General features: G+C 38.2%; 3 protein-coding genes across 12 annotated transcripts in view; 1 reads left to right on the plus strand and 2 right to left on the minus strand.

The window, feature by feature from the left end:
• LOC128021058 (neurobeachin) overlaps window positions 1-4,340 on the minus strand; it is a 109,032-nt gene extending 104,692 nt beyond the window's left edge. For all 7 annotated transcript variants that reach the window (XM_052607948.1, XM_052607950.1, XM_052607949.1 and 4 more), the window contains exon 1: window positions 3,710-4,340. In XM_052607948.1, coding sequence (XP_052463908.1) covers window positions 3,710-3,994 — 285 coding nt within the window. In that variant the 5' untranslated portion in view covers window positions 3,995-4,340. The remainder of the gene's footprint in view (window positions 1-3,709) is intronic.
• An 8,695-nt stretch (window positions 4,341-13,035) lies between these two features.
• LOC128021061 (stAR-related lipid transfer protein 13) lies at window positions 13,036-60,558 on the minus strand. 4 transcript variants are annotated; one of them, XM_052607956.1, is made up of 15 exons: window positions 60,358-60,558; window positions 55,454-55,493; window positions 27,178-27,249; window positions 26,020-26,101; window positions 24,055-24,118; window positions 19,719-21,049; window positions 19,358-19,528; window positions 18,606-18,765; window positions 17,797-17,995; window positions 17,487-17,700; window positions 17,202-17,316; window positions 16,410-16,655; window positions 15,746-15,963; window positions 14,981-15,157; window positions 13,036-14,768 (listed from the first exon to the last, which is right to left on the minus strand). In XM_052607956.1, exons 2-15 carry the CDS (start codon window positions 55,476-55,478, stop codon window positions 14,651-14,653), a joined length of 3,192 nt encoding a protein of 1,063 aa, XP_052463916.1. In that variant the 5' UTR covers window positions 55,479-55,493; window positions 60,358-60,558; the 3' UTR covers window positions 13,036-14,650. The 4 variants fall into 4 exon arrangements, with proteins under 4 accessions (XP_052463916.1, XP_052463915.1, XP_052463917.1 ...); XM_052607955.1 differs by lacking the exons at window positions 55,454-55,493; window positions 60,358-60,558 and adding an exon at window positions 43,873-44,349; XM_052607957.1 differs by lacking the exons at window positions 55,454-55,493; window positions 60,358-60,558 and adding an exon at window positions 35,472-35,637.
• A 7,540-nt stretch (window positions 60,559-68,098) lies between these two features.
• Window positions 68,099-70,749, plus strand: LOC128021062 (replication factor C subunit 3). The gene is made up of 9 exons (XM_052607959.1): window positions 68,099-68,312; window positions 68,592-68,729; window positions 68,819-68,886; window positions 68,967-69,064; window positions 69,213-69,394; window positions 69,694-69,830; window positions 69,999-70,097; window positions 70,292-70,361; window positions 70,488-70,749. The coding sequence occupies exons 1-9, from the start codon at window positions 68,226-68,228 to the stop codon at window positions 70,677-70,679; spliced, it is 1,071 nt and encodes a 356-aa protein (XP_052463919.1). The 5' UTR covers window positions 68,099-68,225; the 3' UTR covers window positions 70,680-70,749.
• Window positions 70,750-71,377: the final 628 nt, after the last annotated feature.

Below are 71,377 nucleotides of genomic sequence, written 5' to 3' on the forward strand. Positions count from 1 at the left end.
ATATATCCAGCGACCATGTAAAGTAAACTGGACTTAATGTAATACAGTACAAGAAGCAAACAGACGAAGCTTATTTCCTGATTTATCCGAGTGTGAACTCCGCAAGTTTGCAGCTGTGACTACAATAGTAACTATGTCAGTTCCACAGGGAGCTGTGAGCTCTGCATACAGTCAGGGAAGTCTTCGTGTGATCCACGCTTAATAAAAGACACTCATGACCCAACATCCATACACAGAAGTGCTTTGAAAACAGACCAGCGGTAGGATTACAGTAAGAAACTTGATCTTAAAATAAATCGAGAAGCTAAGCTACTCATAATAATCTAGAGCATGTGTGTTTTAAAGTGTGTTTGTGTGCTTGCATGTTGTTTAGCATATTATAACTGCCCTCATGAAGAAGGTTCTTTATTGTATCTATGGTTCCACGAATAACCTTTACCGTCCATGGAAGCTTTCCACTGCAAAAAAGGTTCTTTATAGTGGAAAAGGCTCTTTGGTTTATTCAAATGTCCATCACACTAAGAAAAAAATGGTTCTTCTAGGAACTGTTCATTGAAAGTTTCTTTGGGAAATTCAGAATGGTTCTACAGTGGCATCACTGCGAAACCCCACTTTGGAACCTGTATTTTTATGAGTGCACTCATGAAGGACACTCTTTCATCTCTCTGCCAGATCGAGACCAGCTCTCTCTTTTCCAACACCTCCTGCGTGTGTCATTTGCTCTGAAGCCGGGTGGTGGGGATGTCTGGCATACCACTGTAGGGCCACGAGGTTGAGGACGAGTCTAATTACATGCAGAGAAAACAGCAGTGCACCACAACATGTGTTCTCTGGTCTGAATTTCAATAGCAAGTAGAGAGATGCTGAATTTTTTTTTTAGCTTTTGAATCTAGCACACTTTAATTAGGCCTCAGGCTTGAGAAACTGCCAGGAACGAGGCCTAAAAAAAACAATCAGTTATATTCAAACTCTTCAAATGCTTTCAAAAGGAGAAGAACAACCAAACCAAAGGTGAATTTTGTTCCGAGTCTCAGTCCAGAAAGGAATTATATTGTACCTATCCCAAGACCTTTTGTGGAATCACCAATTAATTAAGGTGAGCGGGACATCTGTTCTGCTAAATAGCATCCCACATCAATCAATACTGGCTGTACTCAGGCACAAGCCACGGTTTCAGACAAAGCTGAATAATACATTAGGTCTACCCCACCTACAGTTGTGTATTGGCATTGTGCCAAAACGCTATTAAATGCTTCTCTCTTTCTCTAGTGCAGGGTTATTCAAATCTTGTCCTGGAGGGCCAATGCGCTGCAGAGTTTAGATCTAACCCTAATCAAACACACCTGAGCGTGATAATCAGTTTCTTCAGGATCATTAGAAAATCACAGGTAGGTGAGATTGATCAGGGTTGGATCTAAACTCTGCAGCGCATTGGCTCCAGGACAAGATTGGAATAACCCTGCTCTAGTGCATAATGTTATATGCTAATACAAGCAGCATTCTCCCTTACAAAAGTATTTTTTTTGCCAAAATACCATAATTGATACGGATATTGTTACTATTGCAACATTAAATTAATATAGAATTTCTGTGTATGTAGAGTATTACTGACTGATGGATTGTGGCGACTTGAAGTAACAATAATCTTAGTATTTTGAAATTATGTATGCACATTTCACAAATAAATCTCTTTTGTGACTGCAGCAGTCAATATGTGGCCCACAAAGCACAACATCACAGTCAATCTATTCGTCCCTACTTATACAAATCAATTTGTTGCAGTACACCATGTTTAGGAAAGTACTGTAGTGTTTTTATTGTGTTAGTGTTGCTCGATAAAAGTAGGTATATCCAAAGGGCCTTTAGCCCCTTTGTACCCTCCTTTGTACCCTATCATACAGAGCCGTGCATATGTGGGATAAATCTTGTTTGAATGTAAATTTGGTTCAAATTTGATTCATAGAATAATATGCTAAAATGCTAATAAAGCGCGGCAGACACTACAATTGGCGTTAGAATGTATTACACGAACTCCACAGAGTCACGTGACCCGCCAGCAGCTCCAGTCGGGGAGAGATGCAAGCACCTCTCCGCTGTGCTGCTCCACTTTCTCCACTTTAAATCGCGATGGCTGGAGGTTTCAGAGCACATCACCACTGCAGCAGCAACCCCCACCCTCCTCCTGCTCCACCACCTGCTTCCACATGCACGGCTACAGGAACTCTGGGCACAGAGCAACTGCTGCACCATCCCTTCAGCGGACTCGCCACTGCCATGTTATAAACACCCAGCACTCTAATTTTAACAATCTTATGGAAACTCCATGACCGACGTCTGCCATTAAAGAGTAAGCGACCTGATCGCTGCAGTATGCACAGTCCGTATAGTTCATATAATCACCCAGCAAGCGATGTAAACACGTTTTTTTTGTACGTCGTGGAATGATTGCGATAACGTTTTTCCACACGTCGAGATGCTTAATGTAATACATTTCCATTCAGAAAGACAAGACAAATATCAATAATCACAATTTATCTAGGCTAGGTGGATTATTTGCCATTTTTCACACGTTAACGAAGTCAGTTCGTAAAGTAATTTAAAAAAAACTAACTAACAACTAACGTTAGACTATCACTGTATTATGACGTCTCCTTGAAACGCATTAAACATTCCATTTTGGATTTTTTTTTCACAGTAAAGAACCAATATTGATTTTTTTTATTCAAGGTGTGATTTCTGAGACTTTTTCAAAACTGCGACGTTCACGGACTGCAACACTGTGACATGTAAAAACGTTTCGGTGCTTGGGAACCCGCTTCCATTACTACCGCTTTAAGGAGGCCTGGATCAGCCAGTTGTAATTATTGATAAGGACATTGATCATTGATAAATGAACTCTCCATCCCTTCCTTCAAAACAACGGTCCTCCCAGCATCTCGCATTACCGAATCTGTGTTAATACGTTTTCTAAGCTGTTTCATAACAAGAACTCAGTTAAAGCCCGCTTTAATCCACCTCGCTCACCAGCCTGTGGCCTCCATGAGCAAAAACAGCAGCCATATCTAACATGTACTGACACAGATGGGGATATAACAGGTGCCCAAACACAAACAGCATTCCACTGAAGCTTAAAAATAACGAGTATCACAGACGATACGTTAACGCGCTCTGAATATTAATTACACCCACACTGCTGTTCATCTATGAGAATTAAGCCATGTATGGCTGCGTCGCGTAACATCTACCCACCACCAGTCATATTTACATATCAAAAAGAGAACACATATTCGGAAATAGGGTTTAATCATCACATAAAACCTATGTTTTGTATGTCGTCCAGGCAAGAACTATGCATCCAATGGCATATTCCGCTAAACGAAAAGATGCATTCCCTTATTTGGCGAGTCATTGTTGCAGGCCGGCGTGTTGATACACTGTTATTTGGCACTGCAAATAAACGCAGCCATCAACTGTCTAATAGTAGCCTACGCTGGGAAAATGAATTATGACGTTATGAGCACGATATTTTACCAGCCTAAAGCGAAGCTGGAAATAATGAATCTGCCGGGGATGTCAACAGAAGACAGGGTGACACTCCTCCATGAAATATTTCTGGCTTTAGTGCATTTGATCAAGAATTCAATTCTAATATGACATCATGCGTACTAAATAAAACATGCGTCTTAAGACACTGTATGCAGATGCTTACCAGATTTAAAACTGTCTCCACGATATCTCTGTTGCTAACCTCCCCGACCTGGATCAAACCGATGAGCACGGCGAATTTCATCTTGATATTCCGGATCGGAACCGAGGGGTTTATAACCCCGGCCGGTAGAACCACAGCGCCCGATCCAGACACCATCATGTCCCCGGTAACGGAGCCCGTTACGACTTGCTGCCCCGGACCCGGCGGTGCTGCTGGCGGTGTGGGTGCTTCTCGGTCCGTGAGCGAGGCGGAACCCGGTGCCAAAACCGGTTTCTCGCTCGACATCTCCGACCCGAATCCCAAAAAGGAGCGGTCGGCTCGGTCTCACCTGCTTTTGTATCACCGAGCACTGAGCAGCAGCATCAAATTCAGATGAAAAAGGAAAATTCTCGATCAGGTGTCACAAGGCTGTCGTCCTCCTCCTCCGAGATGTGCACATCCAAACCCGATGCTCGCGGCCGTTCAGAGGGATGCACAGGACGAAAACACGTCTTGTGTTTGGCGAAACGGTCCCTCTCTCCTACCGAAGTCAGCCGAAGATCGGTGCGGTGTCGGGCTGTGTTGTCTTTCTCAGGACGCCATATTGACGCCCCCTGTCTGCGGGAGCGCTCACCACGCCTGCGTGCTGCTGCCCGACTGTCAATCAAAAGGTGGTAACCAAGCAGGAGCACGTGTGCGCGTCCCATTCAGTAGGTGTCCAAGCCCTGGCAAATCAGATTAATTTAATGTAGACTATAAACAAATTATAGCGGGATTAGTTTGGACCGTTAAACAATTGTAAATAATGCCACAGACCAATGATGTAATGATGATGTGACGATCTCTCACTCTTTCACATAACTAGAATTAATATTTCTCAGGGTATGCTACATTTATTTCTGAAATCCAAATGTTATATTGACGTATAGGCTACATTAGAGTATTGGCCGCGATGAAACGACTAGACCTAACTGCCAATGAAAAACTAAACAAGGCTTTTGTTGAAAAATATATACTGTATATATTATTAAAAAAAAGAATATATATTATTTATATATAATGTTTTATGTATGTGTGTGTGTTATTTAATATATATATATAAATATATATTTTTATAGATGTTTTACAAATCCAGTCATCTGTGCACTGTACTTTTGACACTCTTTTGACTGAGATCTGCATCCTCTCTTTACTTCATTAAATTCCATTATATCAGCCACCCTGCTTTAGGAATCAGCACTGGCCTTAACCCTTGTAATATGAAGACTACACAAAACATATGACTGCCAGATCACAAAGACTCTCAGTTTTCTTCACTGTGGCTGCCATTGAAGAGAACCTTGCTATTGTGATGTTTTAATTTTAGCACTGCAGCAGAGAGCTGTGAATGGGGACGTGAGCTCTCCTTCACTCAGAAGGACACAAGTCTGGCCACTTTTTGGCACAAGCCTAAATAGAGCTTTAAAGTCAGGCTGAATTTAATTGAGCTTTTACCAAACCTTCTCTCCCTCCCCTGTCCTTTCCTTCTTTCTTTTTTTCTCTTTTCCCTCTCTGTCTCTTCCTCTCTCACTCACTCACTCATCTGCTTGCATCCCATTCTCTCAAAATAGAATGAATCATAACAAGCTATGCTGACATACAAAATTCTTATATAAGGGACATGCTATAGGAGACAGCAAATGAGATATTCCTCGATAGTTAACTTTACATACAGATTCCCATTTAGAATTAATTACACTTAAAAACCTGATTTGCAGATGTATAAAGACCATATATGGGTATATAAAGAATTTTAAGATGTTTAGAGGTATGATGTGAAGTTTTATTTGACTTTCTCTTGCTGATCTTACAGTAATTTCCTAATACCCTTTTCTATCTCTCTTTAACAGGAATCTCAGAGAGAGGCACCGTTCCTTTTTTAGTGATGAGGAGATGAATATATGGAGTGAGGGAGAGGAGGAGGGGTGCAGAGGGGGATGGGCTCTGCTCAGAGGAGGAGGGGAACAGAAGGGACCAGCAGCTGGATAGTAAGGAAGAGTTTTTAGCCAATACAATGGCTGATAGAAGGCTGAGTCTGCATTCAGAGCTTTACGTCCCGTCACCAGACTGGAAACCTGCTGAACTCATATGAGCTCGTGCAGAAGACATAACCAGCGTCTGTTAAACTGCTTTTAGGACAACATATATATACCAGCAACATGCACCCTAATCAACAGAGCAAGACAGTAAATCTAATCAATATGATTTTTATTCAAACATTTATTTGGAGAAGCAATATGGTATTATTTATTTAATAAACTTAATAGTTTAATAAACACATTAGCAAATATAATGATTCCAAGCAGGTTTCCTGGACACTCCCGAACATCTGTTTAAACCAGAAAAGTCACTTAAAATGAATCACTGTTTACAACCCTTTCTGAAGGATTTCTGAAACAAAGGACTAGTCTTTATTCATCGGGAATTGATTGGATTGTGAATAGATGGTATTACTTTGAGGATGGAGCCAGGTGGTTGAAGAGGAGGGGTTAAAAAGTGAAAGAGATTTGTGAAGTCAGCCGTAAAAGAAAGTCATTGCAGAGAGGGAAAAAATTTATAAAAGACTGCTCATGTTATGTTTGTTCGTTTAGTATGCCAGCCTTGGTCACCATTCACTTTTATTATATAAAAAAGTTCAATGCAAAACGTTAAATGGTGAATAAGTTTGTCAGCCCCTAAAATTCAGCATTTTGTGTACCATGGAAGACAGTAAGTCTGGTTTGGAACAACATAAATGATGACGGAGTTTTCATTTTAGTGTTAACTATTACTTTAAGACTACAGAGCGAGGCAGAACTGCGTTTTGCTGTCGAGGAAAGTTTGAGACCTCTCTGTACGAATGCACTGGATGGCTGAGGGTATGTAACAAACGCATAAACACACAGCACTATTCTGTTCCACATCTTCTGTCACAAGACAGGAAAAGCCCCTTTTATGTCCATATCAGGGATGAAAGAACATTCCAGAAAGGAGGGGGAGCTTTTATGTTTAAAATAGCTGCACTGTTCACCACTCGCCCACATCTCCCTGTTCCCATAGAGCGCGTGGGTTTGACAGACAGGTCTGTTCTCAGCTGGACACCAGGAAAAACACAAGAGCTGCTGAAGTGCATGACTTACACATTCAAATTTTTACACTTGTTTTTAGCGAACACTTTCACCGATGTACCAGAGAGTACACTCTTAAATATACATTTTCTTTATTTGTTATCTCTGTGTCCATGAAGAACCTTGGAAGAGCATGATTGACCTTAGATGATTGTTAGATGATCGTTTATTGGCCCCATAGTCAAAGATCCATCCCCAGTCTCCATGACATTGTTTTCATTGCATTTAGCAATGCAAATGCACTGATAATATAGTTGTTGTGCAATTTAGTAGATTGAATCATCAGGGCATCTTTTGGTGCTTGTTTTTAATTTGGTCCAGAATTCAATAAATTCTAGTATATCATGCATATGCCCAGAGATTGTAAAACAAGAAATATAGGCATCATTTAACCTGACCATATTTCTGTTGTTTTAGATAATTAAGAATCTGTAGGAGATAAACCACAAATAAACCGCTAAACAAATGTAAACAGCATTTTTCCAGCAAATTCGTCATGACGATCCTAATCAAACCTTTTAAAGAAGTAATTTTGACATTTAAAATGTGCATAATTGTGGGGATAATCATTTTATGTGCGTGTGTTTATTTGTTTGTTTCCAAATGAGTGCAGACATTTTTTAGTAAGGTTGTTTTGCTTACTTGTTTATCTAACTATCACATACGTTTATTTTGGTTTCATGAACAGATGTTGGTTATCATGGGTCAGCAATGTCCCAGTGGGCATACAACTAATATGTGTGTGTTTGTGTATGAGTGTTATACACCCTGTGAACTGCAGGGTTCCCGTGGGCGTTGTACGTTTTCATTTTGTATTTGAATAGGAAATGAATTGGCTTGTGCAGACACGGATGTACATCATGTATTTGTTTTGTTTGCTGCATTACGGCAGATGGAATCAGAGGGTTTGGTGGAGGGAAGATCATAAAGAACTTTCAAACAGAAGCAGCTTTCTTCAATGCTAACAGACTGTCAGAATCACATACAGCTCTGAAAATTGAGAGAAAACAGATGAGAAAGTGCACAGTGACCAAGGAGATCTTCCTTTCCTAGAAGAGAGAGAGAGAGAGAGAGAGATGCAGGGAGTCAGGGACGGAGAAGTAAAGGGAGGAAAAGGACAAATGACAACAATGCAAAAAAGAGCAGAGAGGGAGATGACGCACTGCTGTCACTTTGCCATTTAACCCATGTGTGAGATGCTCAACACTGGCAGGAGAAATGAACAGGCATGTTAGATTAAAGTAACATCTACCACAAACACACACACACACACACACGTTTGTTTAACTTCATTTCTTGCATTAAGTCAACATTAAAACCAGTTCATCTATCATCTCTATATTTTTTTTTGAATGATTATTGTATTATAAACCTGGAATTAAACCAGATAACAACTCACTGTGTGATGTAGCCAATAAAATGCCGTTAAATGCCCTTAAAATTCAAGATATTTGGGCAAAAATGTCTCATATTTATATCATAGGATAAGTGATATCAAACAAGCAGCAAGAGCAATATCACACGAGTGTTGTTTTTATCCTGAATAGCACAAGTGCAAATGTGATTTTAAACATTTCAATAGATAAGAAGTTAATATTTAACTTAAATTGTCTGTTTTTGCTCAATTTTTTATTCAACGGCAGCCATATCACCCTGTAGTGCAAGACTAGTTGCCCACTGAAGATAAGCAGGGCTGAGCCTGGTCAGTACCTGGATGGGAGACCTCCTGGGAAAACTAGGTTGCTGCTTGAAGAGGTGCTAGTGAGGCCAGCAGGGGGTGCTCACCCTGTGGTCTGTGTGGGTCCTAGCGCCCCAGTATAGTGACGGGGACACTATACTGTCAAAAAAAGCACCGTCCTTCGGATAAGACGTTAAACCGAGGTCCTGACTCTCTGTGGTCATTAAAAATCCCAGGATGTTTTTCGAAAAGAGTAGAGGTGTGACCTCGGCATCCTGGCTAAATTCACCCATTGGCCTCTGACCATCATGGCATCCTAACAATCCCCATATCTGCTGATTGGCTTCATCACTCCGTCTCCTCTCCTCTCTGGTGTGTGGTGGGTGTTCTGGCACACTATGGCTGCCGTCACATCATCCAGGTGGATACTGCACACTGCTGGTGGATGAGGAGACTCCCCCTCACAATGTAGAGCGCTTTGAGTGCCTGGGAAAGCACTATATAAATGTAATGCATTATTATTATTATTATTATTATTATTATTATTATTATTATTATTATTATTATTATTATTATAAAGATAGCTATTACTTAATTCCTGAATGAATCAGCAGTTTAAATTAATCAAATAAATGAATGACCCAATTGCTTACTCATAAAGAAATTTACTGCCACCTATTGGCAGTTTTAGTTTCTTATTTAGAATATAATTTCATAAATGAATAAATAAATAAACATATAAATTGATAGTTCACCCAAAAATAAAAATTCTGTCATTGTTTATTCTACCTCATGTCATTTCAAACCTGTAACACTTACTTTGTTTTATGGAACATAAAAGAAAATAATAAATACTGTTGGTAACCATTTATTAATTTTAACCAAAAGAAAAAGAAGAATGTTGGTAAAAGCTGATTTGGTTACAAATTACTATTATTGTATGAACAAATAAATGCTGGGATTTTTCTCAAAATATCTTCTTTTATGTTCCATGGTTTGCGTTAGATTAATTAACCCCACATCATGAAATTAATTAGGCTAAAAGTTTTAATCGACTGACAGCCCTTAATTATATATATATATATATATATATATATATATATATATATATATATATATATATACAATTTTATTAAGATATTTATAAACCTGTTTCAAACTTTACATATAAAACTGTATATTACATTACATTATATTCTATATAACTAATATATAAAAACATTATTTGGCCCATTTATAAAGCTTTTTTTTCTTGTGAGCACCTCAATCCTCACTGTTTAAATCAATCTGGGCCATCAATGGTATGCACAAGCCTCACGTAGAGCAGATACTTTGTGACAATTACTCACACAGATGCATAGACCTTTGTTTCAACACAAAAGACTCAACACGAGCACTAAACAAAGGTCTGTGCATCTGTTGTGTGATTTTCTGCATTTCATTCCCAGTGGTTTCTCTCTTTAGTACCGAGATGGAGATTAGTTCTAAATGAGCTTGATGATTTTAGAAATGACAGCTGCAGTCACTTTTATTGTATCGAACATCCACGATATTCTTCCAGAATTAACCAGGAGAAAAAAAGCCATACTGGGACAGATCCTTTTTACAGAAGCATGGGCCCCAGTGAAATAATGCTGTGCCCCAGTAAAATATGACTTACGTGAGAGTGGAGATTACAGTATAACAACCGGAGTAATCATTGTCCTTGGTTATATTCCAGCAATCATGTCTCGTGGTTTCCATCAGCTGTTAAGAACTGAACAATGCCACACTCACAAATGAATCACTCTTTTCGCTCAAATGGTTTAACAAAAATATGTATATAGAACATGGATCCCATCACAGTATGTCACAATCATTTTGTATGACAAGTGAAAGTCAAGTGAAAATCAGAAGATAAAACATTCTTGTGATGTACTTAAAACGGATGGACCATTTCTAGAACTACACAGTGATTTCCAAGAAGGCATGTTCTATTATTCCAAAACTGAAAGCTTTGCATGGCATACATTTGGAATAACAATGAGATTCAATCTCCATATTGTCACTGCCCAGGAAGAACAGGATTTTTATATTTAACAAAGCTTTTTAAAAATGATTTTAAAACAAGTCTCCCATACCTGCACGTCTGCACTTAAGCTTGTATTACAATCAGCAAACGGCTTTACGTTTCCTAGAAAATGAATTAATATGCTACTTGCATCATTGACAGCATACAGCGAGACTGTTTTTATGCGAGAGAGAAAAGTGTTCACACATACGCACACAAGCTAAATGTGTGTTGTCTGTTGAAGAGAAGCCATCAGATGGAGAAAAGTAGATAGGACAATGAATCATAGGGCAGCAGATGAGATGAATCCTGAATTCAATAAAATCACCACATCAAAACCACGTATCCAGTCATGTGATAGGATATTTTTCTGGTTGCTTGGTTTTTACGACTCGCACACTGTGCTGGAATAGCCTGCCCACAACTGAATCTCAGTGGTTTACAATCCTGCTTTGGTTCATTTTTAATTAGATGATTTCCAGCAGAAAATATGAATTTTACACCTGATACAACTGTACACTGAACAGACACAACTACTAGTATCTAACAGAAACCTGAGGCCTTAAAATCGAAGATTGCAATGTTGTGATTCACCTAATAGCCACTCCGTTTGTTTCAAGGCTTATAACACTTTAAAGAAGAGTTATTAAAAATCCCTATGGGAAAAATAAATGGGAATAATACTTTCAGAACCAAGGCTGCTGAAAAAGTGATTAGGCACTGTTGCACTTTATTGCTTCCCTTCACTGTAAAAATTGTAGCCTACAGATTGAATTGCCTTAATATTAAATTAAAGCAACAGTCCAGTCAAAATGGCAAATGATGACAGAATTTTAATTTTAGGTGGACTATCCCTAAAACAAACAACTGAAGAAAAAAAACAAATCCTATAAACTATGTAAACAATAAATCATAGTAAATAAGGACAGCTAAACAACGAGAGAGGTTGTGCAGGTCAGGAATGAAAGGGAAAATGATAACAATAGACTGATCAAGAAAACAATTATTCAGTGCATTTTATCCAACTGGTGAGGGGAAAAGAAAAACGGACGGTGAGCTCCCCTGCAATCCTGTGCATTGTGTGGGAAATTGAAGGAGCATCAAAAGAAAAGAAGAAAAGACAACAGAGGAGCGTGCTTGAGGGGCCAGGAGTAGAGGAAGTCAGTGAAATGAACAAAATGGTAGCCAAGGCAACTGTATTTCTCTTTTTCTGTCTGCCTGTCTTTCTTGGGCTGCAAATGGGCTGGAAATGTAGTTGTTTTTCTTTGTTTTTGATTCTCGCTTTCTCTCTCTCTGCATGTAAACAGACATCATGGTCATATCCAGCCACCAAACTGACACTCCGTCGACTCTAAAAGCATGAGAGACTGGAAATAAATAGGAGAAAGGCAGTTTTCTTTACTCAATTGGTGGCTTTACTAAATTCTGTGTTCCCAGGAGAATTATGTCTAAACAATCCATCTGATTTAAGCTATAGATCTGTTTATGAAATGTTTTGAATAGGTTTTGCTTTGTTGAAAGGCCAGACCAGACCTTATCCTGACCAAACTGCAAAAACACCCATAGTCTCACTTTCTCTCCTCTCTCTCTCTCTCTCTCTCTCTCACACACACACACACACACACAATCATCAATAATTAATCTATTTGATTTTTTATTTATTAATGACCTTATTGCTGTGCTTGGATTTTTCAGAGCAATAAAAAGCTTCTTTTTTTTTTTTTGGCCGATCACCTAAGGAATTCAATCTACTAACCTTCTTCTGAAGCCATGTGTGTATCTGCACTGAATCTTTGGAATAAAGTGAAAGATTCAGTCAGACGTCAGCTAAAAAACCAGCCCAGACAGCACGGTGGTGATGATATTAATATAGGTTTTTCAATGGCTGATGCCAGTGCAGACATCTAGAGAGCAGTGTGGGTCATGGCTGATATATCTATATTATAATAAGTATAAATGACAAGTTAGACTTGCACAAACCGGCTGCAATTAAATGGACATTTTATTTTGTGTTTAATCAAAATTAACTGAAAATTCTGTCCTTTGAAAAACCCTCCCATTCAAAGTTTGGGGTCTGTAAGATAATGCCTTTTTTAATTTAATTATTTTAATGCTCACCAAGGATGCTTTTAGTTTTTCAAAAATACAGTAAAACAGTATTATCATCAGTGTTGAAAACAGTTTACAGCATTTTAATATTTTTCTGGAAACCGTGACACATTTTTTCAGGAGTAAATTCTATTTGAAAAGTAAACCTACCTATATAATTTTCGGGCTCTCTTCAATATGAACAAACTGCTTCTCGTATATAGGATATGCAGTAGACAATTACATAAAAAAAAAAATCACTCCAGTTTTGAAACATCAACACTGTTCCATCAAATTAAAGGGCAGACCTAATTGTTGTATGAGATAAATAAATAAAAACACAGCACCATCTGAGATCACTCTTTCAGAAAGGAGAAGCAGAAAGGATAGTCAACATTATTTATTAAATCTGACCTTCTTTGAATAAAGACATGCCATTGCTTTTTGCTCCCTAATGATGATGTATGGCCCGCAGTGAGTGTCCTCTGCCTTCCGTACTTCTGCGTCTAAAGACGTGCTATTCAAATGGCGTGGATCAATACTTCCCTTGGGACTCTCTGGGGTTCTGCAGACCCAGGAGAAAACACGATCACTGCTAATTACTGGCCATGCTGTTTAGAGGCAATTGAACAGGTCTATGACCTCTAAATTGCTTTCCAAGTTGTTTGCTAGTATTTATTTACTCTTGTTGGCACCTGTACTCCTCAGGCGACGCTATTATGGTGAATCCATGCTGCCATCTGGTGGTGTGAGGTGAAAATGTTTAGAACTTGAATAACCCTGTTTACTGTTCAAAAACAGACATTTCGCCTTCACTGAGCTCAAGTCGAGCCCAAATACACTGTTCATCTAAACAGCACTGAAAAAGCTAGCTGATTTAACCAGCTTGTAATGGTAATTCAAGCAAAATACTGATATGAGGGAAAACAACAACAACAACTGAGCATTAAAGCAGACAAACCTGCCAATAATCCTCATTTATCTACAAAATATACACACAAACACAGCTAACTGTAAAGCTTTGTGAATAGAACAGACATGCTTCTCAGAAGCAGTGAAATTAATTCATGTCCTAGACATTGTAGAGTGTGACAGCACACATATAACAATGACAATAAAAATAATAATAATAATAATAATGCATACTTGCAACAATCATTGGCATTTTCTAAATTATTTACAATATTGATTGATTTTGAATCTGAACTAAGTCATTTTGCATTGTTAAGAGCACAATACTGTTCCATTTATTATGATAATACATTATTGCTTACCTGGGACAATGAAATCAACGAATATTGTAATGATAAAACATTTCTTAAAACAGAATTTAGAAATAATATGTACTTCGAGATACTTCACATCAATACGTCACCAGGGTACAACCCTAGTTTAAAAATACAGTCGCAGTTTTAAATAATGTTTAGACAATAACGTACCTATATTTGGTTTGAGAATGCAGTACTTTAGCTTGAAGTGCTTGATAAAATGAAACCAGACCTGCTGTTTTTAGATTAGCGTTGAGGTGGCTTGTCATTCACATCTGTTTGTTGTTAGCGAAGCTCTACAGGTGCTAGTTAAAGCTGTAAAGACTGGACAACAGGAAGCAGCGTTATGACTTTTTTTTACAGGCATGGCTTCATAGCTACAGTGGAGTCTGTCTCTGTCACTTTCTCTGTCCATCTTTTCTCATCTCTCGTTATATTCCCCAAAACACGCAACAATAGCCATTTCAAAAGTTGCAGTTTTAAACAGCTGCATAAATGTATATAAAATAAACTAACTAAATCATATGCCCTATAAGGGGTAAAACACTCTTATATGAATCCCAATGATCCACGGTCTATTAAACCAACAGGATATGGCAGCTTGTTGTTGTTTAGGGGCTTGAAATCTATGAATCGCTCCTTTTTCTTCACCAAAGTTCGTTTTCTGTGACCATCTGCCCTGACGTTGAACTACATCCCAGTTCCCTCATGCCTGACTCCACGTAGCCATGTTCAGATTTTGGTCTCTGGGCCCTCGGGATCCAGAGACAGGAAGGAGTTGCGGATGCAGGCCGCCTCGCTAGCACAGAGATGGCCGAAAGCTTTGTTGTACCACTCTGGAGACTTTCCTCTGGAACAGCAAGCAAATATACAGCATTTAGTGAAGCATTGAGACTTATGTACTGCGTTCTTTACACATGCTTTGAGGACGCACGTGACAAAAAGGAATTTATATATATTTAAAAATCTATATATAATTTCTTTAAAAAAAAAAAAGATTCTTATTGATCCCAAACATTTGGACAGTAGTGTATACTTAAGAGTTGATTTCAGTGCACTTACTTCAGATCAGCTCTGCATATATGTGTGAGTCTAGACTTCCCCGAGCCACACGGTTCAAGCATATACTGTGATTCCAGAATTATTCCCCTCACTCCGGCCAGCTGTGGGCTTTCCTCGTGTTCAATCGACACAGACACCAGCACACACACTCCTTTCGGCATTTCTGTCCTCCACGTCCTAAACAGGAAAGAAAACACCACCAACATAAATCACAGCAAACAGACTGATCTGAGAGAGCATCTGCCATGCCGTAAACACACAAGAGATGTAAGTGTCAGTCAGTCAGCCAAGTGCAAATGTGATTAATTATCAAATAACATGCAATATTCCAGCTGAATGTTTTCCATCGATCATATTACTGTTTGGACCCCACAGCTGCGTATTTGTCAAGTGTTGGCAAGCTGTACTCTTACAGTGATATTTTGGGTATAACCCGGGTGGTCTAATTTGCTTAGCTGAAAGCATTTTATGGTGAACTAACACAGAGAAGTATGCTCAGGGAGATTTCTTTCAGTAATATTCCATGAATGCCCAGCTGTTCAACAGGGGTATGTGGGACCTTTTTATGACCTCGGTGTTCAGAGAATCACAAGAACTTAATGACGCACAAAAAGCACTTGTTACAGATGAGGCGCATGCTTTGTTACAGCCGTAATGGTGTAATCAGTTCATTTAGATATTTGCTAATGGCCTCAAACATGGGCTACTCAGGACACATGGCTTGAACAGTAAACAATACACAGAATCAGATCATGTTGTACTCGCCTGAGCACCACAAAGTCTCTGTTTGGGTGAGGGGCCATGCTGTTCAGCTCATACTGGTACACCTCTGTCTGCTTGTCCAGAGTTTCTAGAACCTTCCACTGTAGCAGGTTAGTGTCCCACAGGTGGCGCTCTCGCAGTATGCGATTAAGCACCACAGACGGAGGAGCCTCCACCTCCACAGACACACGCCAGCTTCTCAAAGGGGTCCCGTCTCCCACCTGTGACAGACAGCAGACTTCCCTCAGACTTATATTTATTTTATGGGCTTTTGGTCTTTTATTGGATAGGGCAGTCAGAGCAGACAGAAAATTTGGGGTGGGAAATGACACAAGCCAGATTCGAACTTAGGTTGTCGATAAACGGGACCATGCTCTACATTTTGAATATATGAATATTTGTCCCAACTTGTTTGCTTATGCTTTCACGAGCAATTTACTAAATGTGAAATCAAGATGTTAAGACGATTTAATAAATAAAGAAATAGAATAAATATTTATTATTTAAATAATAAATATAAAAACTATTCGAAATAAATGAAAAATAAACGTTTCAACTCAAACTATATATTTATGGAACTAATAGTGGGTACTTTTATATTTTGTAAAAATTTAAACCATATATTCCATATAACATGTATTTAATTAAATAATACATAAATTATTACCTTTTTGAATGATATCTCTGTATTGTCAACATTTGATCTGGTCACCCATCCCTTGGTCTTGTCTTTGGCCTCTTTCATCAGATTCTGTATCAAGCTCTCCAGATAAGAGCGACATGTGCCTTCCTCCTCTTCTTCGTCTTCCTCGTCCTGTTGAGGTTGTTTTTTACAGAACTCGTCCAAAGAGGGCGCCAGCAGCTCAGCTTCCATGTATGAGTTCCTGGACTGAGAGACCACCTCCTGAGGAATCTGCACAAACCACATAAAAAAACCACTTCGACAGACGTCTCCTCTTGTCCTCTAACTCTGAATAATGATCCAACAGAATATTTACTGTACTATTCAAATGTTTGGGGTCAGTAAGATTTTAAGTAAGTCTCTCATACTCACCAATGCTGCATTTATTTGATGAAAAATAGAGTAAAACAGTAATATTGTGAAATATTATTACTATTTAAGCTCTTTTCTATTTAAATATATTTGAAAATGTTATTTGTTCCTATGACGGCAAAGCTGAATTTTCAGCATCATTACTTCAGTCTTCAGTGTCACATGATCCTTCAGAAATCATTCTAAAATACTGATTTGGTTCTCAATAAACAGTACTTCTTAATGATTATACAGTTATATAGTATATATAAAGAGAGAGCATTTATTTGAAATAGAAAGTATTAAGTGATTACAATAATCAGCTGAACTTTTTGTAATTGTTCTGCACACAATCTTATAAAACAACCAAAATTTCTCAGTGTATACACATCTCACGGCAAACATGTCAGAACATGCATCTTGTACCTCGAATAGGCGATTGCACTCAGCAATCATGTGCGCGAGCCCCTGAGTGGCTGCAAGGTTCTCATTCAGGTCCTTTTGGTCTGGCCGTCCAGTGGCATACTTCCTCTGAATAGACCTGAATGCAACAGAAGACATCATATGCATGGACTTCCATGTGATCTATAATATTTTCTAAATTTTTTTAGCTGCAAACGTATAAACGAAACTTATAAACCAATGAAAACCATCTATCATGGCACATTTTATACATTTATATGAAGATCCAAAACATCGGAACTCCATTACCTAGGTGACAGGTTATCATTCTTCATGATGTTGAGGTGGAAGAGAGAAGGAGCGAGGCACACCGCCAGGTTCATCGGGGTCATCTGGTTCTCCTCAACAGAGGAAGTGACATCATTTAGGAAGCACAGCAGCGTCTGCAAGACCTCACGGTTTTCATCAGCCATTAACATGATAGCTGCCTGCACCGCCTGTAAGCGTTGCTCTTTAGGGACATCTGGGTAGACGATTGCATAGAGTGTTTTAGGGATTTGAAAGCCCTGTAGGAAGTATTTGGGCAGGACAGCTCGTAACAGACAGGAAATGCTCTTACACTGGTATATGTGGAGGAAGGTCTCGCCCATTTTGCTCGTGAGGAGAGGTTCAGGCAAGTCTCTGAAGAACTGTTTGACCAGGTCTGCCACATCATACGCCGACTGATCCTCGTAGTTCACGTTCTGTGGGGAGGTTTCACACATTTGCCGCAGAGCCTGAATACGAGACTTTACACCAGATTTACGGAAAAGGCCCACCTGAAACAAAATGAGAAAAGCAAATACGATTTGTATCTTTTTTCACATAAAATGTGAGTGGTGCCTGTGATTCTAGGGTGTGGGTGGTAGCCTGGTTGCTGCTAAGTGGTTGTTAGGATTGTTTTTGTGTCCACCACAAAGTTTCTATGATGTTCTAGTCTATGCTTGAGTGCCTCTTTCTATTTAAGCTTATGGAATTTTTTACTAAAATCTTTTTTACTAAAATTAAGACTAAAATCGTGTGTGATCAGAAAAAGAAATAGAAAAGAAATAGCACTCCTCGACTTAACAAGCCACACAACTGGAGGTATCATTCATAACCGCAACACAAACATTTGTTCAAAAACATAAACCTAAACACGACCAAGAGTAATAATGTACCATTAAAACCAAATTAACTGAATCCATTTGATTTTATTTTTAATTACTAAGACATCAACATACAGGAAGAAAAACAAACACTATTAGGGTTTGTGTGCTTTATCTGTCTTTAGGAATGGAGCAGTGGCTGGGCATCCAATTTTTTACTTTGTTTGGAATATCTTTGACTCTGGCCTAACTTAGGATGAACCTTATAATCGGTCTTGCAAATGTGAATGAAACTGTGTACCTGGTCCAAACACTGGCTCCTTAAAAAGCGCAGGGCGAGCTGTAAGCTTATGGGCAGAGGGTGTCCGTACCGCTGAACATGGACAATCAGAGGAACACCGAATACCATCTTATCCTTGTAGTCTGGTCCCTTAATTCTCTTCATAAATTTTGGCACTGACCTAAGAACATATAAAAACAGTACTGAGAAGAGAAGATCAGTTTATGGCCATAAGTGTGTATATAGTCTATCTGTGTGTAGGATCTGCTATAAGAATCTTGATTATATATAATGCAAGGAGGAGTGTAAATGGAAGAGTGCACAGAGTCTGTAGGCAGAACTGTGATGTAGATGGCAGGATGAGATTGTTTCACAATCTCTGGAGTTTTAACAAAAAACTAACTTAACTGAGGAGACACTTTGATTGGTGTCATCCAATAAGAACTCACAAGAAATCTCCCAAACACATCCCACAGGGACTTTCCATGACTGATTCATCTTATTGCTTCATCGGGTATGTATATACCGTTCAAAAGTCTATGGTCAGAATTATTATTATTATTTAAAAAAAAAAATATTCAGCAAGGATGCATTAAATTGGTCAAATTTATAATGCTAGAAAAGATTTCTAATGCAGATAAATACTATTCTTTCAAACCTTCTATTCATCAAATGATCCTAAAAAGTGTACGTATTACAATATCTACAAATGTTTTCAACATTAATAAGAAGAAGTGTTTCACGAGGACTTATCAACATATTAGATAACTCACCAAATCCACCCATGCTTGTTGGACATGGAGTATTTCTCCATAATAGCAGTGAGACGCAATAAAGAAAACTTCTGCAGCAAGCTAAGCTGGCCCACTGATTGGCTGGATATCTGTAGCGACATTCCTGACTGGCCGAGGAGGTTTGACATCCTGAAGCTGGGCCATCTAAGGCTAGAAATACAACAGTAACATCATATATTCACGTAAATCTAATTATGAAAAGATCATTTAATGCTTTCTAAAGTATAAATAAAAATTCAAGTTAGCAGAAAGACATGTATATGTGATTTCTTGGAAGAAAGTCTTATTTTAGTCTTATTATTAACAAGCGCCTCTAAGTATCTCCATCCTGAAGTCTCACCGTGGTCGTGTCAGGGAAGCCCCCACCCCTGAGTCCCTCCTCTCTCTGGTGCTGGAGGTATCCGTCTCATTTAATGAAAGCCTGTCCTTGTTGCAGTCGCTGGATGTGGTCAACTCTTTAATTACAGAGGTCCCGTCAAAGTCCAGTGTGATCTGACTGGAAGACTGGCCGTCAATAATCTTCTGCTCCTGCCCCCTGCCGCCATCCCCCTCCCCTTCACTCTCCGGCAAGACGTTTTTCGACCAGTGGTCCACGATCTGCTGCAGGCCATTCACATGCTGCAGAATATCATCCAAATGTGGGAATATATCCTCCTTCTCAAGGTCCAATAGGTCCCCCGTACTCGCGTACAGGTGAGAGCCAGGTACGTTATCGTATACACTGATCCTGCTGCCTCGTAGGCAACAGCGTGTCGCAGGCCGGAGTTCTCTCCAACCAAATTTCCTGCACTTGAATGGCTGCGGCTCTGAATCGAGAACCTTCCAGTTTCCATGTTCCTTACTGGCTGGCGTCAGACTCTCGATTGACAGCGCTTTAGGGAAGGTTCCAGGTTTGTGATCTTTTGGGATGTGCACCAATAGCTCGTCATAGGAGCAGAAGTCATTTTTGTGGCTCTGTTCAACTGGTCTCCTCCTCTGGGGAGCGCCGGCAAGAACATCGGTGTCTTCTAGGTAGATGCCTGCACGTTTACCAGGAGGATATAACTTTGAGACACTTTCCTTCATGTTCGGCGTGCTTTCAGCACTACCGCTGGTCTCAGATTGGCTGCTAGCCTCACTGCTGGCCAGCGAATTTGGGCAGTTGTTAGCTAATGGCATGTTTTCAGCATTTACAGGCCCGCCATTGAAAATCTGAACACATCGTAGAGTCTTTAGTGCCTCTGGCTCGCTTTGCAGAACTGGGCCGCTAATAACCAAAGAGCGCCGCTCAGAGCGACCAATGGATGGCCCCCACGTCCGACCCAGTGTTTCCATCCTCCTCAGGAAGTCTTTGGCGCGTGTGCGTCCTCGTCGTCTGCTCTTGGCAGGAAGTGAACCGTAATGAGGCAGCTCTCTGGGCAAGTGCAGTAGGGTGAGCGAGGCAGAGTCAGGCATGGCAGCCAAAGAGTCTTCACTGTGCAGGGAGCAGATCTCTGGCTCGCTGAGGTCTGTCAGAATGCTCTCACTGCTCACAGTGGTCCGCAGACCCTCACCCACCTCAGTGGGGCTCCGCTCCTCTGCTCTACCCAGGAGGTAATCAATGTCTTGCAGACGTGACCAGCGCCGACTGTTCCACTCAAACGTCCATCTATTACTGATGGCCAACAGGTACTCCTCATCAGAGTCCTCACTCTGCATGCATTAAAAAAGCACAGAATTACAATGAGTTTGACATGTTTTTTAAGTGTTTCACTTTTCCTAAACTAAAGATATAGAATATAATCCTTATTTAGTAGTTTAACTAAAACTGACTTACAATTCTAACTCATTGGACGATAAAATTGGTGAATGCTCCCATAGAGAAATATCGGTTGCAATTTATTTTACAGTACGTGTACTTACATGTACTTATAGTGTACTTACAGTGTATTTATCTAAGAAAGTTCTGGTAATACAAGGGAACTACATGGGGTAGGGTTAGATTTAGGGGTAGGTTCAGGGTTAGTACTTAGTTATTACATAGTTATTGTAATTACGATAATAAGTACATAGTATGTACATGGGGAACAGGACTGTAAAATAAGGTGCTACCGAAATATCACTAAGATTTGGGGATGAGTACTTTGTTTTCACTAGGGCCAGTATGCAGCCACCTAGCAACACAGTGGCAAACTATATATTTTTTTCAGTTAATAAACAAATATGCATCCAATTATTGCATTAATAATTTTCCTTATGACTGCACTGAAAGCAAAAACACTATATAAAGAAATATATTTTAAATGCACATTTATAAACGATCAATCTTAAAAGAAACAACTTATCTTTCTCTATTATATTTAAATATAATTATATAAAGAGGAAAATCTGCATTTTTTTGTGATATTAAAGGCACAAAGAGACAAAGACGTAGTTTGATGACGAAGTGATTGAGTGTGCAATCATGGGAGTCATCTTAAAACGCACCACATATTAAAGCATACTAAAGTCTTTAGCGTTTCCATGTTTTCTAAAAAACCAAAACAGGATATAGAGTGGTTATGAGAGGTCATTGGGAGGCGACACAATGACACTATGGACACGGCCCGTGTCACTAGTTAAAACGGATTTTTTCTCTAAATTTAAACATTCTTCGAAACATTTGGGATAATGTCAGCAAAATAAATAACACTGTTCTAGTGTTTTTTTGATATTTTAATAAAAAAATCTTATATTGTGCCTTTGACTTGTTAATGGAAACCATGGGATATTAAAGCTACTTTGTACAGACATTAACGATATGTTTTGTAGTTAGTAAAGCCCAGACACATGTGCTCACACAACACAGGAAAGAGCTGCGTCTGAACCTGTGTACCTTCACAATCCATTTCCTATTTAAAATATAACAGATCTCATACATTTAAATAAAGTAAGTGTGATGATGTCAAAAGAGGCTCATGGTTTTTTTAAATTGTACGGGGAGTTCTCAAATATCAACCAAACAAGGGGTCTCAAACATAATCGGTATCAAATCACGGTCTGGTTGTGTTAAAGACAGCAACACTCAAAGACCCCTTTCACATGCCTTAGACATCAGTAGAGGTAGAAGTGTCAGAAATGACCTACTGAGTAAGATTCACAGCTTACAATCATAATTAGGCTGAAATACAACCCCTGAGTAAACAGTAAGAGAGTTTCAACTGAAGATTAAACTGACCCTTCTATGTGGAAAGCCAACATCAAATCCAGTGACTGACTTCTTATATAATCTGCTTTGTTATAATCCGTTCATAGGCCAAATAATCCTTTTTAAAAACCCAGACAGACAAAATTACCCTAAAGACAGATTTTTATTTCTCAGGCACTATAAACCAGAGACATAACAGTAAAAGTAAAAACATTATCATTGTATAGATTCTTCAATAGATCGGATATTACATTTTATTTAGCATTTAAATAGGTGAATCTCGTGAAGAAATGTGTTTTCATAATTTTGAAAATGTATTTTGTATAAAGACACCATTAGAATTTTTGCATTGTGACATCATTTTCTTGAAATTCTCTCCAAAATTCTCATTAATGTGGAAACAATTTTCAAAATATATATGTAATGTAATACGGTTATGACACCCTTTTTTTGTTTAAAATCTTCTTAACTTAAAAATCATCATATATACATTACCGTTAAAAAGCAAAGACTTAAGACTTAAGTCATTTCTGATATAATGTAAAATAACTGATGCGCCAGGAAAGCCCTACTATGGACAAAGGCATCCAGCTACTGCTGTAGCTAAACTGAATAAAAAGCAGAAACGTTTTGACTGATAAACCGTTAAGACAATAAACACACGATTGCTACAATATATGGTTTATATGTATTTTTCCAAGTCCTCTCCAGGTAATAATGGTGCAGTGCTAATTGACATATCATTTATTACACTAGCCTTTAGAAAGTATAAAATATATTTTCTGCTTTATTCTGTCATAAAAATGGCAAAAAAGGTGTTTGTAGTATAGAAATCAATCATAAAAGGAAATATAGAAAAAATATTATAGAATAAAAATTGTTAATTGTCCAGCAACAATTTAAAGAGAGAGAGAAGAAAATTAAATAAATGACTACAAAAAAATCTGTCAATTAAACAAAAACTAAAACAATTATTATTATTATTGACATTTCTGTCCCCCTAACTTCTGAAATCCCCTGTAATCAGCTTAGTGAAACTTAAAGTAAATCTCCATCTGTCACCAATATTTACTGAGCTTTGATGACTGATGATCCGAAAAATTCTATTAAACTATTAAAAAGAACAGCTGAACATAAATTCACAAATAAAATATATATTGTTCACATTGTTACTGCCTTGATTTCTTATTTTGGAATAAATTTAAAATGCTTAAAAACACTACTTGAGATTCATACGTGGCTTTAATATATATATAAAAGTGTTTACATTGTTAATGTAAAAAATATTAACACATTTTTTTTCTTTTTCTGTGTAAGTAATGTTTCTTTAACTAAGAAAATGTAACTGGGACATGAATTTACATTTGATTGAAAACATTACTCACTTTGCCTCTTGATTTCAGAATACCATTGTACAACACTTATATATATATATATATATATATATATATATATATATATATATATATATATATATATGTGTGTGTAGACAGTTCCCTTAAGAATCACCGAAAATTTAACAGAAACTTACTTTCTTCTTCGGGAGGCTCACGTCCAGTTTCATGGAGGCACACTTGTTCAGAGTGTTGAGTCGACTGGAAGAGAGAAGACACGGTCACTGATGCATCCGTCACTCTCATCTCCACCACAAAGAAACCATACAGCCACAGAGAGAGAGAGAGTCAATCCACTGTAGATCCTTCACTCGTCTAACCTCTGTATGCTTCTCTACGTGCAGGTGTAGATTTCAAGAAACTCCCACTATCTGTGTGCCGACTGGCTGACGGAAAGAATGACGGGATGGCTTGGCAGTCATAGGTTCTAATCTCTTTCAAGACATGGCCATGAATGAATGAGACTCTGACGGGACCGCAGAAGGAAAAACACAAGGATAAAGAGAGCGCGAGAGAGGGCAATCCCCCTTCTCGTCCACCTCCCCTTTGATCTAACCCTACAGTGCCCTTCAACGTTCTCATCTGACTGATCTTCACCCCTAAAGAGGTTTTCTCCACCCTGTTTTACACACACACATCTTCTTTACTCTACAAGAGATCGAAGACCCCTCGCTTTATATCCATATCAGACACAAATAAGCTATTATTTCACCTATAAAATCAGACCTGTTGTTTTTGGCGTGTTAAAATTATCCGTCATGACATCAGCATGGTTAATCAGCTGTCTGCCAACACAATTTTTCAATCAAGATTCCCTAATTAAACATCCTGGGCCCAGATGCCCATATAAATATGCATACATATCATGTCTGTGCTGTGATAATGAAACACCATTATCATTCCAGAAGATACTGTCCTTAAGAAAAGTGTGTGTATTCTCTGACAGTAAAGCTGTCAGACCTCACTAACGCTGTCATTAGAGGCATTAGACAGGGAGACAACCCGCTGGAAACCCTCAACACCTCAAACCCCAGGCCTTGTTTTACACAAACACACACAAGCATCTGTTAGTAGCCTACACTATCAGCCCCAACACCCCTCCATGTCCCCCAGGCCTTTGAGAGGGACATCAGAGCGGACTCCACGGGGGCTGCACTAGGGATCAAAGTGACGGGAAGGGGACAGAGTTTATGGAGGACATGGGTCAGACAGCTACAGAGTTTTCTCGTACTTGTGCATGCAGGATGGGGGCAATAATAGGGTTTGGTCTGGTTGTGAACTGGTCTTAAAAAGAACTGCTGAAGTTTCTGAAACACATTTGCTCATAAAAGAAAGGAAGAAACTTTTTTTTAAAATGATTTTATAAATATAGATGTATATATTTTCAATTAAATCACATAATTAATAAAACATTTGAATAAAATAATTTTATAAAATAAAACAAAAAAAATAAAATAAACATTTGCTTATATAATGATTACTGGGATTTTATGTTTTTATGGATTTTATGAATATAGATAAATACTGCATAACAAACAAATAGTAGTATTAATGTTAAAAAAAAATACATTGAATGAATTGAAATACATTTATAATAATAATAATAATAATACAAGAAATAAAATAATATAATAAACACATAAAAATTGATAAACAGCCTCTCTCTCTCATTTGCTCACGTTTTGTTCTGTTTTGTATAAATAAGTAAATTAAATAAATAAAATTTTCTCTCCACGGTGACACAAAATTGACAGAGATGTGCCATTGTCAAAGCAAAGTTACTTTAGAGGCAGAGAGAGCTATTGCATCAGTGTCACATATATGCACCATAGGACCAGCAAATTAAATACAAAAGTAAATTGGAAAAAATTGATTTCATGTTGTCCTCAAAGTTTTCATATTGTTCAGCATTGTGCAATATAAATGGACAAAACAACATGGTCATTAGAGTACAAGTGATAGACAATAAAGCCTCTGATTTTCACAGCTGTCGTTTTAAGTAAAGACAGTGTATCAAGTTGAATCGAATCGAAAATAACTCTGAATCGAAAGAATCTCAAGATATTGAGAGAGAATCTTTATCTAGATATTTGGAATCTTACCGGCAAAGAGGCTCCACAAGGTCTTTGTCGAGAAAGTCATGGTCCCTCTTGACAGCAGATATTTCAATGGGAAACTGGGAATCTGCGGGCAGAGACAGAAAGCAGATCACTTCTCTGTCCCGTTCAAAAGGTGTAATGTAACCAAAATATTTAGAGTGAGTGATCACAAATGTTCACTCATGGATCAAGTGCATGTTATTTAAAGTTATTTTCATACAGAGACATATAAAGCAAATCAAAATCATAAATTAAAATGAAAGTGATAAATTAGCAAATAAAACTCTTCGAGTTCATCTGTCCAAACATCTGCAGAGGCTCACTAATTCTTATAAAGCGAACATAATCTCTGGCAGACGCTCCTTCACTGCTTACATTATACACAGCAGACCGGCTCTGAAACTCAACTCCCTCCATCTGACTCAAAAAAAGGCTAATAATTAGCAAAAAGGAGGAAAGACGGATAAAGATGTGCGCTAAGGTGTTTTCCCATTGGAATCTGGGAGTTTTTTTATTTATGTCATAATGACTAGGCCAAACGGATGATTTTCTCATGAGAGCCAAGCTCTGAATTTACACTGAATTAAATTTAGAATTGTTGACATTTTATCGCTCATTGACGTAAAGTATAATAAGAAGGAGTCAGGGGAATAGAGAGAGAGAGAGAGAAGCAGAGAGAATAGTATCCTCTCGACCCCCGAGCTGGCCTGGGAGGAAGACTGAGGCAAAGGCCTGTATTTTCCCGGCAGTGATAATGAAGACTTTTTCCCATGACCTCTTACTTCCATTTGGATAGAAACTCTAGCCTGAAAATAGCTCGCTGCCGCCCTAAAATGACCAGAAAAAATGAGATTTGTGCTGACAAATGGAGCACACAGCTGTGTAATTGCATTTTTTATTCCATATGTCTATAACGGAAAAACAAAAATAATTCAGCTTGTGATCACTGTTTGGCTTCTGTCTGTTCAGCTGAGGTGGGATGGGATAGTTATGATCTCAAACTCAAAGCAACAGTCAACTGTTCTCTTTGTCTCTCCTACTGCATTGCTGATTTTTTACTATCACTTAACCTCACAGCTGCAACCACACTGCAGACATTATTTAAGGCCACCGGATCAATGAGCAATGTGTATGTTTATAGATATGAATCTGATTCCTTACCCTCATAAAGTTGGGCATACTGTGGGAATCCCGCCGCCCTCAGCCAGTCACATGCCTCTTTTGCTTCGATTTCTGAAAACAATGACATGATTCATGATTCAACAGTTTATTCATCAATTTCGACCTAATCACACACGTTACACGTTAAATATTATAACTAGCTATTGGCCTCAATAAAGCAAAAACAGCAAATACATTTATACTGATTATTACTGTAATTATCAATAACGTGTATTACAAAGTAATTAATGCACATAAGACATTACAGTTGAGACAAGTGAAGAAAATTAAGAATGGTGGGGTTTTTAGATCTCTTTTTCTGTTTTGCCTGGATCCATTTACACCACATTTCATTGAGAAAGACCCACAAGAGATGAAATAAGAAAGTAAAAACAAAGCGTCTCTCAAAATAAGCCATCATAAAACTGGACGGGTCAGGAAATGACCTCACCACAATCCGACAATTATATCCTTTTCTTACAGGATTCTCCACATACTTGTGCTAAATTACATATTTTCTGAACAAAAACCACTTACAGTCTGCTGAAATCTCCCTCTGAACACAACACTGAACATATAACGCTTGATACATACAGTACTCTCAAACTAATGTGTATAGAAAAAATTCTAACTGTGGTTCTTCTAACACTTACTGGTCGTCTCATCACTTCTTCATGCAGAAGAAACATGTGTGTCCCTCAGATCTGAGCATCCTATTTGTTCTCCAGGGGTTTTAAAAGTTTAAAATCTAGTTCAGTGAGCATATAGTCCAGTTGTGTCCAAAGCAGCCTCAGATAGCTGGCAGCTCCTCCTCTGCCCTGTCCCGTTCTTCCCGCTCGCTCTTGTCTAGAACATCCTCCCTCTGGCTGATGCGATCATCCTCTCAGTCTCTCGGCCTGTGTTCATCCTATTCTCTTTCTTTGTTTCTTTTTTGAGCAAACCCCTTGACACCCTAACAACCACCCAGAATATTCTTGTGACTGCATTGCAACCCTTTAAAAAAACGCATAGGACACCTTAGCAATCTTATAGAAACAACCTGGCAACCACCCACTATATTCTAGGATCATAGAGAAACTGAGCAAACACTACTCACATTTTCTTAAAAATATGTATTTATAGATGTAGCGGAGAGAGACAGGAAATTATTGAAATAGGGAAAACAGAGTCCCCCAGGGCGGAGCAGATGACCACCACACCCATTGGTCGATGCCGGAGTCCAACAGGGCACCCAGTGACTTGACTTGATTCTGAAAGTTCAACGGTGACCCGCCTTGTCTCTGGAAGGTCCCCGGTGACTAGCCCTGACTCTTGCGGGTCATCGGTGACTAGCCCTGACTCTGGAGGGTCCACTGGAACCTGACTCAACTCTGGAGGGTCCACTGGAACCTGACTCGACTCTGGAGGGTCCACTGGAACCTGACTCAACTCTGGAGGGTCCACTGGAACCTGACTTGACTCTGGAAGGTCAACAGGAACTAGCCCTGACTCTGGATGTCCAACGGTAACTAACCCTGACTCTGGAAGGTCGACGGTGACTAACCCTGACTCAGGAGGGTCCATGAACACCTGACTCGACTCAAGAGGGTCAACCGGGAACTGACTCAACTCTGGAAAGTCAATGGGCACCTGACTTGACTTTGGACTGCTTGTAGAGCCTTGAGACGCCTCGGCTTTGGGCACCGCCTCTGGAACGGCCTTGGGAGCGGCCTCGGGCACCGCATCGGGAACGGCCTCGGCCTCCGGAACAGCATCGGGCACCGCCTCGGCCTCTGGAACAGCATCGGGCACCGCCCCGGCCTCCGGAACAGCATTGGTCACCGCCTTGGGGACGGCGGCGGCCTGCTCGGGAACGTCCTCCTGGACGGCAGCGGCCTGCTCTGGAACGTCCTCCGGGCTTTGAGGAATGGTAGACGCCTGTCTCCTCCTCCTCCGCCCTCAATGATGGCGAGTCGGTGGCACCTTGAAGGATGACTCAGGCGTTGAGTCAGCCATCTTGTCTGGCAACACAGGTGTAACACACAGGTGTGGGGTGAAGCTGACGTCCATCTTGCTTCGTGGTGCGGGGTTGGTGGCCATGCACCGCAGCGGCGCAGGGTTGGCGGACATCATGGGCAGTGTCGCTGACTTTCCCCTTCTGCCCTGGTGAGACGGCAGCTCTGGTCCCTCCCACGTGAGCCCCGAGTCGAAGGGGGGCCATGGTGGAGAACGATGCTGAGCTTCCTCTCTCCCACCTCCTCCTCGGCAACCTCCCATGGTCCTGCGAAATATGACCAGGCGGGTTCCCTCAAAGCGATCGCTTCTCTCCCGCTCGGTGGCTGGGGAAGAAGCGTTAACCGACATACCGCTGGATCTCTGCATGACGGAGTCCTTCTGTCACGTACGGTGATACAAGAATCACGGGAGAGATCCAAATGCAGGTAAAAAGGTTTATTGAGGAGCAATCCAAAAGAGTAAACAGTCCAGGCAGGGTCAAAACCAGAAAATCCAAAAACAAAAAACAAACAAAAACACACGGGAAGAGCAGACTCTGGAAAGTATCATACATACGACAAGGACTCCGTGACAAAGACTCAGACAGACCAGGTATATATACACAGAAGGATAATGGGGAAACTGGAGACAGGTGGGGAACAATCAATTAACTAAACAAGGAGGAAGGTGACCAAATAACGGAACAGGAAGTGATAAGATGACAGACACCGTGGGAACAGAGGACACCTAGTTGACACCCAGGGAACACAACCCAGACACTGTGGCAAATACAATATGTTGATGCCTAAATCCCTCTTTGGTGTTTTTTATTCTTTTTGTTTCCGATGTGACATTGTCAGTTTGGCCCATCCCTGGCAACAGGACAGAAATTCCTCACACTTTGGACAACGGCACAATCCCCAGTGATTAGCTCTCCCCTGAGGGGTATGAATTACTGATTTACAATAATACCACTGACAAACACCCAGTCCAAGTCCGAGAGACACGAATTCCCTTCACAGCACACTCATGTGTCATATAAATGTCAATTCCTCTGCTCCCCTGAAGTACACATCATGGAAAACAAGACTGTTCTTGCTCTATGAACAGGAAATACTATGTAAACGTGCTAAATATCAAAACGCTTAGCTCATAACTGTACTGTTTTCTGAATGAGCTGTTTTACAAATGACGTCACAACCTTGAGCACATTAACATATGAATGTCCACGTATAGTAACACAACAACTACTATTAAGTAACTTACAATATAGGTGTAGAAAAATTGCATCTTGACCATTTAAAGCATCTCTAATGAAAGTTACACATAAGATCCCTTGTATGTTACCTTACCACCAAAAAACAGGGGGTTCAAAACTAGTTCAACATGTTTAGCCATCAGAATCATACTCACACATGGAAGCAATTAGAGAAAGACACGATGGGGCTTTTTTACAGTGCAAACACTGCTATCAAGAAACAACACTCAGTGGGGGCAGCCAAGCATGCTGTGACGGGTAGGAAAAGTCCCCCCAATGTCACCACTGTGGATGTTTGTTCTGTTTTAATGGTTTGTTTGTTTATTTCAATGACAGAGTTAAATAAAGCTTTGGGCTTTTAAATCACACAAGGAGTCGATTATCAAATGACAGGTCCATGCAAGCGAATTTAAAGTGTAATTGTGTGTAATTACAGGAATTAGCATGCATATAATATTGACATTACATGAGATTCATGTGCATTTGTGATGGTCTTAAACATCTACTTGGAAAAACAAAGTGAATCATGATTATCCCATATTGCATATATTAATGTAAATTATATCAAGTCAACATGAAGTCAAAATGACCTTTTTGATACATGTCCCTTGTAATATTTAGAACAAACACTATTGAAAAATGGCATCTTAAATCAAAATATTATTTCTTGTGTCTCCAAAAAATATTTTTCATTTTCAGTTGACATCAAAAAATAGCAAGGATCTCAGACTGCCAGACCGACATCCCGGTTTATGATGGCTTTATCAGCTGACCTTTATAGATCACACTGCAAAAACAGCACTTTAATGCAGGTTTACTCAACACAATATCAGGAAGATCAAACCCTTCCTAACAGAACATGCAACACAGCTTCTCGTCCAGGCTCTCATCTCTCTGCACTGGCTTCCAGTCGAGGCTTGCATCAAGTTCAAATCATAGGTGCTTGCCTACAGAACAGCCATGGGCTCTGCACTCTCCTATACGTCTACATTCCCTCCAGAAGCCTGAGATTTCTGAAAGATCATGTGAAACTGAAGACTGGAATAATGACTGATAAAAATCCAGCTTTGCTATCACTAGAATAAATTACATTTTAAAATATATTAACATAGGGCTGGGAGATATATCTAACGATATGATCATGCACACCTAGTCAGTAAATCCGGTTCCGTGATTAGAGCTAAATCGCAATCACCTGCTTTCAAATGGAGTGCCATTTAATAGACAGAGCCGTAGATCACTGACAAGCTACACAATCTCACGTTTTGAATATACTGTAGTCTCTTAACATAAATTATTGGTAAACCCCCCAAAACATGACACTTTTATGTAAATATTTACCACTGGTTAGCCTCACCTTCTTGCTCACTTTCAATATTACCAAAAAACAAAAAAAAACAAAAAACGGCACTGTTCTCAGATCAGTAGTAACAAAGACTTCTAATGAAGTGGTCAAATGAAGCCCAACCACTGGGCTTGTTTTGCAAAACATTAAAGAGACTCTGGGACCTTCTAAAGCTCAGAGGGGATTCTGGGTAGGCCTGAGTCCAAGGCATGGGAATAAAAAACTGCTGTGAAGTCACGAGTTTAATTAACACATTCCACTAATAACTAATCTCCCCCACCAACAACCAAAGGAATAAACCAACACAAAAGGTCCCCAAAACAATAAACTTCAACACAACCTAAAGCAAAGCAGCATGCAGAACACGAGTCAGCCAAAGTCAGACACTCAACACAAACAACCTAAGAAAGCTGCTGATAAAAAATGTCACACAAACAAACACACAGCCATCCCCTCTGCATAGTGTTATGCTACTATGGCATCTAATCCCAGCAGTCAGGACACGCGGCCCCTCGTGACCCAGGCATTCCTGATCACTTCGACGTGACAACAGGCAGTGCGCCATGAGAGAGAGCAGCAGGCACGGATGCCACGCAGAGCCTGGATGCCACGGGGCGCGGGACACAGTCAAAGGCATTCTTGTTTTGATTGAGCAGGCAAGACCTCTGATTATATAACAGCACAGGTCCTGTGTCCTTAGACGTCACCTCAGCCCACAAAGCCATTCTTCTGTTTTTTCCTTCTTCCTCCACTTGCTCTTTTATTTCTGATTCAATTCCTGCTTCAAAGTTAAAGTCAAAAAGGGAGACTCAGAGGAAACAATGAGAACATTTCCTGTGCGTTTTCTTTTTAGAGTAACTGAGAAACTATGCTGCAAAACCACATGTTGTTTTCTTGTACTGAAAGTGAAAAGGTAGAAACTTGAAGCATAATGAATCTTAATTCTGTATTGAAAAAGTTATTAAAGAACCCCTTTTTGATAGGTTTATAATTTGGTTTTAGGAGTCCAAAACAACCTGGTTTACATACATGCAAGGTCAAAAAACACTTTCATTTTATTATGCACCCCTTTACACTTATGTTATTGAACTGGGCCCACATCTTGGTAGTAAAGACCCAAACAATAATGGTATATGCATTAACCAAGCACAGACATGGAGTACTGAGAAAACACTGCAGTTTGTAACTTTGTAAATCAACACGACTCCAAGTAATAAGAACAACAAATATTCTATATTAATCAACACATTTCTAGACAATAGTGGGCCACAGCTGATTAGCAGAACTATAACGTGAGTTAGCTGGAAACCTAAAGCTGCACTGAGTTTATAAACAACACACAAAACCACATATTTAACACAATCGACCGAACATTTATGCAACAATTATAAATCACACTTACAGTTTATGATTCGGAGGAGCAGACAATTCCAAACAAACTGGGCACTGACTTATCTTTCAAAGACAACCGGTTTTCGAATCCCACATTGAACTACAGCATTTGTGGAGGGGGGTCCAAGTTTTCACTGGACGTCCATGCAGAAGGTAGGTGGGCATTATGCAAATATGTTAACTTGTGACGTATTAATATGCATTCAAACAATCCGTCCAAAACAGCGCTAAATATAAACGAAACCAAGCTGATTAGTGATTACACTGGCATTGCATTTTCAGTCAATTATTCATTTCAGTTTGTTTAAAACACTTTAAAACACATGCTTGGTCATAATCAGTGATTGTTTCTGAAGAGCGTGAGCATTCACGTTGTTTTCACACATTCATTCACAATAATGTTTGATTTGTCATGTTTATGTTGCTGTGTTTAGTTATACCAAATGGATCCATGGTACCATTGTAGATTTATGCAGTCAGCAGGTGGTTGGTTTAGTTTTTTTTCACGTCTCCGTGTGGTACTGTTAAGTATCGCAACTTGGCTTCTCTAAAATGTAAAAAAGCTCTTTGCTGTTGCACTGTACACATACTAAAAAAATTCAGATTTTTATTTCATATGTGCTTATATGGGGTCTTTATATCATTTTTAAGTTTTAAGGTTTTCATGGTTTTAAGGTGTCCTTTTGGAGTTCCAATTGTCCTTTTTCGGAAAGACATCTAAATTTATGTAGAAAAAACTCCTAGAAAATACAGATTTTTGAGAATTAGCCTTCAATCTTTTGGTTTACTGCTGGATATTGCAAATAATTACAAAATAAACATTTGAATAAGATAAATGGTCCATGCTTAATTTTATGAAGTGTGCGATTAATCGTGATTTTTTCCCACTGGTCTGAAGGATGACATGATATGCTTGTAGTGTCTTGCCTTAACCTAAATGCTCAAACACACATATTAAGACCATACAGAGTATGCATAATCTCAATCTTTGTGATACTGTTCAGCTTTGTTCTGGTATCATGAATGGGAGTATTACGGCACATTCAAAGCTGTATCTGAATCATACATGTTTGACAGCCACCCCATTAGGCCATGTGTTAGCTGAGCAGTCATGCTGTGCTCTTAAGAGCTCTGAGATACTCATACCTCAACAGCACAGATATCAGTCCAGACTGCCTATGGAAAAACACTTATTTAATCTCACACTAACAAACATTTCATGGATTCATAGTAGAAATGTTCAATCATAGTCCACACCAGACAGAGTTAAATCAATAGCTCTAGTGCCATTTAATTTACAGTCAACCCAAATTACAACACATTTTATTTCAGTTATTTGATGAAGGCAATTCCTTAATTATGCATTCATGATATTAAAAAACACTCAATATTGAAAAAATGATTTAATAAAACTAAAGCTACTACTCTTTGTAAACTAATAATTGTGTCAATGAGCAGCTAGTTGTGTTTGCATATCTACAGTATGCTTTGGTGTCTATGAGTGTGTGTTTTGAACAGTGTGAACTCGACCCTTTAGACCACCAAGGCAGTAAAACTATGATATTTTTTGAGCTATGTAATGCACACTATCCCACAAGCATTTAGCCTCTGTCTATTCTTCATCTCGTCTATTTCTACCAAAACCACACACACACATACACCTATCCCATGGGTTTTCTCCAGACAGTTCCTGTATTGCTCATCCGAGCATGCATATTTAATACACACACACACGCACACACACAAACACACACAAAAAATAATTATGGACCAGTGCCATTTTCCCACACATGCTAAAGTTATTTAGCATCCATCCACTGGGATCATAAGGAAGTTTCTTGTTTAACTAAACATGACCCTGAAATTCCTTCAGTATGGTCCATGTCCTCCATTCTCAAACTTAGTCATAAGAAAGAAAAACCACAAAGGAAGCCCTTAAACATCTTACTTTTTTCTCCTAAGCAGCAATGAGTTCAGATGGTGAGCAAATGGATACTTTTGCTTAAGTATCAGATTTTGCTCTCGGGATAAAACCCAAGTGATTTTAGGTGAAACATCAGAGACAAAGTCAATGCATAAAGCATAAAACATGATTTCTTCTTCTTCTTCTTCAAAAAAGACATGAACAGTAAAGCAGAGTAAAACAACAACAACTATGCAAAAGAAAAATGTTTATCTTAGTTTATTATGACTGGCTGTTAGAAGAAAAATATATATATTTTTTTACTTGACTTAGCTTTTTAAAATGACCAAATTACATGCTTTAAAAGTTCAAAAATGTGCCAATTTTGCTTCAAAATAATTTGAAGATACAGATTCTGGTACCTCTAGGCATCGGTAGACAGCTGTGGTTATAGGTAAGATCTTAAACCATAGTGGAGTTTCCCCATCAAACATTCAGCATGATTTATCCGTCTTTTAGAAGAGCCCGTTCCAGAGCGCTCCTCTGCCACCGACTTCAGCTGTATGTTTCTCTTTCTCTACACTTCAGCTTCTGACTGTAACGCTTACTGTATGTGCCAGTCCCTCTTCCGCCCTCCCCTCCCGTCCTCTGAACAGCTGGAGTATGTACAGTCTTCAGCCCCCCCGTCCCCCTCCTCATCCGTGAGCATGTGAGAAAATGAAAATGTGCTGCTACCTTCAGGGCACCATCTATCATATGCACACACACCCGCAGCTGGAGATGCAACCTGTCAGAACGCCTGTTCCCACACATTGACAAGATTTGGTAGAGTGCTAGAACAAATCTCCCTCTCTCTCCCTCCCTCTATAATACTTATTATAGTGTAAAAATCAAATCATAATGTAATACATTTCTGAAACTATCCAATAATATAACATGGCTCAACAACATGTATCATGTTGACTATAAAACAGGAGTTTCCAATATTTAAAAATGATATACAAGACATTGAAAAATTTTAATAATTCATTTTGACTTAAGTACTGTACAAATGACAATATAAATTTAGTCAGCGTGAAATAATAATGTACTTAATTTATGATCTGTTGCTACTTGTTTCATCACAACTTTATTTAAAAAAATGTTTGTATCTTTACAATACCAAACTTAATACGTCTCACACATTATAAATGAACATAAAAATATACAGCTGCCTTTATATTTTAGGGATTCTTTCACAAGGGTATGATCATATTTGAGGATCAAAAGGTTTGAAAAAAACTGCTTTTAAGAACTGTTATAGTCTGTTATTGTCTTTTTCTCAGTTTCTTGTGCAGTCGAGCGGTGAAACGATAGGAGGAGAAATAACAAGAATGGTTCACAAAAGAAAAACAAGAGAGAGAGGGAGAGAGACAGAGAGAGAGAGAGAGATCAGAGGGTCAAGTGTGGGCTAAGTGGCTCTGGGCACACTCCCCAGAGTCCTCACACATTCCCTTCTGGGAACACGACGAGGCTACACGTGTGAGGCTGTGTGTATCTGTGTGTGTGTGATGGGAAGAAAAACAGCAGTGGCAGACAGAGGAATGCAGGAATCATATGGCATGTGATAATCAGCAGTAAGAACTGAAAGAATAACAATCTATTAAACAGCAGGCTACTTTTTATTGGACAACTGCTAAAATTTCAGTTGATAGATATTATGCATTTGTAAAAAAATTGTGAGGGATGCAAAATCTGTTAAAATTATGTTACTATGGAGATGCCATGCTGTAATTATTATATGTGACCCTGGATCACAAACCCAGTCTCTGGGGTATATTTTTAGCCAAATAAACATTGTATGGGTCAAAATTATTGATTTTTCTTTTATGCCAAAAATCATTAGGATATTTAGTAAAGATCATGTTCCATGAAGATATCTTGTAAATTTCCTACTGTAAGAATATCAAAATAAACATGGCTAAGAATTAATTTGGACAACTTTAAAGATGATTTTGTCATTATTTAGATTTTTTTGCACCCTCATATTCCAGATTTGCAAATAGTTGTATCTCAGCCAAAAATTGTCTGATATGTCTGGGCTGGGGCGGGCCAAATAATAATAATAAAAAAAAAAAAAACTCATGTATCACTATTACACACTGTACCTTTAAGCACCAGAGGGCAACCAAAAGCAAGAGAGAACAATGTGACAGCCCACTGTAACTATCTCAAACAAGAATTAAACTGAATGGCTTAGTAACACATGTCGTATTACAATATCGTACAAATATCATTAATGCAAGTGTTAATTAAGAAACACACACTTGTCTAGGTCAAAAATTGTACACATACTCTCAGTAAAAACGCTACAAATGCTGTCACTGGGGCAGTACCCTTTCAAATATGTACTTTTTAGAGGTAAATAAGGTACAAAGGTGTACATTTGGAAAAAATGCAGTGAGAGGGTAGAACCACAATAGTGTTTGATTATGTCTCGGTTCTTCAATTACACAATTTACTGAATCTGCAGAAGTGCTGTATTTATTTTCCCATCTTTCTAGAGCTTGTGAAGCATGCACTGCATTGACATCCCTTACATACTGTTTTCTACACACTATCCTGCTATAAACTCAATCCAAACCACTTGTCACAGTTTTCATTCTGACTTTGCTTTATAAAATACACACTTTAAGAAATGTATGATTCAAGTTTTAAAATCGCCTTTGTGAAAAAAAAAAAAGTGAAAGTGACGTGACATTCAGCCAAGTATAGTGACCCAGTCTCAGAATTTGTGCTCTGCATTTAACCCATCCGAAGTGCACACACACAGAGCAGTGAACACACACACACACACACACTGTGAACACACACCCGGAGCAGTGGGCAGCCATTTATGCTGCGGCGACCGGGGAGCAGTTGGGGTTCGATGCCTTGCTCAAGGCCACCTAAGTCGTGGTATTGAAAGTGGAGAGAGAACTGTACATGCACTCCCCCCACCCACAATTCCTGCCGGCCCAGGACTCGAACTCACAACCTTGCGATTGGGAGTCCAACTCTCTAACCATTAGGCCACGACTTCCCCCAATTTATATGGTAAATGTTATATCTTATATGATAATGTTGTACAGTCCGATGATGTCATAATAGCATGGGTACATTTCTCTGAAACCCATTCTTCTGACAGTCTTCTCCTTCTCCATCCTATTACAATATGCTGCCTTCCAAATTATTGCAATACCTTCAGGAAATTCCATTCAAATTTAGATCAAACTACCACAACTCTCTCGACCATTGTATGCTATTCCAAAAAAATAACGCAGATAGCTCCCGCCTTTATTGTGCCATTGTTTTGATGAATATGGACAGGAGATGACTGTTGGCTGAACTGAATCACTGGCCGACTGAAGCCCAACCCTACCACTCTGACTGCTGTTGAGCAACCACACACATGCCACAGCAGCTCATGATATGACAAACGTACATATTCAGCATCCAGGAATCCGCCCTGAAACAAGAGTTAGATAAGGGAATTGATCATGACCCACATTAAACACACACACACACACATATATATAATTCATTTTCAATATTTGCTAGTATTTTTTACTGTCAACAAATGAGGCAAATATCTATTGTGGAATAATAACTGTAAATAATAAAATAATTTAAACAAATAATAAAAGTGCTCCGGTAGCTCAAGTGGTAAAGCTTTGCTAAACAAGCGCAATGTTGGTGGTTTGATTTCCCCGGGAACACGATAGGTAAAAACTGATAGCCTGAATGTACTGTAAGTTGCTTTGGATAAAAGCGTCTGCTAAATGCATAAATTAAATTAATTAATTAATTTAATTAATTAATAGATGTAAAATTTCATTATGTATTTAGCAGATTTCCTATGTGCAGTCAGGAATCTGGTATGCTGTACGTGGGTGAAGACTGCTTTTAAGTGAAAAGTATTTTTCTTTCTGATAAAAAAATAATATGAAAGTAAAGACTTGTACATAACTGTCACAGCAGCAAACCACAAATTAAATGATGAATTAAAAACGAACGACTCTTTTGAGCTGGTTCTTTTAATGAATACTTCAAAAATATTCGAATCAGTCTGAAACACTTCTCTGTATATTTTATCGCATAAGTAAAGATAACAAATGTAGCATTCTAACTAAATTATACCCAAATCAAATCAAATTGATAGCTGGTGAATAAGAATAGAGAGTCAATTAGTAACCGGAAACATATCAGATTCAAATCAAATAGACAGCACTTGAATTGAAATCAGTTCAAATAGAGAGCTTGTGAAGTGAAATCAAATCAAATTGAAAGCTTGTCAAGTGGAATAATATCAAGGGCTTGTGATTCAAATTCAAATGAATTTAAATCGAGAGCTTGTAAATATGATTCAAATCAAATAGAGAGCTTGTTAATGAGAATTGAAATGATCCTCTCCCTGACGAAAGACCCCTTCAAAAACATATTTGTGATGCACTGAAGAAAATGCAAGACACAATTAAGTTGACTCAAATTAAGATGCTCATATTTCAGTCTTATTATGGCACTGCCTTCAGTCCACATTTAGCTCAAACCATTTCAGAGTGGCAGACCTGCTTTATTAAAGTGCTGCTGATGACAGGCACAAGGCCCAGTTTTTGATGGAATGGGGTATTCTTGGACTCAGACTTGGTACAGCTGCTAACACTTAGTCTGCAGTCAGGTAGAAGAAGAACGGGCTAAGATTTAGGACAAAGTCAGAGAGAATCTACCTCCTAAGAATTTAAATTCCAGCATTTTTGGGTCTCACCATTTAAGAAATTAAATGAATGTCAAATTAATGCAAAAACTCCCAGTAGCCTCAGTGCAGTGGGGTCAAACTATCTTAAGTGTGGGATATCATTTTTAAATAAATAATCTTGTTTCCACAGATAGAGGTGAATATACTGTATCCTTCAGCATGATTTGCGTCCACATGCCATAGTCATGACTGGACAAGTGTAATGTGTGTAATTTCAAAAGAGATCTCCAGCCGTCCAGACCTCCACGAGCCGAATGACAGAATAACCAGCATGCAGTCCAAACATTCCTGCTGCCTTGAAACAGAGAGAGAAAGTGCATGTGTGCATGAGCAGATTCCAACCAAAGCTGCCACACACTGCATTTCTATTGACCTCTAAAGCATGTCACTGTAAAAGCAAAGCTAAATATCAGTAGTATTACTTCAAACATATTTAACAAATCATGTTTGTACTTTTATATATATACTTCTTCAGACAAACCAAAACAAACCTAGCTAAACCTCCAAGAACGCAAAACAGTGGGGTTAACCCAATAAATGGAGAGAAAAGGGATACTTTCTGATACAGATTTTTCTCCTAAAAAAATTAATAATCATAAATCTCAAAGAGAACTCAAACAGTGCTCAGATTTGAAGTGAAGTGACATACAGCCAAGTATGGTGACCCATACTCAGTCAGAATTCATGCAATGCATTTAACCCATCCAAAGTGCACACACACAGCAGTGAACACACACACACTCGAAGCAGTGGGCAGCCATTTATGCTGCAGTGCCCGGGGAACAGTTGGGGGTTCGGTGCCTTGCTCAAGGGCACCTCAGACGTGGTAATGCCGGCCTGAGACTCAAACCCACAACCTTAGGGTTAGGAGTCATACTCTCTAACCACTAGGCCACGACTTCCCCAGATTTGGTAACATACGAAAGTTTGCAATAAAAAATGTCACAGATTTCAACATGAACTCACATTTTAATCATATTTATCCAAATGTAAACTATCTGAGCTGTGTTCTTCAATTCAGTTTATGACTTTATATTCTGTTCTTCTAATTGTATTGCTCCTAATGAATTTTAAGAGAAACATCTTTTTACAAATTTGCAATGCACTGCCGATATATACAGTATATATAATAACGTAGAGGCTAAGAAATGTGAGTCCAAACTGTTACCCAAAGCACTTATCATACCTTGGGATATCTTCTTCAGCAGCTGTTGCCTAGCAATGATCCGGGCTAGACGTAGTCCAGAGCGAGTGTGGTGGCTGTCCAGTCTGAGGTATATATCTTGAGTCACTGGAGTCATGCTTCCCAAACACTCGCTATCCATGGACTCATCTGAGAGGTCGGTCAGCATTGTGTCCATCTTATCAACTGTCCACAGGTACAGAGGCACTAAAAAGCACTTCCTCGAACTTACAGTATCACTCCCTTAACTTTCACACACAGAGTCAAACATGTACTGAAATACACTATAAAGCGTTCTACTTTCGTCATATACTCACTGAACACTGACAAACACACAGAGCCAAACACACCTATGCATGAAGTCAGATCTGATCGGAGAGCACACTTTCATCTGCAACACCCACTTAATGGTCGTGTGACTGCGAGAAGAGCCAATAGGGTTGAGAAGATAGAAAGCACTGTGCAGGCAACTGAACATCAGCCAAAAACCTGCTTCCGAGTGATTTTAGAGTGTGTTTCTCAAGTACAGTCTGGGTATGTATGTAAGTGGATGTATCAGCCAAAAAAATTAATAAAAAAATAAAAGAATGGTGCACCTGGGGAAAAAACACCATCCAACATACCATATGCTATTAAAAAAATCGTAAAAGTGAATTGCAGTGGGAAGGAGAGATATTTTACAGCTGGCAGAAATAACAGCAATATCCTCAGAGATCTCAATGACATCTGCTAAATATTTCAAATAAAAATTGACAGATTGTGGGAGTAAGCTTGATAACTGTTCTCAAAACTAAGGTTGAAGTCAAGAACCCAAGATTTTTTGGCCACTGGGACGGCTCACATTTGGTTGGTCTTGGGTGATTGGCCATGATATAACTTGGTATTGGAATGAAAAGAAAATTAGGGGTCTTAGCCATCTTTAAGGACCTCTGTAAATTGCTGAGGGCTCAAAAAAGTCATTGTTCTTGTGAACTCCACACTAAGAAGAAAAAGCATCACGTGGAGCTTGGAGAACGAAACCATCCAGACCTGGCCAAACACTTCTACTGAACTGTGAAAACTCAAAGAAAAAAACTTGCACTTTTATTTTGTATGCTAGCAATGTGTAGGTTTTCCCTCCTTTAATATTTGAACCATGCATGGACAAGTGTAGAAAGACCTGACAACGACTGCCATCTGCTGGTCAAAAAAAGACAGATAATTCTCTCAGTTCAGCTGAGGACTTCAGGCTGCATAAACCAAAACAGAATCCAGTCCAGCCAATACACCCACATATGGGCTGTGCCAAAATTACCTAAACATGAACTTGATCCATGACAACAAACACGTTTCATTGGGGGCATTCACTGATGAGCTAAATCCAGCCCAGGTCAACTAGAGGTGAGTTGTTCATGGTCTAAATCGGGGAGACACCGCTTAAAGTAATCCCACATGTTTTGTCTGTAACGAGAGTCGACAAGTTCAGTATCTATAAAATCCACACAGCTATAAAACACTGTGATTTTAATATATACATCTTTATATGCCATGTTTACCTAAAGGATAAAAGTTCTGAGTGCAGGAGCAGAAATAAATCCCTGGGTTAAAAAGAGAAGAATGAGGTTAGTGGGCTGAAGAAAAGAGAGGAGTGTCTGTACAGAACTCAATGAGCCCAGATTGCTTTTAAATGAACTTTTCCTGTCATTTCCTCACTTAAAGCCACAAAGGAGTAAGCAGAGCCCTGCCATTCATGTTATAATGGACTCAATTCTAGAATTACATTATTCCCAGTGGCATCCATAGAAAGATTGTCAAGCTAAATATAGGTCAGTAAAATACTTTAAATATACTATTTGCATGCCCCCTCAGAGTTTTGAACAAAGTAAATGCGTTTTTTTTTTATGTACCTATAAATGCTGCATGACTATTATAAATAAAGAAAAAGTTGCATCTTTCATAGATAATTAGCTTTTAACTTGCAAAGAGTTAAACTATCTCAATATATCTATCCTCAGGATACTCAAAACTCAGATGACTTCTTTAATGTCAAAAGCTGCTCTTTTTTTAATACAACAAAACTGCATGGTTGCTGGATATCAAGTTCCGTTTTAATTTAGCTTGTTTTTCAGACATATTTTGCTATATTTTCAGTATTTTAACCTGTTACCCAACCTCCTGAACAAACTGTTATTATATTATACCCTGTTTAACTTGAAGCTCAGGTAAAAAGAACTATCTTAAAGACTGATGAAAGACTCTGGAGGGCAATAGCATAGGTGTAAAACGAGACAGAATTCGTTTTTGAGCGTGTATGAAAACTATACTTTACTGCTACTATATATACAAATGTTAAAATTGTTAAGAAGTATATTTTACTACCAACATATTCAACTATAGGCTACTATCAAGATAAGAGAACAAACAGGAAATTCCTGAAATACACTGAAAAAAACATAATACGCCACAACATACTACTTTTGAGAGTGTGAAGAGTATTTGAAATAGGTGAAAAACGTGACATGGTTCGAGTGTCCTGCTTAGTTTTGCTGTGGAGGAATGCAGCGCATTTAATCGAGTTGAGAGGCAGCAGACATCAGCTAATGACATTACAGCGCAACTGCGGCTTCACGCGCACAACAGACCCGGCGGAGCGCAATGTCAAAGTTGATTTTAATTATTTATAGACAGCACAAGCATTCATCACATGGCAGTTTATTAAAATCCATTTCAGTCACAGGGACAAAAAATGACCATGACCTAAAAAATATATCTTCCTTAGGCTCGCATGGTAGTAGGTAGGTTTATCATTAAATAGACGATACATTGTCTTTTTATATATATAAGTTATATAGCCTACATAAAAGTTCATTCGTGTCCTGTCACTGACCTGCCAGTCGCTTCTCTCGTATGTTTCTCCATAGTAAATCCCAGGCTTTCGAGGTGGAGTCGCGCAGCTGCTCGCTGATTGACCGCCGAAGCTGCAGTTTGCTGGACTTTCGGCTCGTTGTCATCGTGAACGGTGACACATATCAGCACCGCGCACGGGTTTCCTCTGAGAGTACCGTTATCCGCCGCTCGCTCGGTCGGTCAGACTCGCTCTGGTGCCGCAGCTGTCGTCACTCCACCTCATACGCGGCGCTACGTCACTTTGCAGCAGGAGAACAGCGAAACGTGTTTATATTTCGCTCCGAAACTAGGCTGGATCGGACGCAGAATCCATTCGGAAGGGTCTCATGCTCCCTGAGGTTTTCCCGCGTCTCTAATCAGCGCAATATGACAGCGAGAACAGCTGTGTGGACTCCCAGCACTAATGCAATGCAGAGCCGCATAGTACCCTCGCCTCACTACAGCAAACGCTCTCTCTCTCTCTCTCTCTCTTTCTCTCTCTTTCTCCTCCCGTTATCTCTGATCCAATTCGATAGAGGAAATTCTAACATCGGGATTTCGTAAAAATTGGGTACATGACAAATAACATGATTTTTAACACACATACATACACGCACACAGGGTAGTTAATTTCTGACCTATTTTTTTCAAATAACTTGGCTACAGATAGAGAGAGAGAGAAAGAGAGAGAGAGCGAGAGAAAGAGCAATAGAAATAAGAAAATTTAACATTTCCTCTATTAACGGCCAGGAAACATATGCTGACCTTTAGTGAGGAATGTTGTCACAGTGGAAACAGGGTCAGTAAATGGCTTATTATAGACTTTTTTTGGACACGCAAAAATCAAACAGTTACAACTGACAGTGGCAACTTTGCCCTGACCTAATACTTGTGAAAAAAATTGTAAAAAAACAAAAACAAAAATTATCTTTTGCACAAGGCTGCATTTATTTAATCAAAATAACAGTAAAATATTGTGAACAAATCTAAACATGTAAAATATATTTTTTTATTGTAATATATCCTAAAATATAATTTATTCCTGTGTCAAGGCTGAATTTTCAGCAGCCAATACTCTAGTTTTCAGTGTCACATTATCTTCTGATTTGTTGTTCTAGAAACTTTTCTTATTATAATAAATGTTGAAAACAGCTGTGCTGAATATTTTTGTGTAAACAGTGATACGTTGTTTTCAGGATTCTTTGATGAACAGAAAGATTTGAAATGAAAATAGAAATAGAATTAGAAATTGAAATATAAACTTTAAATAGTGACTTGCAAAAGAGTCTTGCACCTGAAATCCTGAAATATACATTCTCCTTCACACACACACACACACACACACACACACACACACACACACACACACAGTCTGTGGGTGTCAGGCATTACATTGGCTCAGCTCCCTCTCAAAGTTTTGCGTTGGAGATTTATGTCAGTAGGTTACAGGGGTGACATGACTGGTGTGAGGTGTGAATAGAAAGGGAAAGCCATGAACACAGGGTTAAAGCAGTCAGTCCGATCCACACTTCCATCCTACAGTAGGTGGGTCGCAGTTAAACCGGATACAGTGCTGCTGTAACAGAGCCTGAACCTCCTCAACACACAAACTGAGAGGAAAAGATTGTTACTGCAACTCAAACCTCAAAATAAAACGCTGGAGTAACTCTACCCGGTAAACAGTGGCGCTGGAGCAAGTCTGGTGTTGAAAGGGTCTCAAACTTCATCTAGAACTTTTAACATTTCTATATACATCTTAGTGAGGTGATTTATGTTTTACACACTTTAGAAGGACGGGGCCATGAAGAAAATAAATAAAAGCTGTATTGATCATAAACAAGAAGGGTAATTTGACCTCAACATGTGACCAACGATATTATAAACAAAGAAAACAATGTCACAATTTATAGTTAAATATTAAAGAAAATAAAATTTTGATGTACAGAAAATTGAAATAAAAAACAAAACAAAAAGAACAAAAAACTATGTACCTCTATATGGCCTGCAAAAATTAAACAGCAAAGTTGTATGAATGTGTAAGCTATGCATGGTCCCAGACGTTACTCCATGTTAGCGTGGTTATCATACAGCTAACTGCTCATCTGTGTGTAAGAGTGAATTCATATTGAGTCACCGGGGCCCTCACGAGACCCTTATAAATATTAATTTCAGAGAGCATTAGAGGGAGTCACTGGTCTTTGGCATCTTGTTCTATTTTCTTAAAAACATCCCGATAGCAAGAACGTAGCGCAAAATGTTCTAGAAATATTTCATTCAAATCAACCCCCAAATGCCTTACGGAGAGCAGCGAATCACAACAGCAGACCTGTTTTTGTGAGCAAACATGCCATTGAGAGCAGGCATTTAATGGGATAGAATTAGGACAGACAAACGTTCACAGAATCAATAGGAATCAGGGACTTAAGAATGGCACAACTCAGTTTTTATACCCTTATCTGGATAAGACTAAGGCCTTTTCCCTCCTTTTTTCTTTCAGAATACTCATACTTTACACATTTGAACTTTTGAACACATAATATAACTTTAATGTTGAAGCCAATTTGTTTTAAAGATTGACATAACAACAAATCACAGTTGAAACAAAAAAATGTAAAATGAAAGAAATGCACCCCATTATAAGGGTCACAAATTTTAGGGAGCAAAAGGTCAGTTTTCCATTGACAATAGTGTAGTGGTTAATAGAGCACAGTTCACAGAGAGCACACTTTTAAACCAAGTATCTTTCTATTGGTCAGCAAGGCGAATCCATGTGACCAACCGAAACAAAATCTGCATGACCTAATCTTTTGCCCTCCACGAAATTGTGGATTTCCTATTGAATTCCTATTGACTGGATTTGGCCCACGAAAATAGTATCTTTGTGCATGTGTGTGTATTTCAGTTTGGGTAAATAATTACAGGGTTGTGGTCATTCAGTGACAACGGAGGAATTCAGGGCGACAAGGTCAGATGGACATAGTCACTAATCTAACTTTCAGTATAGGGGCTTCACTGCACATCAAGGCTCATCTCTGTCAAAACATGATTTAGAAGGAAAACCCCTTCAAGTTTCCAGTAAATACAACTCTTATTTCCTTCTTCTTTTGTCTTCTGTAACCATGTATCACATCTTTTAGACATCTCTTGGACAAAACAAGCTAAAAAATTTGTCCCCAGAATTTCCCCTAATCCCAAACATGCCCAATATCCTACAACTGACTCATCCCTGCTGTTTTCATTGACCTTATTTGTGGGGTTGTAACTGCTCTCTCTGTGGGGAATGATTTAATCTGGGGCCTGCTTCATCTGAGTTTCTGAGAGGTGATGAAAATCATGAAAAATTTGGCCTGTTTTGCAAAAAGAAGACAACATATCTTGTTTGAGGTGATTTAACTTCAGAGGAAATTCAAAAGTAAAATTCTGACATAGTTTAATAGTTTTATTATTTTGTTTTCTTCCATTAAGGCTTTGCCTTCTAATGTTTATAAAGAAACAACAACAACAAAAATCTATATTTCCTCCCTCTCTGTGACCCTGAAAAAGAACAAGAATTTTTTTGTGGACGTGCCTTTGGGATTTCTATGTAAACACATTCTTTGCATATGAAATAATAAAAAGCATTGAAAAAAAGAAATAACAAAAAAAAAAAAAAACAGGGCTGTTGTATTAATTATTACTCCTTATGCTGCAAACACTAATGGTATCATTTTCATCAGCAGCACTTCAGCATTGGTTACCATTTTACAGAGAGCCAAAGCCTTTGTAAAATAGGTCAGAAGCTGTCTGGAGCCTCGGTCGAGTCCTGCCCTGCCCACAGCGTCCCATCTTCGGATCTCTCTTCCACAAAATAAACATACCAAATACTTTGTTTTCATCCCTGGAGTTGTTTTAATTGGTTCCTAAAGTACTTTATAATGGCACAAGATTATTATCATGGAGGTGAGGATTACTAAAGCTAAGAGGATGGACTGGGGCCAAACAATGGCTAATGGACACTGAGGAAGTGTCTCCTACCCAACATAACCCACTGTTTGTGTTGGCCAACCAGAGCAACTGCTTTCCCTTGAGACTGAGAGGGACAAAACATCCTGCTGGATCATGACCCCTCTCCTTCTCCTAAATAAGCCCCTCAGGCCCGTTGAAAAATCTCATTGGTGAATTTCACAGATGCAGAATGGGCCAGAGAGATCAGAGATGAGTTTATATATATATATATATATATATATATATATATATATATATATATATATATATATATATGTGTGTGTGTGTGTGTGTGTGTGTGTGTGTGTGTGTGTGTGTGTGGGTGGTAAATTGATCTTGTTTTTATAATATATGGTTGGATTCCCACAGCCCAAGTCATCCCACAGCATCCTCTTATGGTGTAGCCCAGTACAGTGCACTACAAAGTGCTCTTTTATGTCCAAAACACACAAACACACACACACACACACATGCATACTTACACACAATACACATAATCCATTAGAGAATATTACAGACTCCCATTTAAGCATTTACTAAGCTATGAGGTAAAGAGGACGTTTAAGCTATGACTGCATTTCTAAGGAGGGTTTACTGAATCTATAAATAGACAGACAGCCTAGTACAGACCACAACCACAAATGCAGCATCAACTACACAACACTCAGCATGGGGCAAAAGGCAGATGAGTGTTCTGGAAGTGTAAACTCTTGCAGATATCTGGCAAGACATAAAGCGGTGTAGCAAGTGGAGGTGAAGTGATTAACCTGATATAAAAGACTACAAATAACATATTTCAACAATATTATATCCCACATTAGATTGCAATCGAAAGCTTTCAAATCGCATTTGCGCTACTTTGATGTCAAACACTGATTGATCTGCACAACACCGCATCAAATCAAACACACCTAGTGTTTTTCCTTGATTAACCGCAGTGGTATCAAAATTTGGTACCAAACGACAAGACATTTTTTGATACTCGATGGTATCAAAGCAGTTTAGTCTGTGCATAAAAAGTATCAAACTTGATACCCAGCACTATATATATATATATATATATATATATATATATATATATAATTAGATTATATGTATTATAAACAAAATATTTAAAACTATTATAAAAACCTTTATATTACAAACAAAATGTATAAAAAGGGTGATTCGAGTTATGATGGTAAACTAATAAACATAATATTATTATTATTAATAATAATAATAAACACTATAACACACATTAAACTAAAAGATCCAGAATAAATGGTGCCAGATCTGTTAACTGAAGTACTCTAAGGAGTTTGAAACCCCTCAAATGACCATGCAGGAGTTGGGGGCCGGGAATCTAAATGCCACCCAAGTGGGCAAGAATGAGTGCCACAGTCGACTGGAAAACACACCCTGATGCCAATAATTCCATGGGAGGGTTGAGGGTTGTGTGTGCGGTTTGCTGTAGGAACAGAGTAGGCTGTCTGCCAAAGCTCAGAGTGCTGAATTGGCAGTCCAATTAAATGTGCTCAACACTTGCACAGCAGGCTAATTAAGCAATCTTTGTTTAGAAACAACATAAATTGACATCCTACTGGAGTGGAATCTCTGAGACTCTCAAAACGCTCTCCAGTTATTACAAACATCCCACAGTTTTACGCTAGAGAATCTCTTATAGCGTCTTACTGAAACACCAATGTGTGGTTAAATGTGATGCGCTTTTAACTGCTGAGCCAAGAGCTTTCCTTTTTACTGCCTGCAAAACATGCCGTCCCACACAAACCTTTTTATTGAGCCTTATTTTTTAAATCAGATCTAAATACCACACAAGATTCATTTTTGGATTCATCAATTGGACTTGGTCTATTTGGTGCAAGGATTAACGCATGTATGCAGCAACACTGTTGCACTTTTTTACATTTATATTTATACACATCAAAATGCTAAATCATACAGGGTTGTATGTCCGCTGCCTGTCCTCACATTAGCCTCAGAAAGATTTCCAAGGAGAACACATGCCTGAAGTGCCAGAGAGCTTAGAAATATCACTCTGTGTTCTATCAGGTCCTGTACTGACTGGCAGTGTCTAATCAGAACACAGACACACGTAATCCCTGACACTAGTGAATGTGTGTCTCTCTCTGCGAGTGTGTGCATCCCTCCTAAACATTGTAACACCTTGGTGTTTACACAGATTTATGTTATAAAATATCTTACATGCCATGAGAAACAGTGTCACTCGTCAGCTGCTCACATTTTTATGATTCTTTACAAGGTGTGCGATGTATTCGTAATGAGACTCAGCTATAAAGTGAAAGTGATGTGACACACAGCCAAGTATAGTGACCCATACTCAGAATTTGTGCACTGCATTTAACCCATCCAAAGTGCACACACACAGCAGTGAACACACACAGCAGTGAACACACACCCGGAGCAGTGGGCAGCCATTTATGCTGTGGCGCCCGGGGAGCAGTTGTGGGTTCAGTGCCTTGCTCAAAGGGCACCTCAGTCATGGTATTGCCGGGCCGAGACTCAATCCCACAACCATTAGGCCACAACTTCCCCAGATTTATAAATCTGCTGTTGTCATCAAAAAGAACCATTGAGGTCTTCCTGCACATTTCTGCCAAAATAAAAGTTGTGAAAAAGCAAGAACTCCATCAACATTCATAAATGTTAGTATTGTAATTTTACTGTTTTGAAAAAATAAAAAGTAAGACAATAATAATGATAATAATAAATACAAACAGCTCTGTTAATATGTTTATTATAACATACACACATAGTGTTCAAATTGGGATCTGTAATGTTTTAAAAGCAAGTTTTTAAAAGATGTCTCTTCTGCTCAGCAAGGCTGTGGTGTAAAAAAAAAATTAAAAAAAATAAAATAAACAAAACATGCCTGATTCAAGAAGGGGTTCTGATGGCCAAAAAATGTTATTTTACTAACTTATTAATTTTTAGGTAAAATTGTGCTTTGTTGGTATTATGTCTGCTAGAATGTTAAAAAATGTTCAGTGGTACATATTTTAAAATGTTTATTTTTCTAATTGTTTATTTTTTTTCTTTGAAAAGCCAGACAAAACATTTAATTTATGCAGTGGTGAAAAAAACTGGCAAAATACATGGGGGGAAAAACTGTGTTCAGTTTTCGGCCCTGGGCCCAGTATTTCATTTTGTTCAATACTGGCTTCAGCCAAGAATTTTCATATTAGTGAATAAATGCAATCACAAAGAATGATGGATATGAATGACAGATGTTCTAATTTTGCTTAAATCTGCAGCACTTGCTTTATGGGCCTGTATATTATCTATGAATTTTCTAAAAGCACAGGGAGATTTCCCTCTAAGGACAGTGACATTCATAGAGAAAATTCCTAAGAGCATTAATTTCTCTGGTGACTGCAGATTATTTGAGGGAATCCATATGAATGTGAAATCTGTGATGAAATGCTTTTAAGAGCACTTATGTTTTACTTAGCAAAAAAATATAAAGATATTTATTTGAATAAAGAAAACCTCTTTGATGCTATAGTCTCAGCTTGCAAAAGTGTATATAGTTTCACATATTTGTCAAGGCATATTTGTATGTGTGTGTTTTTGTATTTTAAAAAAAGTATAAAAACCATTTTGGAAACTTCATTTTTAAGGGTGTATGATGTCACATGTGTTTTTATTTTGATTTATTTTTTACAACAAAAAAAGAACCCACCAAGGTTCCCATATGACTAGTAAAGAAAGTTGTTAAAATTAGAACATACCGAATCATCTAAATATGGCCAATATAGTTTCAATATACTTCAATAAATGATCAAATACAGAGAAAGGCAAAGAATGGCAAGGTCACAGGTTCATGTTGGGTCTTTGCTGAGTATCACTGCTGTGAAAATAGGGCTTCTCATGTGCTGGGTTTGCATTTCTACTGTATCTGCTGTATGCTGACACACACACACACACACACACACATACTCCTGTCCTGACCCAGGCAGGCCAAATATCTATGCATGCACTGTCACTTCCAAGCTCCACATATGCAGACAAATACAATTAAGTGATGCAGAGCAAACAGTGAAGTATTAGCCTGAGAACATGACCTGGAGGACGCCAGATATGTGTGAAGTGAAAGTGAGCACAGCTATCACTAACAATAAAGAAGAGTTCAGCCTTGTAACAGTATTAAAATGCAAAATGCCATTAGATATTTGATTGGTAGATTTTAATAAGAGATCATTGACAAAGAGGCAGAATGTAATTAATATTAATGTGCAAGCATGCACGAACAAATACATGCCACCAAACAACGACCCACCAAAGATCATGCAGACTCACATGCACACGCAAATCTGCTTGGTAAAACATTATGTCCTAAGGCAATGGAAAACAAGCTAGTGGGCACTTGGAAAAAACAGACCTGGACACAAAAACGCTCATTCAATAAGAAAGAAATGATAGAATTGATTGTGCACTACTATGATACACACACATACACAAGGGACACAATATACAGTAGGTGGGGGGGAGGGATTAGGTCATAGGGACATAGGGATTGGATTAGTGCAGATGAAATCAAAATTTGGGGATCAATGTGGTCTGTAAGCTCTTAAGCATCTCTAAAGATAATACATTACAGAATATTAATTCTTGGGGTGAGATGTGTTGGGGGTTAAATCCTCCACACATGGACAGCAAGAAAAAAAGAATGTGGGAAGTTCCATGACATATATGGTGTGCGTCACCTTAATAGCAGTCAACACAGATTTTTATCAGAACAAGAAGAGAAGGAACAAGTCGAAAAGGCCACAACATCCAGTTTACATGCTGATTTATATTGTGTTTATCCCAGATTATCCTATGCATTTTCTGATATAGATTATAGATTTTGATGAACATTGCATGAAAAGACTGATTCTTAAGCCTTTTAATAAACAAATAAATGATTTCTGAAGGATCTTGTGACACTGAAGACTGGAGTAATGACTGCTGAAAATAAAGCTTTGCCATCATAGGATTAAATTTCCTTTTTATATATATTAAAATCAAAAAAAGATATATTATATCACAATATGACTGTTTTTAATAACATTGCATTTGACATCAAATAAATGCAGCTTTGGTGAGCTTAAAAAAGCCCATTTTTAAATTATAATTTGTTTTTCATTAAAGTTTAAAATATATTTTAAATTATAATATTAAAATATATTACATTTATTGAACATTCATGTCTATTATTTTATTTATTTAAAATATTTACAGATAAAACATACAGATGAACAAAGTAAACATACATAAATATAGTATTTTTAATTTAACCAGCAAACAAACTCTCCTAGGCAGTGTGAGGCATTCAAGTCCATTCAATGCAAGGATTTTACCATGGTTTGGCATTCCGCTCTGTTTCATGCTTACCAACAGTCCTTAAACATTGTAAAATTCCTGTAAATCTGAATATCTTTCTGCTTTATTGATATCTGTTTATCTAGCAGCTGGTTCTTCTTGGTCAATGCAGGAACAGTACAGACCAGTCAGAACACCTGACGTCCAGTAACCATTAACCTAAAGTCATTAAGGGCAGAACAAATTCTCACTCTTCTCTTTTTCTTCTCAGCCATTTACATCAATATCTCTCTCATGCCCCACAGATTCTTCCTCAAACACACAGGCGGTGCATCTGCTCCACACTACAGCAGGCAGGAGCTAAATTTAACTCAGAGGAGGGAGTGGAGAACATGTTCTCTGCTTCTGCTGATCTCTGAGACAGAATGACCTTCTATGCAACACACACACACATACATGCTGTAGTAGTTAAAGTAAATATTAAAATGTGTAAATTCTTGCAAAAGCACACTGTAATTTGGACCGAACCTAGCACCTGATTAATGAGCATATATTTAGAGAAATGCATAAACTCTGTTAATTGAGCTGCCCTGCTGTACACATAAACAATCAACTTCTAAAGCAGCACCCTAACTCGAATCTCAAAACATTGTTAATTAGGGATGCAAAATATATCAGTACAGTTTATGTTACTGGTTATTAGATGATGCAATTCTTATTTTTACATTTAGATTACCTTTACTGTCATCTAACATTCACTTAGAGTCACTTAAACTCAAACATACTCCAAATCTTAAAATATTATATTATTAAATATTATTAAACACTATTATGCTTCAAAAATGTCTCAGGAGTGCTAGACAGAGACGTGATCACAAACAGCAGCCGTTCAGGTATCAAAGTTAAGATTAAGAATATTACAGTGGCTAAAACATAATCCATCTCAAAACAAACACAATGACATGTGACCTATAGACACACACAAAAAAAACACACAGTCTAGCTACAAATATATGCAGCACTGAGGCATTCAACACACTTTAAAACACATGCTGTGCATGTCACCAGCAGGGTTATGTGAGAGGGCCAAGAGTGGCATGACTTCTGACCCCTGGGGTGCCTCCAGGGGCCCATTACACACATCCACACACTTCAACAAGACTGCTCAATTACAGTAACATGATGCAACTCCTGATAATGGCCCTGTCTTACTGGGAGTCCAAGGTAAACCTGAGTCCTTTATAAACACACAATACAGGCTAGTGTCTGGGAAGTCTGATTCCTGACACTGTCAATCACAACACTGAAAACCCCTCCTACAAAGAGGATAGTTTCTTTGCACAACAGACAAAAACATTGGCAATTGGTTTTACATTAATTTTGCTGACATGGAAACTGCATTCTATTTTCTATTGTTGTTTTACATGCTTCTACATGGTTATCAAACCACCTTTAAAAACCTAACATTCTGAACTATCATTTCCTTCTCCAGACTTTCAAGCTCAGGTTTCCAAACACCACAGAAGAACAAAACAAAAACGACTTCACAATGCTAAGCAGGACATCACAAAACCTTCTGCAACCACAACCTCATGGATACAGTGTGATACAGTCATGGAAATATAGGGATCTAAAGCTTTCTCTCATTTCTACTCATTATCATCTGTTCATTTAAGGCTTCTCTGTGTGGTTTCTGTGGTATGGTGGTTCAGTGTGAATGTGTGTTTTTTAAACAGCGTGTGTGGCATAAAGTGAAAACAGCCTGTCATTATTTTTGGAAAGCTGAGCTTTGACATACCGGAAAGACCTGAGAAGTCATTCCCAGAAATGCATGGAAATAGATGCTTGTGAAGGGATATTCATTGAGTAAGTGCTTCTATGAGTGTGAGAATGGGAACTGGAACTTTTTTTTTAATGGAAACAAGAAATGTCAATAGGACTGGAAACCGAACAGGAACAGATATTAGAACGGAAACGACAAAGAAAATGTTTTTTGTTGAAATAGGAAACAAGAATGGAATTGGCAGTAGAAATGTAAGCAAGAACATGAAGAGAAATAAACGTGGAACAAGCAAGGTGAAAAATGCAGGTGGAGATGGAATGGAAACTGAATGTGAACAGAAGAAAACAAACTGAAACAGAAAATATTAAAAGGAAAAGGAAGTCCAATGTAAAAAGAAGAAATAATAACAGAAACAGAATCTGTGAAAAGGAAACTGGAATAAGACCAGAAACAGGATTGCAAGTGGGAATGAAAAGAAAGGTCTGCCTACCTGCTGAGTCTGAATTCATCATCATCACCCCCTCTGACTCCTAGGGAAGAAAAAGTATATAAGAGAATAAAGAGTCACTGACAATATACAGAAAGTGACCACAGATAAACTTCACCTGTGATCTCTGACCTCCAGAGAGTAATGACAAATGTACCATCAAAGTTCAAAAGGCCATCAGCAATGCAGTTCATTTAAGACAGATAGCAATAAAACACCTTTTTTATCTTGTGAGAAACGAGAGAACTCAACCCTTTAAAGACTCAACGAGCATCATCAACTAACATCGACATTCCAACATTGATAGCGGACTTTACACTGGCTTACAGTCCATAATAGAGAACACGGCTGTTTAAAGCCAGTGTTTCAAGAAGCAGAAAAGGGATCACAGGAATGCTAAACTGGAAGTGTGAGTTTCTGGGGAGATCGGGGAGGAATTCTCATCCTGAGAGCTGATGAGGTTATTTCAGTTCGGAAATCCAGCAAGTGCTGATCTCGCACTTTCTTATTGATTGAAGACTCCAATTACACAAGAGAGCCAGAAGACAGAGATCTCGCTCAGCAATCAATGAACACTATTTTAGTCTTTGATTCCAGAGTTACAATATGTCTGCACAAAGTGGAGAGACAGCCTAAGTCCAGTAAAAACTAGCAAGAGATCAATAGATTTTTGTAAAAAAAAAAAACATAACATAACATAATATATACTTTATTTATATTATATATTAAACAATATTATTTTGTTTTGATAAAATGTATAATTATTTTATTATATATTATTACTATATAACAATTTTCATTTTATGCACTGCATGTATGTGAATACAATGATACATAAATGTGGGAATCATTCATAATCAGTCCTGAGTATAAAGTTAAGTATCAAAGAAACCAAAAAATACACAAACACAAATAAAGCACCCGCCACATAAGATAAAATCCCATCCTGTTCCATATGCTCCAGTTCTTTCTTTAATCAAGGGGTTAACCTCAAGCTCTAAAAATATTGACACTTTTAGGGAGGCGGATTTTTATTTTTTGGCTTGTTTCTGATCCTCACTCTTAGCTAGTCTCAGGGGTGTCTATCAAGTTGGGATAGAATGAAGGCCACTACAGAAATAATAGGTTTCTGATATGTCCCACATATCTGGCTTGCATGTGATATTCTCTAAAAAGAGAGGACCCAGAGGAAATGCTGGAGCTGCATGTCTGACCAAGAATAACTTCAACAATACATGAAAGTGTTAGTTGAGACTGTATGGTTTCAACTGAACAAATCTTTCTTTTCAAAAGAATAGGGGAAAGACCAATTTTTTTTCTAGAACAACTCCCACACCGACTCCAAGATCATTTGAGTTAAACCAAACTTAAAAACAAAGAACGTGCACGATCATGATCAGCAGACATAATCACAGTCCTCTGCTCTGACATCCAAGACGAAGACAGAAGTGACTTCCTTCATTGTATACCATCTTCAGACCCTAGACACTAAACACAAGTATGTGACTGTGAATGAGGATCAAACTCTACCAGACTTTCAAGAGGCAGAAATGTAAGTTTAAGTCCACTGAACACTATCCACACACTCCTTTACAGCATGTTGTGTGTTCTAATACTTTTTTTCCTTTTTTCATTGGATGTTTTTTCAGAAAAACATCCGATGTGAAATGTAAAGAACAATCGAAAACGTACAGTTGCTCAGACGCATCATTGAAAATAAACTTCAGAAATGTGTTTCTACCATTCTGATCTTTAGGAAGGCTATCCTAAGTTTTTGGAATTTGGTTTAATTAAGTATCCGTATGTTCACCTTGACCACACACTTATGCTGTTTTGTTGGGCATGGGCATCTCTGTGGTGATAGAAAGCTTCATCCCAGGAAAAGCAAACTAAGCAGTTCACTACATCACAAGCCTGGATAACTTGCAGGTTTCCTTCTCACAGAATTATCTAATTTCCTTCATGTTTCCATAACCCAGGAGAAACAATGTAGCTGTGCAGGCGTGCTGGTGCAGAAACGCTCCATGACCTGGTCATAAACGGCTGTTTTTTTCTCGAGGACAGGCCATTATCTGTTTTGCCTGCAGATGGCTAGACAGCGTGCAGAGCATGATGCGTCTGACCCTCTGCAGCTCGCTCACCACTCAGGGACAGCTGCATTTTATCAGCAGTAGCAAAGAAAAAATAAACTCAGTCCGAGAGGCCTGGCTCCCACGGCCTTAAACACCAACATATGCATTAAACAAAATTATTCAAAAACACATGCACATATACATGTAGAAAGATACTGCAATAATTTGCAATATCTGCAATGTCAACACAAATAATACAGTCAAGCTATTTTTATAAGTCATAAAAATTTACTGTAATGTCTCGAGTGCTCTTCATTCAATCTCATTCTTTTCTAGGAAAAACAATTGAGATGAAAGAGTGATAAAAAAGGACAAAATTTCAAGAGTGTGTAATGTTTCACTGTTTTGTTTCTTCTGACTTGAGATGTGTGTGAGAGTGACGGTAAACTTGGACTGAGGGTTAAGCAGGGGCCATTTCTGCAACCTCTGTCAGACTCAAAATCCGTTGAGTCCCTGGGAATGGATGTCCCCCGCAGCAGTTTTACAGCTAGCCCAAATTTCACACACAACCCCTCGCAGAGCCTGGAATGAACAGATAATACTCAACTGGGCCTGTAAATGAGGCATGCATGGGTTTGGCTTCACCATTTGTAACCATAATCCTCTGTGTACGGAGTTCTATCTTCATTTGCACAATGCAAAATAAAAAAAACAAACCCCGGCTTTGTGTAGTATGAAAATAATAGAACTGCTTTTCACATTCTTACCGACTTTGTTCAGTCTGACAAGATAAAGAGATCGGGGTTGTAAAGTGGGTGTTCTGTTTTAACGCGACATGTTGGCACTCAGCAGATGGGACTTTAATTGACCGTGAGGGATGTAACACTCTGAGGACAATCACAACGGTCATGTTTCCTGAAATGTACTTCATCCGTCCTTAATCCGCAGCTGTGTTTGACAACACTGACACCACACAATCTGAATCTTCATCACAGACCTGCTCTACCTGATCCAGAGGCGAGGAAACGAAATGGGACAAATTATTTGGTGTAAATGTCATCATTAGAATTAGCAGGGTCACCTTATTTCCCTCACGTCAGCTCTCATACAAACAGGAGACTGGTCTGACTCAGCCCCGGGACTAGAGTCACAAGGTTAAGAAATGTCACAAGGGATCACAAGGGTGAAGTTGGGCATTATGCATGACCCCTGCTCTTTCTAAAATGCTTCAATCTATCAGAGAGTGATGGACAGAAATGCCCCCACACAAAGAGTCTGTGGGAAACATTACCAACCAAAGCTTACATGACAATAAAAGTAGTAAAACATTATTAAACATTCATTCTGAAACCATTTCTCTTTTCATACATACTGACAATGTGGCCATAATTCATAATTATACCATTGAAATTGGAATGAAATTATTAAATGAAATTAAAAATAAACACCCACCAGAAAAAGATTGCCAGAAAGCATTAAGTATCACAAACTAGGTCTGAAAATTTCCTCTCTGTGAAAAAGTAAACTGAATTTTTTTTTAGGAGGAAGTATGCAGAGAGATCTCAGACAAACTACAGAAAATAAATCAAAGTCACATTTTCTGATGGAGGCAATGACAGAGGATGTGCACACTTACTCCACCTAACATTTTCTGTTCACACACACAAACATAAATCTTATCAAGCACCACCTAATGAAAGTCAAACAAAGAGACTAACATGGGAAAGAGTCATTCAAGGACACAGGTGATGTAAACATGATTGAATCATGTAGTGGGGGCTGTTGTTCTCCGTACAGCCTCAAAGTCTCACAGTTGCGTTTACACGGATCACAAATCAAACTACAACAGACATCAGTGTCTTCTACTTTTAGACTGGGAGATTTTTTTTTCGTGTTTCAGAAAGGAGCATGGGCTTTCACTGCTGGATTGATATAATACATGCGTTTAAACTTCAGCATAGCTGCTTGCTCTGTAAACACATCTCATTCCATAAGTATTCAGTACACACTGGATTTCATTAATCAAGGCCTTTAAAAAGGTATGTCTAGGACTGTTTTAGTTTCAAGAGTGCTAGAAACACCTAAGGCTTTGAATCACTTCAAGGAGCACTTTGTTGAAACTCAACTCAAATAATCTCATGAAATTAAACAAGACAACAGAAGCACTCTTAGAAACAAGCAACTACCTGCAAGAACGTAATTGTTATATTTTTGTATATTTTTCCTAGAAACTAAAATTTACTTGAGAAGAAAATGATTTACATTTTATTTTAATAATATTCAATTATATACACATTGTGTATTATAACTTACAGAAAATACAGTACTGTGCAAAAGTTTGAGGTCTGTATGATTTTTAAAAAAGTAATGAATATATATAAAAAAATTATTTAGCAAGGATGCATTAGATTAAACTCCAGCACAACTGTTTTCAACGTTGCTCATAAGAAATGTTTATTGAGCACCAAATCAGCATATTAGAATGATTTCTGAAGGATCATGCGACACTGAAGACTGGAGCAATGGCTGCAAAAATTCAACTTTGTCAACACAGGAATAAATGACATTATAAAATAGAAAATATTTTAAATTGCAATATCATTTAGTTTAAGTGATTTACTGTATTTTCACCAAAATGATAAATGTTCCCTTGTTGACCATAACAGACTACTTTCAAAAACAGATAATAAAAAATTCAGAGTATTTCAACAGTAATGTATACATTGAAGTAATTTGTTTTTACCCCCCAAATAAACTCTCTAATTTTAGTTAGGTGTATTCTTTAAATGTTAAAAATAAATCACTAAATGCAGGAAAGAAAAGTATCTCATCTACCTTTGTCAGGTACGAGTCGATCACTTTAACTCGAGAAGAAACAAAACGGCAGGCTCCTCCCTGTTCCTTCTGTCCAGTTTGAACCTCAAGTTGAGAAATGATTCTGTACCACTGTACTAGATGGCACAAACACAGCAGTGAACAAGAATCAAAACTTTAAGTCACTTGACTTAAGCACGCACACCAACAGACTGAAGATTCCCCTGTGCCAGCTCACATATAGTGGAAATGATCTTGGCAATGGGACAGCGATATGACCTCACTTCCTCTCATTTCAGGCTAAACAGTGTGAAATCTGTGGCTTTTTCTCAGATATAGCTTGTTGTGCAACAGATTTCTGGGACAAACACGTCATGTTGCCCCAAACAGAGGAGCTGTATTTACAACCTCATCAAGAATGCCACTTTTGTCTTCAGACCTCGTAACAGACTAAAGGCAATTGATACAAGCATGTACAGCAGCTATTTCTGTAGGGTGGGTGTGTGCTGGGTTGAAGTGGGGTGTTAACAACATGCTCTTCCCTCTCGGTCGCCCATGAGTCCCCCTTGGCCACCCTCTCAAAAAACCTCATCCATCACACAATGGCTGCCTGTCTCCAAAGTCCCCGCTTGACTCTAGAGGAATGTCCAGCTTATATCGGACACAGTGTGCATGTCTTAACATTGCACTGGGACTGTGAGGTCACCAATGCATCAACCCTAAAAACACGGTTGTGCCGTGACAGGCCCCTCCTCACAGACCGAAAGTTCTCTCACATGAGGCAATGTTGCAGCGGAGACAGTCGGTAACATAGTGACTCACTTAAAAACTTGTGGTCTTATGTCGATTGCAGTGACAAAGAACAACTCTGGATGAAATATTTTAGATATTATTTAAAATATTTTTCTTTAAATATTTATGCTTTAATAAATTTTCACAAATAGAACAAAATACTGTATATAATTCTTCTTGAAAGTTTGGGGTTAGGATGTTTTTTTATATTTTTGAAAGCAGTCTCTCTTACACTCACCAAAGCTGCATTTATTTGATAAAACCTAAAAAAACAGTAATACTGTTAAATATTGTTACAATTTAAAGTAACTGTTTTATGTTTTAATATTTTTGAGAATGTAATTTATTCCTGTGATGGAAAAGCATGATCCTTGAGAAATAAGTCTAGTATGCTGATTTGGGGCTCAATAGACATTCCTTATCATTATCAATGATGAAAACAATTGTTCTGCTTAATATTATATTTAAAAAATTTTAAGATACTTTAATAGAAAGTTCAAAAGAGCAGATTTTTATTTAGAAAAATATTTTGTCAAATTAAAAAAATATATTTATCGTCACTTGTGATTTAAAGTGCCTTTACTTAATAAAACTATTAATTTCTGTACAGTAGTGTATATTCACAAAAAAAAAAAGTCCTATAGAAAGAGATTTTTGTTTGTATCAAAAAAAAGTGTGCACTACTGGCATCTATACATGGTAATTTTGGAGGTTTCAGCTGGGGGCCAGATGGCACATTCTGTCAACCAATAACAAAATAAAAGATTTTAATATGGAAAAGTAACCGCAGGTTTTCTCCAAACAATTATCCTTAATTAATGCGATACTAAATTAATTGGGGATGCTGTCTAAACACATGGCAACACATTCCACTACTGTTGTCATGACTGCTGATGTATGCTGAACTGGTGTCAGTAATTATGTTTATACGATGCTTTTCACACTAGGAGTTTCCACCTATAGAATCTATACACTACATCAATTAACCATTTTGTTATATATTCACATTGATTTAATATTGCTGTGAGTTTCTGATGTTATGGAGACATGCATCAGGGCAACGTGGAAGTCCTGTTTAATTGGTTTTACTTCTTAAAAAGTGTCATTCAATGAAAAGAGTAATGAGATGAAAATATAGTGGAACTGTGTACAGTATCATAGAAATAGAATATAGTTATAATATTAGCTTGTAAAATATAGTTCTTGAAATGTGTTAAATTAGAACTAGTTTTTTTGTGCTATAAGATTTGGTATGTTTGTCAACAAGGTATCAGAACTGATGTCCACCATCAAGCAGCAAAATATTGAATATATGATACAGAACAAGAGAGAGTGCCATGGTGCTACTTTGACTATGATATTCATACCACTATTCATATTAGGGCTGTCAAAATTTAAATGAAAATCATTTCTAAACATACACCAACCAGCACAGGAGAATACATCATTAGGCCTACCTGTTAAATATGGTAACTGTTCATAGTGACTTCAAAATAAAAGTTTAAACCCTTGCTCTGAGTTTGAATGTTTTGATGTCCACATGTTCTTGTTCCAGAAATGACAGTGGCTGTAGCATGTTTCTGTCATGAAGAAGTGGCCAAATAACAAAGAATAAGTGGACATTTCAATTAAATGTTGTATAGCCAGTATTAATATATAATATATATTAATATATTAATAATAACACCAAGATAACAGCACTTAACGACTACAGACCTGTGGCTCTAACATCTGTCGTTATGAAGTCGATTGAAAAACGGGTTCTGGGTTATCTGAAGGATATCACTGGACCCTTACTGGACCCCCTGCAGTTTGCTTACTGAGCGAACAGGTCCGTGGATGATGCAATCAATATGGGATTGCACTTCATCCTGCAACATTTGGACAAAACAGGGACTTATGTGAGGATCCTGTTTGTGGACTCTAGTTCGGCTTCAACACTATCATCCCAACAGCCCTCCAGACCAAACTGACACAGCTCTCTGTTCCTAGCTCTATCTGTCAGTGGATCACCAGCTTTCAGACAGATAGGGAACAGTTAGTGAGACTGGGGAAATTCATGTCAAACAGCTGCTCCACCAACACTGCTGCCCCTCAGGGATGTGTTCTCTCCCCACTGCTCTTCTCGCTGTACACTAACGACTGCACCTCTAAAGACCCTTCTGTCAAGCTCCTGAAGTTTGCAGACGACACCACACTCATCGGCCTCATTCAGGACGGTGACAAGTCTGCTTTCTGACAGGAAGTTAAAGAGCTGGCTGTCTGATGCAGTCTTAACAACCTGGAGCTGAACACGCTCAAAACAGTGGAGATGATAGTGGACTTCAGGAGAAACCCCCCTGCTCTCCCCCCACTCACCATCATGAACAGCACTGTGACTGCAGTGGAGTCATTCAGATTCCTGGGAACCACCATCTCTCAGGACCTGAAGTGGGACAATCACATTGACTCCATTGTGAAAAAGGACCAACAAAGGTTGTACTTCCTTCCCCAGCTGAGGAAGTTTAACCTGCCACAGGAGCTGCTCAAACAGTTCTACTCAGCCGTCATTGAGTCTGTACTGTGCACTTCAATAACTGTCTGGTTTGGTTTAGCTACAAAATTTAACATACAGAAGACTACAGAGAACGGTTCGGACTGCTGAAAGAATTACTGGTGCTCCCCTGCCCACCCTTCAAGAACTCTATACATCCAGAGTGAGGAAAAGGGCTCAGAAAATCACTCTGGATCCCTCACATACAAGTTACCCCATCTTTGAACTTTTGCCATCTGGCCGGCGCTTCAGAGCCGCAAATGCTAGGAGAGTCAGACATAAGAACAGTTTTTTCCCACAGGCAATCTACCTCATGAACAGTTAAATGTTCCCCACTTACGCAATAAAAATGTGCAATATCCTTATATTTATTTGTTACCCCTCCATCCTACTACATTCCTGCATCTTACATAATCCTATTCCATAATCATTTATAGCACAATTGTTTATACACTTATTTATTTGCAAGGTATTTTTCATTTTTTTTTGTCTGTTTTGTTGTCTCTGTGTACTGGAAGCTTATGTCACTAAAACAAATTCCTTGTATGCGCAAGCATACTTGGCAATAAAGCTCTTTCTGATTCTGATTAAACAAGAATTAGATCGCACTGTAAAGTGTAAAAACAATTGGCACGTTGGCATTTTCTGCTGGCATTTGATATTATACATAATGTTATGATTGTATTGTATTTTTTACTACATTTTGAACTTTAACTGTTGTTCAATAAAGCTATATGATATTTTATTTGTACCAATTATTATTGCCTCATCACATGTGTATTTCAGGTAAGTCTGTTGTTCGCTTAGGTCTATTTTTTATTACAACAAAAAATCTGATTACCCGATTAATCATCAGAATAATCAACCAATTACTCGATTACAAACTAATTATTAGTGACAGCTATATGACAAAGATCACCTACTGTATACGATGCATAAAACATCACTGATCATTAGCAGCTTCCTCTTAAAGCACTTTTTCACCTCATTATTCCTCATAAATGTTTTTTATTTTCTTCAAAATCTAGCTAATGAATTGTGGAAGAGTTCTCTTCTGTGATTGAGTGAACATGAACATTAAATGAATCCTGAAAGCACTACAGTGTAAGCTTGTGCTACAGAGTGTGTCTTCGTGAACGTCTCTGTCAGGCTGTCTGCCAGTGCATGTCTCCGTGTGACACGCTGCTAGTCATAGCTGAAGACATTACATGACTCTACAGTATGTGTTCTCCACACTCCACCAGCCTCTGGAGCACTGGAGCTGTGTGTTTGGCAATCTGAAGATCTGGTGTTATAAAACAGGAAGTGGCTTCGTCGCCAGGCATTAAATTGGGGTTCTTTTTTTTATAATTGTCACCATTTTTAAAGACCCAGAAGTTGGTCAAAGAGGCCCCTATGTGAGAACCAATACAGAGTGCCATCTGGAAAGACATGAGTGCCACAGCACAAAGCTATTTGTTCATTTGCTGGAAGTGTCCGGTCTGTGGATAGCATGTTCCTAGTGTTAATTATGGCCTCTGTGGCCCCCCAAAAACAGGATCATGGGGGGACGGGGAGACTGTATGGGTCACAAAACTCAACTGTAACAGAACATGTTTTTAACAGAGTAAAGATGACTAAATCCCAAACTGCCTCTGGAATTGCTTTGATCAGGAATTACAATACTCAAAACAGATTTGAGGAACTAAATACATGTATTAGAGTCCATTCTAAGATTCTTAAGGATATAACGAGTGCTTTAAAAACATTTTACTGCATTCCAGTGGAAACTAACAGTCACCACAGCTTTCTGATTCTTAATACGGCAGAGTATTGATTTTACTCTAATCATGAGGCAACCCACATTACATTCCCACAGAGAAATGGCCCTGACCATGACCCTGTGGTTTGCAATGTTAGAGAAAGTTAAAATAGAACAAGAAGAATGACAGACTGACCCACTTACAGTATAACAACATCTTGGCATCGCTGAGAACAGATAAAGCTCATGCAGCATTTTATAAACCAAGAACGCAATATATTATTCATAACTGTGGGGGATTTAAAAAAAAACATCAGTGTAGGTTATATTTACACATCACAATGAAAAAGAACAATTAGTGTTATATCATTTATGTAAATATATATATATATATATATATATATATATATATATATATATATATATATATATATATATATATATATATATATATATATATATATATATATATATATTCAGAGCAAATCACTGCCTAATTCCAAACAGATTATTGAATTTAAACAACCTCCTATAATTAATGTGCATCTTTAATTTAAATATAGATTGATTAACTTAGGAACACCCTAGAAACCACATACTGAAATGCCAAATGCAGCCATCCACTACTCCCCAATGGGCAAAACCTACTTGCATTCTCTTGTAAAAATTTACAAGTCTACTCATACAGCCTAGTTGTCCTGCTTTCATTTAAGAGGCATAATGAAGCCACATGGCATGTTCATCCCTGTGCCACAAACTCACAACCCAGAGATATAAATAAAACCTTCAGGGGCTTCAAAGTGTCTCTGAGCTGTATTGACAGAAAACAGACTGAGAGTGATGCAAAAAGCACGAAGTGCATTCTCAGAATTCATATCATTTTGTTCTTGCAATGCATGCTGGGAAAAGATCACACTCACCAAACTGATAATCACTTTAATGCCTTTCAATCTCCTGAACTGCATTACCTATTCAACACAGACAACAATACATGATTCCTTTTTAATCTGACAGCAGATATCTTACACCACTGATCAAAAGTTTGGGGCTGGCAAGATTTTCCAAATGTCTTTTAAGGATGTCTCTTACAAAAATACAGTAACAATAGTAATATTGGGAAATATTACTACAACTTAAAACAACTATTTTCTATTTTAAAATATTTTTAAATGTGTTATTAAGCCATTACTCCAGTCTTCAGTGTCACGTGATCCTCCAGAAATCATTCTGATATGCTGATTTGATGCTAAATAAATACTTTTATCAGTGTTGAAAACAGTTGCTCTGCATAATATTTTTATGAAAACTATGATACATTTTTTTCCAGAATTCTTTGATTAGTAGAAAGTTCAAAAGAACAGCATTCATTTTAAATGACAATCTTCTCTAACTTTGTAAATTACTTTACTGTTACTTTTGATCAATTTGATACATCTTTGCTGAATATACGTATTAATTCCTTAAAAACAAATCGTGTCGCAAACATTTGAAATGTAGTGCATCTTCAGGCAATGGACCTTCTACTGCATCTTCTGTATCTATAGCTGTCACTGCCATCTAGTGGAACACATTTAATATAGCGTCTGCATAATTAAGACCTTTTTTTTCCATGAAATACAAACAAATCAAATGCAAATGCGTTTGCAAAAAAAAAAAAAGAAAAAAAAAAAAAAAAGTTTTTATATATGATTGATGATATCATCAGATTCTTCTCCTCTGTAATACTGTAAGTGCTGGTGTTTGAACATTATATAATAGTTGAGAATGAGACCCTCAGTTGTTCTCGGTGTGAAAAGATGGATCTCAAAACCATAGTCATTGTTGGAAAAGGGTTCAAATAAGCAAAAGATGCTGAAAAAACAAAGGATTTGTGGGACCTGAAGGATTTTTCTGTAGAAGAGCGGGCAGTTTAACTGTTAAGACAAATAAGGGACTCCTGAACAACTATCACAAACAAACAAACAAACAAACAAAAATTGTTGTGGATCATCCAGGTAACAATTTTAACAGTTTTATCTTGTCTAAACGTCAAAAAAAAAAAAAAAAAAAAAAACACTTTTGAAATTGTCTGTTTAGTGATGTAAAAGTATAGAAAATATGTTACCTGAGTCTTCAGCAATCCAAGACAGGTAAGTTAGTGAAGCACTTTCTCTGGGATGGTATCTCAGTCTCACTGATATGAACTGCTGTTACATCCATAGACAGTAAAGGTTACATCAGGTTGTTCTCGGACAATACTTACACGGTTTACATGGCATCATTAGTAGGTGTCCATGTCCAACGATATGTCGAGTTGTTAAGCAACAGACAATCACAAACTATCTCAAGTACTAAGCTCAATAAATATTCATACATGCTTTACACGAGCTGACAAGTACCAGGCTCTCAGAGAAAAAAAAATGTGATGGCAAACACGTTAAATGTACTAAAAAAAAAAAAATAATATTTTGTGTTTTTTTGTGGTCAACTAAAACACATTTTGGACAGTTTCCCAGTCAAGTATTAACTGAACCACGTGCTCATCACGAGCTGTATGCATCTAATAAGAAGGCTAGTAGCCTATTGATTTCATAAATATGTAAACCGAAACATAACAAATGTTTTACATGTGCAGGTCCTAGATTAAGGTTTAATACATTTTGAGATTTTGGATGAATTGAGTTTTACCAAACGCGAAGTCACTTGTCCCTCTTCGCTCCCTGTAGTTGCCGTTCTGACGGCGCTGTGCGCGGGTTTAAGTTTCGCGGGAGCGGGCAGCTCACGATAACATAATATTGTTCAAGTTTCACAGAGGCGCGATATTCTCGTCACCCAGGGAGCAAAATGAGTTTATGGGTGGATAAATACAGACCAACGTCATTGGCTAAACTCGACTACCACAAGGAGCAAGCAAACCAGCTCAAAAATCTGGTAAAAAGCAGAAACTAACGTTACTCCATATATATAGACGTAACGTAACTTACTGGTGTTGGTGGTGTTTATGTCTGACTCAGTAAACAACTAAATATGAATTATATTTAATTTACATCATTGCGTTCTCTACTGGAAGAAAATACTTTAAATGTCTTGTTTACCATTGCAGAAACAGTCGTTTGTAATAACTGTGATAATGTTCTTCACTCATACCATTATGCTGTCTTTCATAAATCATCAGACAGTACAACGATGTCTCATTGTTAAATTTGACAGGTCCAGTGTGGTGATTTTCCACATTTGTTGGTTTATGGACCGACTGGTGCTGGTAAGAAAACCCGGATCATGTGTTTGCTCAGAGAGCTGTACGGAGCCGGTGTCGAGAAACTTCGGATTGAACACCAGTCCATCACGGTATTAAATAAATAAAACTGTTACGTTAACTATTAAGCTTTAAACTGCTGTTACATAGCCTATTAACTATCACTGTTCGTCTCTCGTAGACTCCATCTAAAAAGAAGCTTGAAATCAACACAATTGCCAGCAACTACCATCTAGAGGTGAATCCAAGGTAATTTAGACAAGTACTGCACTCTGTGTATGTTAGGAGCCTTAACTAGCAGAACCTGATGTCTGGTCTGTTTTCCTCAGTGATGCTGGGAACAGTGACCGTGTGGTCATTCAGGAACTGATCAAAACTGTTGCCCAGTCTCAGCAGATTCAGTCCAGTGCTCAAAGGGAGTTCAAAGGTTTGGCTTTGTTATTTCATTGGGTTAGATCATTAATCCGGATGTTAAATAGAGCTGCGTCTTGATTTGGTGATCTTATATTAATGATCCAGACACTTATATAACAGTAATGTAAGAGTAGTGGCAATTATATCAAATGTCTTTACAGTGGTGCTGCTGACAGAGGTGGACCGTCTCACTAAAGATGCCCAGCATGCCTTGCGCCGTACGATGGAGAAGTACATGTCTACTTGTCGATTGATCCTGTGCTGTAACTCCACCTCAAAAGTGATTGGCCCCATCAGGAGCAGGTGTCTGGCTGTGAGAGTCCCCCTACCAAGTGTGGAAGAGGTGAGGCAACATATATATTTTTTTAAAGTGGCATTAAAGAGATTTATAATGTTACAAAAAAATTATGTTTCAAATAAATGCAATTCTTTTGACATTCATTAAAGAATCCTGAAAAAAACTATCACGATTTCTACATTGAAAATATTGAGAAATGTTTCTCCAGCACCAAATCAGTATATTATATTGATTTCTGAAGGATCAAGGAAAGACATTGAAGACTGGAGTAATGATGCTGAAATTCAAGTGTTCAAGTGTGTTGTGCTTGACGTGTGAAAACAACTCCACCTTTGTCCTCTCAGCTGTGCAGTGTTCTGTCAGGTGTGTGCAGGAAGGAGGGACTGCTGCTTCCTCCTGAACTGGCCAGACTGATCGCTGACAAATCTGGCCGTAACCTTCGTAAAGCCCTGCTGATGTGTGAGGCCTGCAGAGTTCAACAGTAAGTCAACAAGACTAAAGATCTGAGAGACTTAAGTACATGATTGATGTTTTTCAGTTTTCCAGTGATAAACCACAAATGAAGCCTCTGAATGAACATAACTCACCTGACGTGTATGCCACACTTGCAGTTTATTGAATCTTTTCCCAAATTGACTTTATCCTGCAGGTATCCATTCTCCCCAGACCAGGACATCCCCGAGACAGACTGGGAGGTTTACCTCAGAGAGACCGCTAATGCTATAGTCAGCCAGCAGAGCCCTCAAAGGTCAGAACATATTAGAATTGCGTGCATTGATTTTTAGGGTTTCAAAGTCCTCTGTGATCCCTTACCTTTGATTCAACTATCAGTTGGTTTGGATCTTTTACATTAAGATAGATTTGAATAATTTTGGTTTCAATAACCTGGTATGTTTTTAGGTGGTATATATGTAAACTAAACTGTCTATTGTATTTTTGCAGACTTTTGGAGGTCCGGGCACGATTGTATGAACTTCTGACTCACTGTATTCCGCCAGAAGTTATCATGAAGGTACAGCTGCTTATTTGCAGCCTAAAGAAATCATTTATTCTGTGAAACAGAATTAAACTTTCAATGTTAAATTAAAAATGGTTAAGAGTCACTGCATTGACACCGTTTCTTTGCATGGTATTTAAGGGCCTGGTGACAGAGTTGCTAAGTAACTGTGATGGACACTTGAAGGCTGAGGTGGCTCAGATGGCGGCATACTACGAACACAGACTGCAGCTGGGCAGCAAAGCAGTCTACCACCTGGAGGCTTTTGTAGCTAAATTCATGGCCATCTACAAGAAGTTTATGGAAGATGGACTTGACAACTTTATGTTTTGAGCCACCATAGTCTAAAAGAATAAGATGTATTAATTGTTTGTTTTTCATAATAAATGCCATTTCAAATGTTCTTGGCCTGATCTTATTGCTAATTGGGTATCTAGTCCAAGAGGTACAGAATTTCACATTGAGGATAAAATGAGTAAAGCCCTCACGGCGTAAAGCAAGACTGGAATGGAAATTGCAAACATGAATGTTAGAAAAGCTAAATATAATTTACATACAACTTAAAAAGTCCAAGATGGGTTACAGATAATTATAAGAGTATCCATAGAAAAATAAAGATTTCAAAGTTACTTTAATATGACACGTAGTGCAACATTGAATGTTTATTTAATAAAGTATTTTATATATATATATATATATATATATATATATATATATATATATATAATCTATATGACAATGTGAGTATTAGTGTGACATTTCTTAGCTAAGCTAACCACAGTAAGGCCTGTAATACACCAGAACAGAATAAAATACTTTTCCTCCATAACATTTATTTTACAACTCATGCAAAATGAAAAACTGTTGTGCAGACTTGACCAAATATTGCAAATATACTTAAATAAATAGTGTTTTTACACGGTAAAGCTGCAGTTAAATAATTATCCAGGTCTTCCTGGTTCATTTAGTACACATTACGAAATTCCATAAGTACTACAATTTAAGAAAAAGTTGAAAGTATAATAAGTATG

The sequence above is a fragment of the Carassius gibelio genome, chromosome A10 (assembly GCF_023724105.1).
Source record: "Carassius gibelio isolate Cgi1373 ecotype wild population from Czech Republic chromosome A10, carGib1.2-hapl.c, whole genome shotgun sequence".
In the NCBI taxonomy this organism is placed as follows: Eukaryota; Metazoa; Chordata; class Actinopteri; order Cypriniformes; family Cyprinidae; genus Carassius; species Carassius gibelio.

Bases quoted from the DNA above. Each gene is read 5' to 3' on its own strand.
- LOC128021062 (XM_052607959.1), top strand. From the start codon at position 68,226: ATGAGTTTATGGGTGGATAAATACAGACCAACGTCATTGGCTAAACTC. The intron at 68,730-68,818 runs GTATTAAATAAA...CGTCTCTCGTAG, and splicing joins TTGAACACCAGTCCATCACG to ACTCCATCTAAAAAGAAGCT. The intron at 69,831-69,998 runs GTAAGTCAACAA...TTTATCCTGCAG, and splicing joins GAGGCCTGCAGAGTTCAACA to GTATCCATTCTCCCCAGACC.
- LOC128021061 (XM_052607955.1), bottom strand. From the start codon at position 43,996: ATGACAACGAGCCGAAAGTCCAGCAAACTGCAGCTTCGGCGGTCAATC. The intron at 24,119-26,019 runs GTAAGATTCCAA...TCTCTCTTCCAG, and splicing joins CTTGTGGAGCCTCTTTGCCG to TCGACTCAACACTCTGAACA. The intron at 19,529-19,718 runs GTGAGACTTCAG...TTGTATTTCTAG, and splicing joins GCTTCCCTGACACGACCACG to CCTTAGATGGCCCAGCTTCA.